Here is a 72,089-nt window from a genome sequence, read left to right as displayed (position 1 = left end):
CCCACAAAGTCGGGTATTCTAACCTTCTCTAAGAATCGTCACCGTACCTTGTTTATCTCCAGCTAACTTAGGTATTCCGGCCGTTTCCAGGAATCCTCACTAAACCTAGTTGTTATTCCCCACTGAGTCAGGTATCCTAGCCATTACTAAGAATTATCATCGAATTCACTTGGTTGATCCCAGTAGATGTCAGGTATTCCATCCATTACTAAGAATCATCACTGAATCTACATTTCCCCATCAAAGTTAGATGTTCCGGCCGTTGCTAGGAATCACCATCTTTTTCTCCCCAGCCGTTGCTAGGGGCAGTCATCCTTTCTCTTGTTCCGAGACAATCATTCCCCAACGGAATTTATTCCCTTCGTCTCCCTAGGATCTCAACATCAAAAGATACTTATGTTGCATACATAATTCATATCACCATTATCCCCAGTGAAGCAAATTCTCGATTACTCCTAATAGTATTTAATCCCCTCATACCATGAATGTATTAGAAGCCATTGTTGTCCATACCTTTAGGTCCGAGAAGATTAGATAGGGGCGGTTATCATACCCTCAATTTTTCCCTACCCCAATCACCTTCTTAAGCTTTAAGACCTAAGCATACATCCTATACATATCATCCCATATACATTTGTACTTGATGACCATAATAATCCACAAGCCCAAGACATGAGATTCATCTGTAAAACCCCAAGATCCTTTGATCCTGTTAAGGTGTGCCCAAGCCACCTTGATCCTAATCTCTTCCTCAAGCATCCCACAAAGCTTGAAGGATCACTCAAGACATCTCACTCACTCCCCAAACCCAATTTTGGTGGTGAGTCCCCCTTGAAGAAGCTTCAAGATTCATTTGGTCATCCAATAACCAAACCATGGCTCTTGATCTCATTTGGCTTGTACAAGTATTGGTTCACCATGGACCTTGACCATGCTATTGAGGATCCCTAAAATCCAAATTTTTTTCATGCCCCATACCCTTTAAAAATCTCAATTTGATCTTTACATCCTAAACCCTATCTCTTTTGGCTTTGGTTCTTGATGAAACTTGTTCCCCAAGAAACCCTAGTTTGAAGATCCCTTGGTCATTGATATTTCTCATTCTTGAACATAAAATCACACTACCATCCATTCAACATTATTCTATTTCCATCAAAATCAAAATCTACTATCAAAACATACATTCAATCAATGTTACAAGTAGTTGATTTGTTCATGATTTTTCAACTTTCCATGACTTGATCCATCCACCAATTTTACCAAAAAAACATTCCACAAAGGTTCAAATCTCACTTCCCATCATGGTATGATCATATAGACTCAAAACATCCATCATTGTGCCTTGGAAACCAAGAAATCACAAAATCCCTAAATTAGGTCATGTTGGTTGGTCACATTTTGGCAAGAATGGCCTATGGGAAGTTCCAAAGACCATAACTTATTCATTTTTAAAGCTTTTTAAATTCCACTTCAATACAAATGTCATAAATAACTTCCTATCCAACTTTGTTTCAAGGTCCAAGACCTAATTCATTGAGGAAGGGGTTCAATTTTGCTATCGGCCAAGTTGGTCCAACATGTCTACCATGCCCTAAAATCATGTCATGACCACTACTTTGACACATTTCCATTTCCAAACCACAAACCCTCTTGACATGGTTATTTTTGCATTCAACCAAGATCACGACAAGGAACAAATGTACCTAAATTTAGACAAAGTGCACGAGCCAATTTTATTTGGCCTTGGTTCAAACATGAGTGTTCATCCTAATGTGCAAGACAGACCAAGTCAAGACAGATTTTGCAAATCAATGCACCAAGCTTCCAAAAATCATTACAATTTGATTCCTTTTGACCCCTAACACATTTCATATCATAGTGTGACATGTTTGGAAGTCGACTTGCAAGCCACAACCTCACAAATGAAGGAAACTGGTCCCATGTGCAAAAAACAATTTTTGCCCAAAATGGCAAAAATAAAATTTTGCATCAGACCTTGTCAATGCCCTTCGTTGTACCAAATCAATGCAAGGAACCAAAAACAACTTGTCTGTGGTGCAAACAAGTCCATACCTCAGTCTCCCTTATTCCCCATGATCCCACCTTGAGCATGCTTCGAGCCACCTACCTATTTGAACCAAACCACTCCATTCTCCCTCCAAAACCATCCATATACATTCCCTATAAATAGGTGAAGGTGTTCCACTTTAAAACCAAGCTCTCAAGCCCCTAAAACCTCTGTTGTACCTTCCACCTAGAGCTTCAAAAACAGAACATCGAGTTTTTAGTTTTAGTGAGTTTCAACTTTAAATAACCACCCAGAAACCTTCACCAACTATCACTCAAGCTTTCCAAACACCCAACTCCCCTTCCCCAAGCCTCACATGAGCTAAGCTAAACCATCAGAATTCCTCCCCGAGCTACTTCTGATCAGGTAGTTTTCTCCACCCCCATCATCCAAACAAGTTACCACCTCTCTCGAAATGCTATTCTGATTATTTCCCCTAACTTTTCACCTTTGATTACTCAATGTTTAGCATTTAATTTTTAATTTAGGTTAAATTTGTTCTTCTGGGTGTTTGCAAAATACTCCACACTCAAAGCCAATTAATGGTTCATGAGTGTGAAGGTTGTTTCGTTTTCATGATTGGGTAAAGGTTCCATGTTTAAATCCCATGAAAAACACTAATTTTCGAGTTTGGATTCTGAGGATCCAAGGTTGAAGATAAACGTTGCCCATGTTTTTTGAATTTGAAAAAAAGTCGTTTTCCATTCTGATTGGTTGATTCTCATGCACATCCATTTATAACAATTGTTTTAATATTTTATCGTTTCAGTCTGTTTCATATCACAACCGGGCTTGTGGCCCAGTGGGAGAGGGGGTTGACCCCCCATGACCCCAAGGCCCAGCGTGTACAAATCTTCATTATTTTTTAACTTGTGTTATTTTTATCCATTTATTTTCCAATTTACTTTCCACTTTGATTTATTTTTCACCTGTTTCGTTTTTATTATTTTGCAACTATGTTAAACATAAACTCCTATCATTTTTGTCTCTAGAATTTATTGGTGACTTGTTTTATTTCATATGAGTTATTTTTGGTGGAGTTATGAAGTCTTGAACTTATGGACTAATGAAATCTATTTAAGTCATGACATGTTTAGATTAGGGTTGATTAAAACCTTCCATACTTCAAACCTACCATTGGATGATCAAATATTCATCCATGGTACTTTGAATCATGGATAGGTTATCCCTATTTCAAATAACTTGGTTATTTGACTTGTAGGTGAAGTCTTACTTGTGCACTTGTTAACTTGTAATTTCATCTGATAGATTGTTGCTTCATTTGGTTTATACTAACCCAATAATCCTTTACTAACTTGTTTTATATCATACACTAACCCTTTACTAACATGTTAGTATTATGACTTGTTCATATAACTTATTAATCTAACAACTCAATCAACTTTTAATCTATCAACCTTGGGTTTGGTTATAGTCTTCCTTTTGTCAATCTATTGATAAATGGACTTGAGGTTGAATAACTTTCTTTATTACAAATCTATGGTGAGTTGATTCATTGATCATCTTTCATACTTTGTATCAATGATAAGTTATCCCTTGATGAGCCATATTTTTAATCTATTGACTTAAGGATAGATAATCCTCAAGTTTTGGACCATTGTTCACAACCTCATCCTAACTTAACATCACTAACTTCGCTCATTACTAAACTTTTTGTTATTATTATTATTATCATTTTTATACTTATTTGTTATTTACTTTCATGTCATTTACATTTAATTAATCATTATATCATTGTACAAAATCATCATGCATACTTTATCATTTGTCTTTACTTTATTGTTATCATACACTAAAAACAACAAAAACATTATAAAATTATAAGACAAAAAATAATCCATTGCACTTAATCACTTGGACTTAGAGGATCCCATTTAGGACCTTTGCTTTGAGGCGTTTTCCTTTTTTTATTTGTGACACTTTGTTTCAAACTTTAAGAATGACATAATGACACCACCTTAGAGGGACATGTTTGTAAGACCATTATCCTTTGTTTAGCTTAGGTCACTCCTCACACACACACAAGGCTTTTTCTTGGACTACCTTATAATGAGTTTCTTTATTTTTCTTGTTGGTTACTTTGCGTTCATGTTGCATTAGCCAAATTTCGCAATCAAATAAACAAACCCTTGATCCAACGTCAAACAAATTTTTCTTAATCAAATTCAAAATACTTAATAACTACGATTAGTATTGGCGCCACGAGCCTTAAGTGGTGGAGAATGAGTGAGAATGAAACATTCCTACGCTCACTCTGATTATTTTGAACGCAAGACGCTTAACTTGTTGTCTAGAATATTCACCTCCGCCCCTAGACTTTAGTACAATCTAATCACAAACATTCTTTTCATAAACCATTATTTAAGGTAAAATCAAAACAACCCATCAAACCTAATTTTTTGTGCCTTAGGGCACCAACCCAAAAACCATTTTCTCAAGGTAAAATCAATCAAACACACAAACATTTTCTATTCCGAACTACGGAGCTCTGATTCCTCATCCCAGATGAGTGATACGTAGGCACAAGGACCACAATCCTTGACAAGCACCATAATAAAAAACCAAAACCCCTCTCTTTCACATACATTCTTTTGAAAATAAAAACAATAACGAGATAAATTTCTGAAGGAGAATTGCGACCCAAAGCGCAGCGGAAATTAAAATTTTCTCCTTTAGAGATCCTTACGAATGGTCATGATCAGTGATAGAATATTTACCTCTTGTGACGGTTGAAACCTTTGGTGCAGATCTCTTGTGACGATCAAAACCTTTGATGCAAATCCACGAAGCGATCACGAACGTTGAACGATGACAACGTCTCTACTCAGTCCACACGAACGGGTTCCTTCAATCTCAGTGCTAGCTGGTACGAATGAAGGCTTTGAGTGAGAGAGAGAGAGAGTGATAGAAAACGAAAATAATGCAACCGCAAATTTTTGCTTCTGCACAAGGGTTCTATTTATAGAACCACTTGTGTGGGCTTCAAGCTAAAAGCCCACTTAAGTGTATTTTGGCCCATATCTTATAATATGTCCAAAATCACTTAAGCTCATGGTACCTTACCATATTTCGTATTCTACTCAAGTACATCGTACCTTACGATGCTCTATAACTCACTTAAGGGCACCGTACCTTACGGTATTCCTTAGTTACTCTATCTCTCATCAATCCGTCCTTTGTGTGTGACCCTGTAGGTTTTCGTGACGTTGGCAATTATGTTAAATCACGCATTTAACATAATAAACAGTGAGCGGTATCTAGCAACACATCACTGCTACCCAAGACACGAAAATGTCATGTGATCTGACAATTCCTTCTGTGATAATAATCATGTGTATAATTACCCTTTTGCCCTTATGTCTATATTGAACACAAGGCATAGACCGTGTCATCCTTGTCCAGTTCAATATTGGGCCCATAGACATTTATCCTGTTATGCAAGATGGGCAAATTCCATCTAGGTCACTCATGTCCCTCAGCATGCTTTGTGGAGTACCCATCAACTGTCTTTATGGTTATCCAGTTACGGACAACGTTGGATCAACAATAAAGCACTCGACTCTACATCTAGGGTCCATAGTGGTTTCAGGTCGAAGAGTGGAATACACTATTATCACCATGAGAATAACTTATGACACCTTGCATAACTTTCTATATAGTATTCTCATAGCGGGTCAATCCGGTATAAATATTACTCCTAATATTCATACCTATGTTTAAGACTTGATAAATCTTTATCCATGATCCATGAGATGTGATCATCAGTCTACAAACATAATAGTCTTAATGCTTTAATGTTATCCCACTTCACACTAAAGCTCGACTACGGATACTTTAAGAATAGTGTCCTTATGTTTAATGTGATCTCATGATTAAGTCATACTTGATACATTAAACAGACTAGCTATTCTAGGGACTTTATTAAACAAACGTAATAAAGAAAAATCCTTTTATTATTAATAAATAATTCGATACAAGTACCAAAAGTATTGGCCTCTAGGGCTTACACCAACAATTTCCGCGTATGTAAAAATAACCCAAATGGTTCTCATGGAGTACTATGGACGTGAGGGGTGCTAATACCTTTTCCTTGCGTAATCGACTTCCGAACCCTAATCTCGACTGCGAGACTGATACCTTATCCCTTTTTATTACTTCCCGTACGCTTATCTTTTTCGAGGGTTTTATCGACTATTTCCCCCGCCTCTCCAATAGAGGCACACAAATAAAACTCGGTGGCGACTCTTCTGATTTTTCCATCTCTTTGGCATCTTCCATTCTATAGGTCCCGGTTCCTCATTATTTCCGCGATTATGAAATCTCGATGGCGACAGTAATAAGGTGACCTTAGAGATGAATAGATTTTACAATCCAAATTATGGATTTTCTGTTTCTCTTGCTAAGATGGAGAGTGTATTTTTATGTGACTGTTGATTGTTTGAATGTATAGGAATTCCATGCTCTCACATTATTTGTGACATGAGGCACGGGCATATGAATGTGTTTCCATAAAGTTTGATTTGTAAGAGATGGACTAAATCAGCAAAAGATGATCACATATCTTCGGTGTCTTTTGAAGAAAGTGAAAATATAAAGAGACGTCATGATGTAAATGCTAAGTGTAAGTCTAATCAGTCGGTTGTTGGTGATCCCGTAGAGGCCAAGATAAAAGGTGCCCCTCATAAGAAAAGAAAAACATGGAAGACAAAGGGTGATTCTTATAAAGAAAAAAAAATCATGAAAGTCAATACAATGTTCTCATTGTAAACTACCCAATCATACAAAACGGAAGTGTTTGGTACTAGTTGCACATGATGATTCACATCAGGTTAACGATAAGGTTTCATCTGACCAATCTATCAATGAATCAATGAATTTTGATGTAAGTTGGTTATTATGATTTATTTTTATTAATTTATATATTTAAAATTTAGTTAATGTTATATTTTTTGTATTTATATTAATTTTATTATATTTGATTTATACTCAGATGTCTATAAGTCATAAGATCAATGACGATATAGACTCCGTAAAAGTCTCAAATAAAAATGAGGCATATTTACACCCATAATTGTTATATATTTTTATATATTCATGTTATATTATATTCAATTTCAATTTAATTTTTTTTAGAGCAGGCTGTAGATAACAGTCAAGGTAGCAAAGAAAAGAGAAAAGGTGTCAATGTTTCTCTTGATACAAATGAACAAGTTAGTCCAATTATTAGTGCTTTTGTCACTCTGAATCATGCATTGGATACCGAAAGTGTAAGGAGTTAGATTTTGAAATTGTATGGGAATAAATGTCTTGTAAGATATATTATATTTACCATTTTGTGAATGTTCGAGAATGTTATGAGACATGGGTCTATATTTGACAACTCTACGGTCAAAATGGAAAGTTATAATGCAACATGGAACAATACCTTAGGATATGGTGCTGATTATAATGGGGTTTCAAATCAAAGTGTAGCAATTTTTTCCCAATTTGTTCGAAACCAAGGTGCATCGATTTTCCCCCAATTTATTCTGAATCAAAGTGCATCAATGTTGTTGAAAATCTAGTCTATTATTCAAAGTGCATCCTACTTCCTAATTTGTTTATTTGAAGTATCACCTTACTTGGAGTTATCTTCCTCCTCTTGTTCTTGTAAAGGACAAGCTTGAGTTGGACATTATTTACTTTCTCTATGATTCTGCCACTGAGATTATCATTGCTTGCTGCTATTGACCAGGTCTCCTTCTACTTGTCGAATCCGTTCTAGGCTACTGATCCCACATAAATGATCTTCAAGTGCTGAGGGATCGAGCACATTCAGATGTTAATGATCCCACATAAATGATCTTCAAGTGCTGAGGGATCGAGCACATTCAGATGTTAATGGTGTTATTGATGTTCTCATCAAAATCGTTTACTTTAATGAATTATCCCTCCTTGCTTTATAAGTCACAAAACCCATCTTGCCACAAAAATGTACCTACAGTAATATTAATTTGGATTCTAGAAGCTCTTTCCTCTCTCCTACACTTTCAGCTTCCATGACTTTATGAACATATTCTTGAATTCATGAATAATTGATGAAATTTGATGCTAATAGATGGCACCTACACCGACTTTATGTAAACAAAACTTTCTTACATGGTGAATTACATGAAGATGTTTACATGGTTATCCCACCTAGTATCAATCCTTTTAAACTAAATCAGATCTGCAGATTGATCAAATTCCTCCATAGCCTAAAACAGGCTAGCACAAAATGGTATTAAAAATTGTCATCTCTTCTTACTCAACATGTTTATGCACAAGCTGATTCAAACCATTCTTTCTTTGTTAAAAGCAAAGATGCAACAATCACTATCCTACATGTTTATGTTGATGATGTGATATTAATTAGGATCTCTTTTTCTAAATTTCAGCTCATTAGCGATGTACTACACCAAGCTTTCATTGTCAAAGATCTTGGATTGCTCAAATACTGCCCATTTTAAACAAGGCATTTCCCCGTGCTAAAGAAAGTATTGTCTTGATCTTTTTGCAGATTCATGCCTGCTTGGTTAAAAACTTGTCACCACTCCATCTAGTCCTTTTATAAAGTTATGCCATGATGATACTGCTCCATTTGAAGACATATCATCTAATAAAAGATTAATTAGAAAACTTATTTATCTTAACACCATCGAACCAACTATTACTTTCATCACCTAACAATTGAGTCAGTTTCTATTCAAGCCACCAGTTGTTCATTAGAATTCCACATGTAAAGTTCTTAGATATTTTAAGCGTGATCCTGGTCGAGGGTTGTTCTTCCCTAAAGAGTCAGCTATCCATTTGTCAGACTTCTCCAATAATGATTGGGTTGATTGTATAGATACTAAAAGATCAATATCAAATTCTTGTTTTTCCATTGGCCTATCTCTCATTTCATGAAAACCAAGAAACAAAGTATAATTTCAAGGTAATCTTTTGAAGCAGAGTATTGAGCATTAGTTGTTGCAACATGTGAATTGCAATGAATTTTTTTAGCTGATTATGTGATCTATAAGTAACTTGTGCTAAATCTCATGTTTTATATTGTCATAATCAAAGTGTTCTTGACATAGCTGTCAATCAAATTTTCCATGAAAGAATCAAGCATTTCGAGACCATCTAACTCTGAGAGAAATTATAAGATCTTGTAATGAAGTTGTTGCCTATTTCATCTCACAACCAAATTGCATATTTCTTTTGACAAATACTTGCCAAAACCTTTCTCATTTCTTTTAAGCATGATTTTAATTTCCTATGATTGAAAAATTTAATTTTGTTATGCTCATTAATTTGTCATGAATATTAGACATTGTTCAAAAATTACCGTATCAGATATCAAAGAAAAATAAAAGAAATTAATGTCATATAAAAAGGCAACTTTGTTCAGCTGATTCATTTGTATAAAGAGGCAACTTTATCCATTATCAATATAAGAGAAATTCAATCTTCTTTCTTTTAACTTAAAGAATGCTATCATTCTATGAACTTGTAAAAGTATAAATTATATTTTCAACCGTAGAAGCAAGCACAAACAATACACACAGTCCTTGCATCACACGTAAAAAGAGAGCACTACTCAGTGCTGAATACAATATTAGTTACCCTTAAGAAACTAGTTAGAAATAATTGGTATTACTAATAAGGTTGTGTGTATTGAAGTTCTGGGTTTAAATAAAGAACAAAACTGTTTAATGTGAGTCTAATATTTTGCGAATTCATTATTTTCATATCTCTGTCACCAACTTTTGCTTATATTAGTTTATTCTGATCACAACATTTAATTGATACACAAAAACTTCAATAATTTTAGATTTATTTTCTCTTTACTGCACTTTTTTTATCCTATGTTAATTGCATGTTTATATCTCTTATTGTTGTTTATAATATTTCATAATCCAAATATAGATTTAACCTTGGTTAATCATTTTAATAATAATAATTTTTTATTTTGGTAGGAATAATTTTTAATATTTGTGTTTATATTAATTTTATATCATTTTTTGTGGGTATGATATTTGCAGTAAGTTGAAGGTGATTTTAACTAGAATGGTGCAAGACTTAAATCTAAAGAAATAGAAAAATTATAGGTAGAGTGATATTTTTAATCATGAAATTTTTTTATCGATATGGATTTTTTTTATCGATATGAATTTTTTTAGTTTATTCTTCTAATTTTATTTTTAATTTTTTTGATATGCAGTAATGGTCTAACTAATAGATCTTTCACTTCAAAATACAACCGACCAGAGATTTTGAAAGTATTTTTAAAAGTATTTCAATGGATTTGATGTTAAAATAAAGATGTTATACAAATTTATTAGATAAAAAATGTATTTAATATACAATTTAAAATATTTTTATTATTAATGAATATTTTATCATCACATAAAAATATAAGACGATATAACATCTATTTCTCATTGATAATAAATAGTTAAATAGTCAATTAGTTATTGTAAGTGGATCTATTTTTGATTTTCGTCCCTTTATATGATTTTTTATAAAATAATAAAATAATTCAAAGAACGTTTTAATTTTGAAAGTTAAAATCCACAAGAAAACTTGGAGAAAAATCGGTAGAAAACATGCAGATTTTCCAACCGATTTTAATTTTGAAGATTAAAATCCGATGAAATTCAACATTTGAAAAAATTAAGAGACTTAAAAAAAGACGCAAATTTAAAGAGTTCAATTGACTATTTAAACCTATAATAAATTATATGAGATAAATATTTATCTTACTATTCTTTTAAAATATATTTTTGTTTAATCTCTCTCAACTTATAAAAAATACCAAAACAAATATAATTTTTATATAAGAATTTTTTTTATTGATGATCCAAAAACCTTTAATCATCACATAAAAAATGTTATACAAATTTTAATGGATTTTTGAAACTATTTTAATGGATTTGATGTAAAAATAAAGATGTTATACAAATTTATTAGATGAAAAATGTATTTAATATACAATTTAAAATATTTTTATTATTAATGAATATTTTATCATCACATAAAAATACAAGACGATATAACATTTATTTCTCATTGATAATATAATAAATAGTTAAATAGTCAATTAGTTATTATAAGTTGATGTATTTTTTATTTTCGTTCCTTTATATGATTTTTTATAAAATAATTCAAAGAATGTTTTAATTTTTAAAGTTAAAATCCATAAGAAAATTTGGAGGAAAATCGGTAGAAAACATGCCGATTTTCCAACCGATTTTAACTTTGAGGATTAAAATTAAAATCAGATGAAATTCAACATTTGAAAAAATTAAGAGACTTAAAAAAAAGACGCAAATTTAAAGAGATCAATTGACTATTTAAACCTATAATAAATTATATGAGACAAATGTTTATCTTACTATTCTTTTAAAATATATTTTTGTTTAATCTCTCTCAACTTATAAAAAATACCAAAACAAAAATGATTTGTATATACGAATTTTTTTTTATTGATGATCCAAAAACCTTTAATCATCACATAAAAAATGTTATACAAATTTTAATGGATTTTCGAAAGTATTTGATGTTAAAATAAAGATGTTATACAAATTTATTAGATAAAAATGTATTTAATATACAATTTAAATTATTTTTATTATTAATAAGTATTTTATCAAAACATAAAAATACAAGACGATATTACATTTATTTCTCATTGATAATATAATAAATAGTTAAATAGTTAATTAGTTATTGTAAGTTGATGTATTTTTAATTTTCGTCCCTTCATATGATTTTTTATAAAATAATTCAAAGAATGTTTTAATTTTTAAAGTTAAAATCCACAAGAAAATTTGGAGAAAAATCGATAGAAAACATGCAGATTTTCCAACCGATTTTAAACTTTGAGGATTAAAACCAGATGAAATTCAACATTTGAAGAAATTAAGAGACTTAAAAAGAAGACACAAATTTAAAGAGATCAATTGACTATTTAAACCTATAATAAATTATATGAGGCAAATACTTATCTTACTATTCTTTTAAAATATATTTTTGTTTAATCTCTCTCAACTTATAAAAAATACCAAAACAAAAATAATTTGTATATACGGAAAAAATTATTGATGATCCAAAAACCTTTAATCATCACATAAAAAATGTTATACAAATTTTAATGGATTTTTGAAAGAATTTTAATAGATTTGATGTTAAAATAAAGATGTTATACAAATTTATTAGTTAAAAAATGTATTTAATATACAATTTAAAATATTTTTATTATTAATGAATATTTTATCATCACATAAAAATACAAGACAATATAACATCTATTTCTATTGATAATATAATAAGAATTTAATTGATATAAATATTTTTTACACGGTCAGTTAATCATTGATTTATTTAACATGTTTAACTTTTATTTTAACCATTTAAAATATAATACAAATGGATGATTGTGATGCATTGACAGTCTAAAACTTTTTACACTGACAGTGTATAACAATTAATCTCATATAATAAATACTTAAATAGTCAATTAGTTATTGGAAGTTGATATAGTTTTGATTTTCATCCCTTTGTATGATTTTTTATAAAATAATTCAAAGAATGTTTTAATTTTTAAAGTTGAAAATCCACAAGAAAATTTGGAGGAAAATCCGTAGAAAACATGCGGATACCGATTTTAACTTTGAGGATTAAAACCAAATGAAATTCAACATTTAAAGAAATTAAGAGACTTAGAAAAGACGAAAATTTAAAAAGATTAATTGATTATTTAAACCTATAATAAATTATATGAGACAAATATTTATCCTACTATTCTTTTAATGCTACTACATATGTTAACCAAAATGAGATGTATATAGTTGCTTGTTGGTATAATTTTGAAAAGAAAAAAAAACAAAATGTTAACCAAAATGAGATGTATATAGTTGCTTGTTGGTATAATTTTGGAAAGAAAAAAAAAACAAAATGAGATGTATTGAGTATGAATTTTATCATCTTTTAAAATTTTATTTATCTATTGGTTATCTTCTATTGTACAATTGGATTGACTACATATTATTGATATATAATTATCGCAATAAATTTTAGGTTCTATAGCATGTATTATATATTCATCCATCTTTATTTTTTGTTTTTGTTTTTATTTGTTCAATTTATATACGTACTAAATCAATATCTAGGTCTTCGCAGTTGTATCTTACTATTTTTTGTTGTAGAGGGTTGATTATGCATTTCAAAAGATAAAATCAATAATGCTAAAAAATTACTTTAACATAGAAGCATCACTTTAATGTAGAAGCTTTGGGTTGTTGCTTCAAAACACGATAGATAAACCCATAAGTGATCTGATATGTACTCTAAAAGGCGTTTCAATTAAAGTGGTTAACCATAAATAAGAACAAGAAATTGTGTTAGACAATTATATGCTTTTATATTATTTATTTTTGATATTTTAGATTTTTTAACTGGTAAAGACTCATACATAATAATGTTTTATCAGGACAATGAATATAGTTTTTAAAAGAATTTTACGTTCAAAAAGGAGTTGTAACGCAGTTTATATCTGTTTGTCTGCTGTATAATATATATATATATATATATATATATATATATATATATATATATATATATATATATATATATATATATATATATATATATATATATATATAATTAAAAACTTAAAAATTTATAATGTTTAGCAATCAATAAAACAACTACAATTTTTCGATGGAAAATGTGTTAGTCGCTAACCTTTAGCAACTGAATACTGAAATATAGTGACTGATTTAGCCACTGTTTTTAGTGTGTTAAAGAAATTAAAGTTAAAAATAAAAATAATTATCTCATAGAAGTATGAAACCAATGCCCTTGGATTGAAGAGTATCCACATTACCACTAGGACACATCAAAACAATTGTCAACTTCATATTTTAACTGATATATATTATTAGAATATTTTTAAATTATATTTTTTAATTAAGTTAATAAATTTATGTTTATCAGTTTTTATATAAATATATATTTTATGTGTTATAAAAATAAAAATGTAAAACTTTGATTAAAACTTAAAAATTAAAAATTATGATGAACATAAAATATTTAAAAATAGAAAAAATTAGGAGGAAAATAGTAACTTAAAAAAGAAAACCACCAAAATTGTTAGTGATTGAAATATCGGTCATTGAACTTTTTTAATAAATTAATTTTGTATAAAAATTATATTTTTTGACTGAATATTATGATCACAAAATTTCAATCACTAATTCAATAATTAATTTTATTTGGTGACCGATTTAACGACTTAAATTTTTTTATTAACATGATGTCAAAGTTTGGTGGTTAAAGTGATCAAAATTTTTTAGTCACACTAAAAACGAATTTTGTAGTTGTGGTATATGGTTTAATGGTGATGCATTGGCAATGTAATTTTTTTTTACACTGTCATCCAATAGAAATATTATTTTGACATATCATACTAATTATTTAAAATTTTCAGTCTGATTTGACGGGATACATGATGGTCATTGATTCATAGTGTAAAATCAATTTACATTGTGAGTGCACATATATATATATATATATATATATATATATATATATATATATATATATATATATATATATATATATATATATATATATATATATATATATATATATATATATATATATATATATTATTTGCATTAAAAAAATATTTAAAATATCAAAAATAGATTAATGATTGTCTGGGAAATTCTTTAGAGATTTTAAAGCAAGTTAATTAGTTGGATATAAGGTTGGCTTGTTTTAGCTTTAAAAAATGATTTTTTATTTATTTTTAAAAATAGATTTTATAAAATCATTTTTTAAAATATTACAAATTTTTTATATTTGTTTTTTTAAATTGAAAGACTAATTTTGTTATTCTATAATATAAATATATTTTATTAAAGTTCAAAACATATCATAATTTTGTTTAAAAGTAACATCTCAAAAATAATTTTTAAGGAAAACTATTTGAAATAACTTTAAAATTAAATATTTTTTTTAAATTTTAATATTTAAAAAAACTTTTAATAAAATATTAAAATAACTAAAATAATTCAATTAAAACTTTTGTAAAAAGTTTATTTATAATTTTTTTTTCACAAAATTTTGTTACATTATAAAAAGGCACAAAATACGAAATTTTGACTCAAATATCCCATTTTTTTTAAAAAATCCAAAATAACTCAGTTTTCAAAAAAATTCTCCAACTACCCCAGTTTAAAAAAAAAGTAAGGCATATACGCCAGACCAATTGACGCCTATCCTTAAACTTTAAGTGGAGGCGCCAATTAAATTAGCTATAACACATGGTGCTGCCAATCCAATTGGCGCCCATGTGTTATTTGAAAGAGGAGACGCCAATTGGTTTGAAGCCTCGGTGTAATATGAAAATTTTTGGTTATAAATAATGTGTTGTGTAATTCATTTTTCCACATCTCATTTCGTCATATTGCAAACATGTTTGGTATCCGTCGTCGCTATGGAAAAGTTATTTATTCGAGAGACAAGCCTCCGATGTTGATGCTCTTCTAGAACATCTGTAGTTTCGATCAACTGAAGAGTTAGCTGGTTCGTTGACTAGATGGAAAAATACCAGAAGGGGAAAATTAGAAGTATTGAGAGACTCGATATTATATTTGGTTGGATGTGAGTCAAAACTGATAAGGATGTTAGGGAAATAATGTTTGGACGAGATGTCATCAATTTGATTGTTGTAATCAGTTAGAAATATTATGTTTTAAGTTTGTTTATGTTGTAGTGATGTTTGTTGTTAACCTTGTTGTAACAAAAAGATTATGATGCAGATGTTGCTCCTAGATTGGGACATTTGTTCTTATTGTGTCTTGGTTGACGACATATACTACATAATCTTATCATTTTATCAGTCGTATCCATTTCTGTTCTAATACGCGTGTTGTTTGGCCGTCCTTTTTTCTTTCTTCGCATCTCATCGTTGTGCCAAACTATGTCACCTTCATATGGAGGTCAATATTCCTCCATTGGTAGCACTGAGAAGCTTTTGTTATACACATTTATGACAGTAATGGCCTTGTAAACATCATATAGATGACTATAAGCGTCCTGACGAGTATGTGTGCATGCCACAATAACATGGGAGCAAGGAATACGGAAGGCCTGCAACTTTCCACAATTGCACCAACTTCTGTTTAGTTTGACAACATAGGATAAATTCGGCCTCCCCTCATTGTGGTCCATTGTTTCCTGTACACTGAAATTTTGCCTATGACGGTCAAAGACTGTAACCGCGTGTGTGTTAGCTTTAATACTTTCCTCTTTCATCACTTTCATACAACATTCACTGAATATTTGACCCGACATTAACACTACACTCAATCTTTCACCTCTGGTTGCGAAGGTAGAAGCCAACCTAAAATATGTTATTCTGACCAAAGCGGTTATTAGTAGATTTATAATGCATTTGAATACGTCGTTCATGCATTCCACAAGGTTTGTTATCATGTGGCCCCATCGACAACCTCTGCCAAATGCCCTTGTCCACTGCTTTACTGGTATGTTATCCACTCATCTTCCTGCATCTGCATTAGACAATCTAATTTCATCAGGTAATGTTGAAATGACAGTTGAGTTAGAGCATACCCTGCATTCACCACTTTTTTGCGAAGGTTTTTATCTTTAATTGCACGCATGAAGTTTTGTGCGATATAGATCAGACTGATATGTCTCACCGTTGCAGTGAGCATTGATAGTATATTTTGGTGTAGATGACATTGTAATATTTCTTGTACAGATGAAAAGTAATATTTTTTTGGTGCAGATGAATTTGTGTTGATTGTTGGATGTAGATAGTAAGACACTTAAATAGGTAAGTGATGTGTCAAGCATGCAAGCTAGAGGTAAGTGATGTGTCAAGCATGCAAAGCTAGAGGTAAGTGATATGTCAAGCATGCAAGTTAGAGGTAATTGATGTATCAAACATGCAAGCCCTAACTCCAACCCAATTGGCGCTAGCTTGTGTTCCTTGTACATGGGCGCCAGTCCAATTGGCGCTACCATGTCTTCCTTGCAGACCTCGTAACTAAGCATGCAGAGCCATGCAGGCGCCAGACTAGGTGAAGATGAAACATGCATTCAAGCCTATGAGGCGCCACTTTGATTGGTTCTAGCATGTGACATTTGCATGTGTATGCCAAACCATTTGGCGCTAGCATGCAAGCACTACCATCCATGCATTCAAACTTTTGCATGTATTTGCATGTAACTCATTATAAATAACCATGCAACTCTCACATTTTTTCCTCACCAACAATCACTTCTTCCTTTACAACAACAACTCTTTCATCTGCAATAACCACAATTTCAAATATTTACTCCGACAAGATGTCTCTCCTCGCTATGGGTGAATCGCACAAATGCACAATTGCAAACATAACAACTTATGTAAGCGTTTAATTCTTGTATTATTTTTCTAGAATAATTTTTAATAACGATACTTAATTTGTTGTTTATCTTTTATAAAGTAACGTACTTTGTTGTTTCTTTTTTAGGATGTTTCTAGGTTTCGAACTCGGGTCCACGAATTTGTACACATGGACCCGATGATTCAACCGTATGTCGGACTCACCGATTTTGGACATATAAGCAAAATAATGTCTTGGTCGGTGGATAATAAATTTATTCTTGCGTTATGTGAAAGATGGCATCCCGAGACACACACATTCTGGTTTCCAACCGGTGAATGTACCGTGACGTTAGAAGATGTCTACATGTTATTGGGTCTGCCTATCGAAGGTAAGACGATAAATGGTAAAACCAACTATGCGAATTCAATTTGCTTGGACCTCTTCTGATTTGTTAGATGATAACTCAAGAGGTCAAGTTATACTCCTTTCACGCCTTAAGACATATTATAACAACTTACAAATAGATGAGACTTCTACCGAAGAGGCTCGAATAATAAAAACTAGGTGTTACATTATGCTTTTAATTTGTTCATTTTTATTTCCCGAAGGTAGTGGTTCTAGTATGCATGTTATGTATTTACCTTTATTAAGACATGTAGATAGAATAGGAAGTTACAGTTGGGGGGTCGGCTTGTTTGGCTTATCTTTTATAGTTCTTTGTGTAAAAATGCATACAAAGACACATCTATATTTTCTGGATGTGCTGTTTTGCTCTAAGCATGGGGTTTGTCCAGACTACCGTCCCTAGCGCTCGTCAACAACAACCCATTCACATTCCCGTATGCACAAAAGTAAGTTCTTAAAAATGGACTATATTTACTTACTTTACCGATTGTTATCTCTAAATAATATTTTTACTTTTATAGTGAAAATGGTCAGCATGTGGTATGAGTTATAACAGATGTCCTAGACATTGTATTATCCAGTATCGCAATCTCTTGGACCACCTTCGACCGACAGATGTATGGCCATTAACCTAATTATTTCGTAATAATTTATTAATTTCTTCTACCAAATTTATAATCTAATATATGTTCACATTTAAGTTCATTTGACGTCCATATCTAAATTTGGATTATGACCATGAAATCAACGAACAAGACGCAACCCTTTGGACTACATGCACACCGATCATAAGATTCACCACTGTGGAGATGCATAAGTGGTCGTGTTAAATTGAAATTCGGTATGCTTCAACACATCCCAGATCCCCCGAAAAACATAGGAGAATGACATCTATGCAAAGTTAACGATCAATGGAACTTTAACCCATGGCAAAGCTTCACTAGATCTGAGTGTCGCAAATGGAAGCACCACCAAGACCATGTCTTAACAGACGATGTGATGTTAGCTGAAGGAAAACCAAGTCGCAATTATATGGCTTGGTACATATCGGTTGGATTTGAGTTCATCGCCGATGATATGTACCTATACGACCCAAGACAGGCAACTTACACACCAAAAGGCTCAACATCTAACCCCTAACAACATTGTTAGACAGACTACTCATAACCCCCTATCCATCAAAATTTTCGTTCCATAAACACACAAACATACAACTCTAACATGCCATACACCCAATCACAATACCAAGAGCATACCCCGTACCACCACCAACAACTAAATCATCATCAAGACACCCAACATCGTTATGCACCCAACACATCACCCTACCATAGTCGCCTTAGCCAAAATACTCAACGATCATTTAACACTAAACGTCCCTCCTCCTACCATAGCCAAGGAGCCCAAATATCTTAAAACCAAAACCTTCAACAACCATATGTCTACCAAACACCACAAAAATCATTTCAACCTTTCCTCGACGCATCATTCACACCAACGTCTCCCTTCAATCATCCTGATCTCCCTCCAACAACTCAAACACAACCTAACTGCTTTGACATGGGTCATGAACTCAACTATGATTGTACCCCTTCGATGCATACACAAGACTATGTTGATTTATCTGACTATCTCAGGCAATCTCCTGCAGTTGGTGGTGATGTTCCTGGGTCCTCAGATACTCAAACACCTGGGGTGAATCATCAACGTGAGTTAGGGCCACGAGTTCTGGTAGATATGGATGTGGGACCGGAGGTCAGTTAGGTGATCCCTGATTACCGATATTAGTCTTTTTTGTGTAAACGGGAATTAATATTAATATGAATTGGTCCGATTTCAGTTTTATCTATCATGTACAATATTTTTCAAAAAAAATCATGAAACACACACAGGTGCCAGACTAATTGACGTCTCCTTTAAAACTTAACATATATGCGTCAATTGGATTGACAACACAAGATGGACTAGTCAATCCAATTGATGCCTCCTCTCTAAGTTTAAGAGCAGACGTCAATTCATCTGACGTCTCCTCTTAAAAGTGGGGTAATTTGAGAATTTTTTTGAAAACTGAATTATTTTAAATTAAAAAAAAACCTGAATTATTTGGATAAAAAATTCACAAAATACCCCTAGTCAATTAACGCATGGTAAAATAACTTTTATTGGGCTACACACAAGGAGAAGCATGTGAAAAGTACAATTACGTCGTAAAAGTTAACAAAAATTATACACTCCTTCCTTCTTTATTATGCTCAACATGTGAAAAGTACAAGTACGTCATAAAAGTTAACAAAAATTATATACTCCTTCCTTCTTTATTATGCTCAAATTTATTCATGTAAATTTTGATTTATCTGATTTATATAAATAAAAGGAAATTACATTCACCTCCTTAAAATTTATTTAAATTTACGAAAAATTAATGTATATTCTAAAATTAAGGAATGTCAGTTTCATTTTAACGGATTTTAGAAGAGTTGAGTGTAATTTTTTTAAATAAATAAATATTAATCATTTAATAAACTTAAAATATAAAGGTTGTTTATAATACAAAACACAGAGGGAATATGTGGTAATTAACATCCTCTTATTCATGAGAAACTATTATTTTATTGGGTGAAACTATGTCACAAGTCCATATATCTCCTTTCACGGTACGAAGAGTTCATAACCAACTCAAATACCATAAGATGTAAAAGTGAGATGAAATATATATGATGTAAAAAAACATATATAAATTGTTTTTTTTCAAATAGAACAATAACTTACTGACAATCGTTTAAAATATTTATTATAAGATACTAACTACTCCTAAGCCCTAGCATAAAACAAAAGCAATTGATTCATGAAAGTAAAACGCATGTAACTCAGTGGAAAAGTAAAACAAGGATCACGGTAAATATGAACATTTTTATTTATGGTGGTGCAGGTCGATCCATAAATCAGTTGACCTAAATCGAATTAATTTATAAATTATTCGAATTTATTTATTTAAGAATATATTTAATTCAGAGATCATAACTATCTCTATAATTTTTGTTTGAGTGTCGGATTTGAGTTTTGTAATTCACGGATCCCTTAATTCAACTCATTGACGTGACTTTAATAATTTTTTATTATTTTTATTATTATTTTAAATAAAATTATAAAATTAATATTTCATTAATAATTATAATTTTTTCAAAAAAAAATTATCCTCCACTAATAATACTATTATACTATTAGACCAATGAGTTTACGTAATTTTAAAATTAAATATTATTTTTTATTTTCTTTTGTATCATCTCCAACTTCTGTATTTTATAGAATAACGTGTCTAAATGAATTTTATAATATTACCAAGTGTTATATTGTGTTGATGAATTTTATTATATATTATATAATGTGTTTCATTGAATTTGAGTGTTATAAACGAGTATGATTCTATTCAGTTATGTTATAGTTTTATAAATCGAAAAAAAAAATCATAAAAAAATATTTTTTATTTGAAACCCAACCCGCAAATCCAACCCATAAATTAACGGGTCGATTCAGGTCAGTTTTGACAACGAAATTGCAGGTTCGACAAAGAACCCAACTCATTGAAGTTTGAACGAGTTGGGTAATGAGTTAGGCCAAACTCAATCCAACCCAACCCGCGTACACCCCTAAGAACATATATAAAATGTACATCGTCAGGACCGGCCCCTGGGCAAGAGCAAGATGGTCTTTAGCACAGAGCCTCCAAATTAAAAGACCTCATTTTATTTTAAAATAAACAATATATATATTTAATATTATATTAAATAAATTATAAAATAAAAAAATAAATATAAATTTATTAATGGTCTAGTGGAAGATTTTTTCTTGAAACATGTTAGTAAACGTTATGGGTTGAATCCTATTGAATTCATTTTTTTAAATTATTATTACGTCCATTTTTTTAAATTATTGTTGCAGGTTTGATCTTTCTAATTTCATTTTTTCTAATTATTGTTGCATCCATTTTTTCTAATTATTGTTATAAATTTGATCATTCTAATTTCATTTTTTTTAATTACTGTTGCATCAACTTTTTTTAATTATATTTTTTATATATTATTTTTAATCATTAAAATTATATTTATTTTTAATTTAGGCATTTTAAAATTAAAATAGGGATTTCAGATTTATTGGGCTGGAAAGTGACACGTGTGATTACGTTTAATTAATTAATTATTTTAAAATTATTATCATTGTTGACATGTCAGTGTACGATGTTGGTGTCATATACGATGTTGAAGGGACATATACCATTGAAGCTCTTGCTAATTTTATAAACATGGAATGAGGTATTTATGTGAATGTATAAAGGATTGTTGTATTTTTTTTTTCAAAAATATTTAGTATAAGGTCATTTTTTTTTGTTAACTTCATCATTTCATACACATTTTTAGCAATTACTTGTTTTTATATATTTTGAGTCAATGTTATGTATACTTAGTAGTATAATCTAACCATCCCATGTTGTTTTTCAATTTTATTCATGTCTTATAGATTGTCACTAATACATTATATATTTCCTTAATAGTTAGTCATCTATATGTTCTTCATAGCATTTTGAATATTTTTAAACTTTATTTCATTGACGCCAGTATTTGACATGTTATCAAGAAATGTTACAAAGTATGGTAATTTTCACCCGTGAGTAACTATATCAAGGTTAATCATAATATTGTTTTTACTATTTATTTAGACTTATGAAAAGTTGTCGCGATATTCAGGTCAAAGGAGGAGGTAGTTATAACTAATGTTGACGCTTACGAATACAAGGATTTGACAGAGAATTGAATGCAGTAAAATCTTTTTATTTGACTAATACAAGAATATTTTTTTAAATTGTATTTTTTATTATTAAGGGTCCATTTTTATTATTTGCCCAACGCCTCTAAAAAGTCGAGACCAGCCATGTACATCGTCAATATCTTTTCTTTCTATTTAGGGTTGACAATGAACCGAATCAAATCGAAAATAGTTTAGAACTCCGTTCGACTATTAAATCGTTGAACTATGTTCATGAATCAAATGATCTAAATATGAGCAAAAAACTAACTTCGTTAACTAAATGAGTTGAACTTGAACTATACATAGTTCGATTCGTTATATTCATGAGTCAACTTAATTATACACGAGAAGAATTATATTGTCTTTAAGAGTAGATTTAAAGATTTAATCCAAATCTTAATCCTATATTGTCCCTTCCATACTAGTTATGGCAGTAAAGTTGACAATTGCATTTGAAGTCATTCTTGTCGGAGATATAATGTCATTTGCTAAAATAACATGTGTAATGAAGGTTGAAAGTGGTGTAATCACCCTGTGATAAAAATGTATCAATTTCTAGTAATTTTTGGTTTACTATTTCATTAAATTTGTAAGGTTCCTAAATATTTAGATGAAATTGTCGATTTTTGAGACAAATTTAAACTCCAATTGAATAGTTTTAGAATTTAAAAAATGGCTTTTTAAGTCAGTGAACCGAACAAGATGAACCTAATGAAATGACCCTAATAAGTTGAACCGAATTTTTCTTAAACTTATAACAAGTCGAATTTAAGTTTAAAAAAGGTTCGTGTCGAATTCAAATCGAGATTTAAGTTGAATCAATTCTTAACGAATCGAGCCGAGTTGAGACGAGTTTGACTCGACTCATTTTTAATCCTATTTCTACTCCACCCGAGACATTCTCATATCTATATAACCTATGACACGAGGATAATGATTCATATTATGGAGATCGACACGAGGATGAGGAAAACATGTATACTAAGGTAAAATTGCATAAGCTGCTGTCTTGTAAAAAAAGTTAGAACTTGCTAGTATACTTTAGTCTTTCTAGAAGAAAATCAATTGAAATAAAGAGTATATAGATCAATGGTACACACAGATGTCAATAGTCAATAGTAAAATATGTTAGTGTAGTAGTATCAAGAGGTCAATAATATGTTAGTGTAGTAAATAATTATATCAAATTATTTAATAATAATAATAATTTTTTATTATGTTTGTTTTCTAAAGTCTATAAAATAGTTAGCCCATTTAATAGAATATTAAGTATGACATATCACTAAATTTAAAAACGTTATACTTAAAAATAAACATAATTAAAATTTATTACGAAGTGGGATAACACTAAATCATAAAGATATTATGTAAGTAGGTTGATGATCATATTTCATAGGCATGTATATAAGATATTTGTCGGGGGAGTTTTTCATTAGGGAGCATTAAACATTGTGAAACTTCCTTTTTTAGAGCAACACTTTTGTGAGAGACACATCACATATTCATCCAAAATCTTAAGGTGATAGGTGTGTGGGTTCTCTCACTTATAAATGCTCAAGTCTCCATATTTCCAACCAATGTGAGACTATTATTCATACTACTCACCCTTGATACATTCTCAACACTCCCCCTCAAGTATGAGTCCACAATGCTCCCACTCAAGTGAAAGCTCTTCTTATTTACACAAATTCTTGTACCACACGAAACGTTTCTTATTCACCACACTGACACCGTTGATACTCTTCAACAGAACGTTTCTTATTCACCACACTGGCGCCGTTGACTTACGATACAAGTAAGCCGATCCCTTTTTGAAATCAAAGGCTCATGATACCATTTATTGGGGGAGTTTTTCACTAGGGAGCATTGAACATTGTGAGATTTTTTTAGAGCAACACCATTGTGAGAGACACACCACATACTCATCCAAAACCTTAAGGTGATAGGTGGGTGAATTCTCTCACTTATAAATGCTCAAGTCTCCACATTTTCAACCAATGTGAGACTATTATCCACACTACTCACACTTGATACATTTTCAAGAATATCAAACACTCACATATTTAAATATTGGATTGACTCACCATGAAAATATTATATAGAGTTATGTAAGTGTCATAAGATATTCTCATAGTGATAATGGTGCATGTCACCCTTTAACCTATATCGACTGTGTACCCCAGATATAGGAATTGAGTACTTTATTGTTGTTTAAATATTGTTCATAAAAGGATGACTATAAATTCTGTTGATGAGCACTCCATGAATCATTACGAGGGACTTGAGTGATTTAGATGAAACTTTCTTCCTTCTAAATCACAAGATAAATGTATAAGGGTCTAATATTGAACTCAACAAATGTTACATGGTCAACGCTTTTTGTTCAATATAAATATGATTTTAAAATATAATTATACACATGATTATTATTACAAAAAGATTTTGTCAGATCACGTACCATTTCTATCACTCAGCTAGCAATTACGTGTTTCTAAACCGTGCTCATTATTTATAATACTAAATATAAGATTTAATGTTATTGCCTTAGAGTTATGTTTTGATGTTTTTTAATACGACATCCATGGTTAATTTTAAATATGACATGCATGTTGTTTCTATCGTATATTGTTTATTCATATGATGTAATATAATGCAAGATAGCAAGACATCTAAAGTGAACAACTTGAAGATCAAGTTTGGAGAAACAAGATTGATCCTAATATTAGATATGATTCTCTCATTGGCTTCAAAGAATCACATATTTAGGGGACGTATCCTAGTCACGTTTATTTTTTCTTTTATGTTTGTATGATGCATGTTTGAATATTTTGAGAGACGCTTGAATGTGGTACATAACCACATAACTCGTGGTGAGGAGATCAAACTAATTTAAAACCCTTCAAATAAGATATTAAGTTAATTTCTTTAAAAAGGAAAAGACCCTTCAAAGCTAATATCAAAATGTATGGGTTTGCCTTCGTGAAGTACACTTTCTATACTAGTACGTTGCGGTTTAGTAATTTTTAATAGCTTATTATTCTTTAAGTCAAAGTTAACTAAATTATTTTAATAAGATTAAAGTAAATTTAGAAGCAGGTAATGCCTATATGATATATTAGAGTAAGGAGTTACTCATCCACTTAATTTGAAAAATCATACTGAAAGATTTTCTAATAGGTTAAAATCTAGTTTTCACTTTGATTTGAAAGCATATTTAATTAAAGAACTAATTGAATGTATCTTAATGATGCTTACATATTCATATTTTCTTAAATGTAGATTATTATGTCAAGAAATGCCTCAAACAAAATTTTATGAAAAATCATTGAGAAGGAAAAGCTGAATGTAATAATTTTCTAAACTAGCATCGAAACCAAAGAGTTATTCTCAAACATGAGAAGAACTTGTTTGTTCTTGGTCAACTTGTTCCCAAAGAGGAACCATTAACTTCTGATCCTAAGGCTGAAAAAAGATACTTATAAGAAGCATGATAATGATTCCCTAGAAGTCAATTGCATCATGCTAGCAACCATGAATTTAAACTTCATAACCAACATAAGGACATGAAAGCTTTCAATACGATCAAACATTTAAAAATAATTTACAAAGAGCATGCTAGACATGAATAGTTTGAAGTATCTAAGGCTCTTTTCCAAACCAAAGTAACAAAAGGAATTCTAGTAAGATCTCACGTGCTTAAGATGATTGGGTATGTTGAGAAGCTCTAACGTTTAGTTTTAACCCTTGAGCAACAATATATTTATCTTATCATGCAACTATTATTGGAAAGCTTCAATCAGTTTGTCATGAAATTCATTATGAATGATATAGAATATTCTCTCCAACAAATTTTAGTTGTGTTGAGAATTGCCCAAAAGAATATAAACAAAGGTGTCGCTACGCGAAAAATGACTACAACACAGAGTTGCGCTAAATTTTATTTATTCCTATATAAGAGAAAAGAGAAAATAATCGATAAAACCCTTTAAAGAGAAAAAGTAAAGATTGGTCTCACAGCCAAATTTAGGGTTCAAAAGTCGGTTATGGAAGGGGAATGTATTAGCACCCCTCACATCCATCGTACTTGATGGGAACCATCTAAGTTGTCTACGTGCCTGGATGTTTATCTATTTTAATGCTTACTGCTATCGGGAAAAGAAAAAGGGAAAAATGATTGGTTTTTATTATTGTGCTCGCCGTGGATTGGGGCTCTTGTGCCTACGTATCATTCATCGCGTGATGAAGAATCAGAGCTCCGTAATTTGAAATAGAAAATGATTGTTTGTTGGTTGCTTTTAATGAATAGTTCTAATATTCACGTTCTAGCGGTCAAACGTTGCTTGTATGCTCGTACATGGGAGGCTTAAGCATTTATTTGTTTGCGGTAGAAAGGATGTGCTTGGGCCGCATTCTAGCAGTTAAACATTTACTTGTATGCTCGCGCATGAGAAACTTAAGCGTCGTTTGTACCGCGGTAGAAGGGAAGAAGCATGTCCTTTTGTGTAATGTTTTTGGAATGATGCCCTAAGGCGCAAAAAGAGTTTGATGAGTTGATGTTGATTTTAGGTTTTGAAAAGAGATTATTTTTTATTAGAAGTTCACTAAAGACTATGGGTGGAGGTGAATATTTCAGACAACCAAGCCAAGCGTTTTGTGTCCAAAATACTCAGAGTAAGGTAGGAAAGCTCCATTCTTACTTATTCTCCACCACTTAAAGCTCGTGGCATACAATTCTAATTGTATCTTTATTGTATTTTGAATTTGATTGAGAAAATGTCGCTTGACGTTGGATCAAGGGTTTATTGCTTATTGATTTTGAAATAATGGGAAATACACATGGATATTTACAAGAGAAACAAAGTGAGAAATAAAGGGGTCTCATTGTAAGGTAGTCAAGAGAAAGCCTTGTGTGTACAAAGTGGCCAAAGCTAAAAATTGGATAATGGACTCAAAACATGTCTCCCTAGGGTAGTGTCATGAATGTCATTCTTGTAATAAAAGATTACAAGTCTAAAGAAACTCCAAGTCAAACAAAAGGTCAAATAACAATCCAAGGTCCAAATACAAGGGTCCTAATAAGTCCTCTAAGTTCAACATTAGGTTAAAAATTATACATCTTTTTGATCTTTTCATTTTATCATATTTTTGATTCATTTTAACAGGATAAAGAATAAAGACATAAATTAAAGTGCATGAAATAGAATGAGCAATAAAAGTAAATTCCGGAAAGTAAATGACGAAGAAATAAAGTGCAATAATATAAAAGTTAGAAGTTAGTAGGTAGTGACAAAGTTACAAAAGGTCTCATCTATCATCAAGAGATTCTGCAATATGATCAACCAAAGGCAACCTATTAACACCTCAAAGTGTCAAGAATGATCCATTGGTCATTCATCAACATGTTTGAAATATTGAAGGTTCAATCAACCTTGGGATCATTAATCAATGATGTTCAAGATTGTCATCAACCAATATAATCATAAACAAAGGGGTGAAATGGTCAAAGATAAAAATAAATAATAATGATAATGATATATTTATATTAAATAGAAGTTAATTAAAGTGTGAAAAGAAAGAAAAAAATCAAAAGTTTGATTAAAATGCTAAGTGAAAAATAATAAGAACAAAAATCCCAAAAAGTGTAAAACAAACAAACACACTTGTCTCAAACTTGATTCAAATCGCTCTAAAATAATAACCCATGAACAAACACCCAGTTTCAATACAAAAACAAAACAAAAAGGTTGTGAACTTGAGTTGAAATCATTACCAAGTTTGTGATATAGAAAGTAACTTGTTGTGGTATATGGGTTTGAAAATGAAGCAAAACGTTTGGAAGAGGGTGGTTATGGTTGTTGTGGTTGAAAAATGGAAGAGAAGGAAGTTGTATGTTTACATGGTGGTGGTGAATGATTATGTGGATGAAGGTTGCAAGTTTGCTACTGATGTTGTTGTATGAAGAGGATGGATTTTTACATGGTTGTTGGGTGATTCAAAGAAGAAAAGAGGGGTTGAGTGAGTTTGGAATTTTAGGTTAAAAAAGAGAGCTTGAATGTGATTTTGGCAGGGGCTTAGTGGCTACTTGGCTTGAAAAAATGAGAGGGGATAGTGCTATATTTATAGGGGAATCAAATGGGATGAAGTGTGTAAAATGAGATTCACTTTGTGTAAAAAAAACAAAATTACTGATGTTATCCGCGCAGTTGTAACTGGTTACCTAGATTTGGATAACCGGTTACACAGACTAAAAATAGTCTTAGAAGTCTACTGAAAGCAGGTGTAACTGGTTATCCGGATTTGGGTAACTAGTTACACATGCAGAAATTTCCCATGGACGCTTGTTTAAGAGAGGGTGTAACCGGTGTAAGACCCCAATTTTGACCCTAAGACACCTCACGCCTTCTCATAGTTTGCATTGGCATTGGGATCACACCTATACATCCTCCTCACTACTCATCCGTTGGGTTTGTATAGGGATAGACCACCAAGCATATTTTTGATTGTATCATACTTTGTTTTTATTTGTTTACTAACCAACATACCAAAAATATGTCTAGTATAGTTTCATTTCTTTTGTAGGTAGTGTGTGCATCCACCTGTGCCTTAACAAGCTTATATCTAGGGTTTGAGACCCTTGGTGCAAGGGGTCAAGTTATAAAAGGTTCACATTGCTTCTAAGCATCATATATGGATCCCCATGTTCTTTATTTGTCATTTTGATCAAGAATTCGTCAAGATTTTGAAGCTTGTTTACCTTGGAAGCCCTAATTCATCTGGGTATCTTGTGTGTCTTCCTCAACAAGTTTCTTTGAAAATTGGTCAAATATATCAAGGGATACTCCAATGAACTTCATCTTAAGCATATATGATTATCCATGATCCCCGAAGAGCAAAAGAACTTCAAGTTTGAAAGTTGGTTCAAAGAGGTTGACCAGAGAAAGTCAACTGGTCAAATCTAGGGTTCCCTAGACCCTATCTCCTACAGTTTTTGTCATATGAAAATTATTCCAAGAGAAATGTTACTGTTTATGATATTACAAACAACTTTCATGTTGTCATCAAGAGCTAATTGTGCTTGGAAATTCATTTTTTATGGTGAAAGATTACAGGTCATTTTGTTTCTACCCTAGATAGAAGGTGAACTTCCAAGAACCATAACTTGCTCAATTTTTATGATATGAATACCATCCAAGTTTCATGATAAATTTCAAGATGTCTTCTCCAACTTTTCTTCTTTTATAAAGGTCAAATTTTACTTACAAGGGCATGTACCAAGAGGAAACATTATAGGTCATTTTGGGTCATCATCATTGAATAAGCAATTTTCCTCAACTTCTAAAATCCATAAATCCCTCATGCAAGATTCAAATTCTTTCAAATTTGTGATCAATTTGAAGAGGGTTGAAAGATCTACAACTCTAAAAAAGGAACCAAAGTCATTTGAAGCTAATAGCAAAAGTTTTTCAAGGTGGTAAAAAGGGCCATTTGACTTTTAACTTAGAAAATTTTCAAGTATGTTTGATTCTACCAACTTCCACACCAAAATTCATCATGATCCAAGGTCCAAATGGAAAAAGTTTCAACATCAAAGTTGTTCCCTTTCATGCTAGCTTCCCAAAGAGTCTAAGATCTTGGCATTTGAATTAATTTGAGGGACTTGCGCATGGGTACATTTCATGACCCTATTTGGAAACTTTTGTACTCAATTTCCAACGAACATTTGATGGCTTCATGAAGTGATCTCAGCATCAAATGTGCACGAATTTAGACCTATTTCAATCATCATTTGGGCCTTAATGCATGCCCATGCAACCATGCACATGAGTTGCTATTTTTGGATTCAATTTCAAATGGTGTGAATAACACTTTGCCTTGCCTATATAATGATCTCATTAGCCTCAAAATGAAGGAGGAACCTTGCCCAAGCTTTGATCATCACTCATAAACCTCCATTGATAAAATACCTTGAAGGTTTCAATTGAAATCAAGTTTTGGTTCTCATTCTGTTTTAGAACTGAAACTCCAAGGATTCAAAGCCTTTTGTATCCAAATCATCTTCTGCAAGCAAGTAGAAGCAAGGCCAAGTGAATTTTAATTGAGATCCAGCTTCATCACTGCAAACAAAAGGTGAAATTTCTAAAATTTCCCTTCTTCGATTCTCTCTCATTTTTCCACCTTTTTGATTGATTTTTGGTTGGATGAAGTCCTACCAATGTAGGCAACAAGATTTAGTTGCTTTGAGGTCAAATCGAAGCAACTCAGTTCATCCACCTCATTTTTTAATTCCACATATCTCTTTGTATAGTGGGAATTGGAAGAAATGCAGGTCAGATTCGTGCTCCCCTTGATTTTCTCTTTAAAACCGAACATTTGAGCTTGACCAGTCCGATGATGGTCACCGGAGAAGATGATCGGAGCTAGGGCTCCGGTGGTGTGCTGACAATGTCCAGATCATTTGATCCTTAGTCCACGTTATAATCCTGGCCCTTGTTTCTAATTACCTCATTTGCAACGCGTTGACTGATGACTACCATGGACAACACACACATGGCCAACATATCTACCACCTTAATTAATGAGGAAGATCGGATGACCCTTGTTTTTTTTTGATTTAATTGATTTTCTGTTTTATTATTTTAAATTCCATTTTCTTTTTAAATTCATAATAATTTCAATTTTAATCCAAAAAATGTGGGACTTTCACCAAAAATATTTAAATAATTTCATTTTCCATATTTTGAATTAAAATAATTTTTTGGATTAGATTTGATATTTTTTGTGAATTTATTATTTTTTGACTTGTTTTTAATTAATTTCAAATACTTCTGACTTTCCAAAAATTCCCAATTTTTTTGTCTGAGGTCCTTTGACCTTGTTTGACCTAGGATAAATCCCTTGGCTATTTATTTGGTGATTTGAAAGGATTTGAGGTTTTTTCCCTTTTTAAAATGCATTTTTATTCATTTAAAATTGATTTTAATTTGATTAATAGTTGAAATAATATGTTGAGCTATTTGGTTGACTTTGGGTTGTTTTATATTCTGTTTGGCCTTGATCATGGTTGATTTGAACTTCCATTTGATCAATACTATTAGATTTCGGGGGTTGATGAAAAATAAACTTCATCCCTCAAAATGAGTGGATTTTATTGATCAGATGAAATTCCTCCCTTGATCAATTTGGGTTTCCATTTCCCTTTCCCTTCATCTTCATCCCTCTTCTTCCCCAATCCTTCATTGACCAATGACTTCTCAAATAATCAAAGGCTAGTTGATTCATCAATGACCTTGTGTCAGATGAATCAACATGAGCTTGATTGAGATAGGTTCATCCCCTTTTATTTTTTGTGTGTGGTATGCTTTAGGAGTTTGGTTCTTTGTACCATACCTCTAGGTTCTTTATACCATACCTCTAGCATGCATTAACACCAATATTTTATTGCCCGACCTCAGATAATTGTGACTTCTACATAAGTCCAATTACAATTGCTTAACATAGAGCTAAATTTTGACCCAAAGGAATATCATTTTTGTAAATGAGATTGTAAGTCTCCCATTCCTCATGGTATTATGTAAAGACTTAACCTTTTTTCCATTTATGAGAGCTAGTGGCATACTTATTGATTTATCCAAGTTTGAGCCCTTCTCATGGATGATGTCTTGGTTCATATGTTCATGCTTGTGAGTGGATGGTTGAGTGTTCTCCAAAGAATGACTTAAACAATGGTTTCCTTCACTAACATTTGAATATCACCTATTTATTATTGCTTTATCTTTAATGTCATTTATTTAATGCAATTTAAAATTTAGTACCTTTATCATTCATTGCAATTTACATTTCATACAAGATGTTTATGTTTTAGTCATTTTCACTTTGCTCACTTGAGCCATATCTTTGTGTTTATATATATTGTGTGCTTGTGATTTTATTCTGTTTGTGGTCTTAGGACCTTAAAATACCTAATAAAATAAAAAAAACCCTAAAAAATATGTTGGTGGACTGTTTGACCTTTGCCCTCGACTTGATATGAACTTTTGGACTTAGAGTAGGCAACATCCCTAGGCTTTGATGGACTTGGCCAATGCCATTATTTGAGACTAAATTATCTTGGCCAATGCCATTCATCTGATGCAAGCCTTGAGAGCTTATTGGTTTATCTATTATTTTGTCTCCGTGCTTAAGTTGTTATCTTGGTCTTATTGTTTTTACCTGATGATTATTTCTATGAGTTTGCCACAAGGAATATTTCATCTGATACATTTGAAGACACTAAAGACTGCTCGCTTCTGGAGTGCTTTCTTATATTTTGGCTATCTTTATTTGATGCATTTGATCTTCATATTGATTTCTTGGATGCTTATGCTTGTTGCTTGCTCAAAAGTCCAAAGGAAATGAGTTTCTATCTGACATTCTTGTCTTATGGATTGCATCCCATTGGTCAGATCTTTTCAACTCTAAAATTTTAAATTTTTGTCTAGGATAGTCCCTTCATCTCCTCATTTCCTTCTTTAATTTTAAAATCTCTCCCTCATTTCAAGACCTTCCTTGTTTGTGTTTTCAACTTATACTTGTTTTATTGAGTAGAAACTTTGGCCTTATGCCATTGAGTTTTTTTCAAAATATCTTCTTAATAAAACTTATGAATAAAATTAATTATATTGACTTAACTTTCAAAAAGACAAAAAGAAATAACAACCTCATTTAATTCCTTGGCCACTTTGTGCCCTTTTCTTTTAAAACTTTTGCAAGAGAGTATTTAAATTTGAGTTATCTATGGTTGATATATAACTCTTCCATTCCATGATATTTGATTGTAAGTCTTTCCATTTATTAGGGGTTAGTAGCATACTTGTTGATTGAATCCAAGTTGGATCCCTCCCTCTTAAGTGTTGTAGAGCACTCATTATCGATGTATGTTTGGTTGAGTATTCTCCCATTGATAACAAAAGATCTTTAAACTTTTGTTAAAATCAATCCACCAACATTTTGAAATTTTTACCACGAACTACAGGGTTTTGATCCCTCATTTTTATGTTGGTACGTAGGCATAATACCGAAAGTGTTGTCAAACACAAAAATATAATAATTGAATTCTTTTCTCATCCCCCCATTCTATATATTTTTTAACAAACATATTTCAACTAAAACACTTGCACACAAAAAGGGCTCCCTAGGAGTACCTAGGACACTTTGGGTGCTAATACCTCCCCTCTGTGTAACTAACCCCCTTACCTGTAATATCTAACATTTTATTAGTTTTGATTTGAAAACTTCTTATCTTTGGGTTTTGTTCGTACTTTTCCCTTTTCCCTTGGAAACAATAAAAGCGCGGTGGTGACTCTGGTTTTATTGACGTTGAGTTAACCAATAGCTCAATGGTCATGAATTTACCGATACATAAAGAAAGTGCGGTGGTGACTCTGGTTTTATTGACGTTGAGTCCTCAGTGGGTTTAGCCTACTTTTTGTGTGTATTATATTTGTTGATTTTTGATGTATGTTTGTATATATGTATGATACTTTCTGTCTGTTGTGCTTGGTGATCTTTGTGTGGTGAGATAAGTTCTAACCCAAACTTGAGTGAAATTAAGATAGGAGGATGGTATAGTCATGTTCGACTTGTGCGGAGTAGTCCTTAACAAGTTGGCTTGACACCCATCTACTAAGTAGAGACCCCCTTGGAATTACTGATGTCACACGAGTAAGTCGTGGATAGACATTACTTTTTCTGACCTGGGAGTCTGAGAAGTTAAGGACCGTAGAACATTGAACCCAACTTGGTCTATTTAGGACGTAGTGCGGAGATTGTTCAAGTGTAGACTTGATAACAATTGTTACACGATACTACACTCAGAAGAGTTTCTCTTGAGAATACTATAGGTTGATGAGTCAGTCATCCTAACCTATAGTATTTGATAGATGGGATCACGACCCTGGGAACTTTTTAGAACATGATCTATAGGTTTTTTTTATCCTTAGTACACTCCTTTGGGATGGTTCTTAACCTGACTTCATGCTCGTGACTCACAACAAACCCGTTGATTCTTGGTTGATCTAATCGGTCTCTTCAAAATCAATGGATCTTGGGTGTTGATAAGGTGAAAAACCATAATCCACAAAAATGGATGATTGATCTCGATGATGACTTGATCCATCCCATGATCTTTGTTTGTGTTTTCCTTGTGTGTGATTCCTTATGTGTGATTATTGCATTGATGTATTTATGCGCATCATGACATTCATCACAGTAATAATTTTCAAGGAACTAAGGTCATATTTGCAAATATTTTCAGACCATGGATTATGGACGAAGGAACACTAAGAAGTACAATTTCATATGTCCCGACTTTAAAGAGTTAAGGAAGTTATCATCATTTGTATTAGATCCCTTGGATTTCAAGTAACATCATGGGAAGCTTTTATCCATGTTGTCTATCGAAGTTGTGGAAGGACTCTTGAGTGTATTGGTCTAGTTCTATGCTCCTCTTTATCGGTGTTTCACTTTTTCTGATTATCAGCTTGTGCCCATGTTGGAAGAGTATGCCCATCTCTTGGGTATACCCGTATCTAGCAAAGTGCCTTTCAATGGACTAGAGGAGATTCTGAGGTCTCAAGTCATAGCCGAGACTCTTCATTTGAAGAAATCTGTGATCTATGCTAATATGATGAAGAAAGGAGGGATTATAGGGTTGACTGTTGAGTTTCTCATTGGTAGAGCTACTGATTTTGCTCAAGCTGGTAGCATGGACGCCTTTGAAGCTATCTTTGTCTTGCTCATCTATGGTTTGGTGTTGTTCCCTAACATTGACAATTTTGTTGATGTTAACGCCATTATGATATTCTTGATTGGGAATCCCGTTCCAACTTTTTTGGGTGACACATATTTCTCTCTATATTTAAGGAATTCTAAGGGTGGTGGAAGCGTTGTGTGTTGTGTTCCTTTTCTGTACAAGTGGTTTATTTTGCACTTGCCTCAGACGCCAATCTTCTTGGAGAACAAACAATGTCTACGATGGTCTCAGAGACTCATGTCTCTCACTAATGATGATTTTGTTTGGTATGATTCTGCACTGGAGGGCTTGGAGATTATTGACAGTTGTGGTGAGTTATCTAATGTGCCTCTTATTGGTACACGAGGAGGAATCAACTACAACCCTACTTTGGCTCGTCGTCAGCTTGGGTTCCCCTTGAGACACAAAATTAATAACGTCCAATTAGAAGGTCTATTCTATCAAGAGGATAAAGATCCCCAAAATTTAAAGATTAGAATGGTGCATGCTTAGCATAATGTTCATAGGAAGGGAAGATCTGAGCTTGGTCCGTGCAATTGTGTAGCTTTTGAAGCTTATACTACTTGGGTGAAGAAGAGAGTTTTGGAGCTTAAGATGTCGTACGCCTATGAAAGACCTATGTCTATGGTTATGGCTGAGCTATCAACTCTCCAACTAAGATGTAGAGGAGTTGGAAGATGCACTTGCCAAGATGAAGCAAGAGAGGGACCTATGGGAAGAACGGTTCCAAGCTTTGAACCACAAGCATGTGAAGTTGTAACTTGAGTAAAAAGACAAGGATGCACTTATTGAGGTTCTTGAAGAGCGTGTAGTGAAGAGACAGAGAGAGCCAAAGGATTTATTTCCCTTTAGTATTCCCCAGTCTTCTAGTGCTTGGAAGAAGATTGTTGATCAACTCATCCTCGAGAAAGCTCAGATGCAGAAAACTTTTGAGTCAGAGATCAGACGCATCCGAAGGTAATACACTCCCTTGGCCAGTTCAGCTGATTTAGTTGCTAGGGATCCTTAGAATGCTACTTTCCTTTTCTCTTGTATCTGTACTTTTTGGTTTCTGAATTTGTCTCAGTGTAATCCTTCCAAAATTTTATGAATCAAAGGAGATTTTATGGTCAAGTTGTTATTATTATTGATTATTATTATTAATTAAAATATTTTCAAATAAGAATTTGTATGTTCCTTGAAATAAAAAACAATAAAAAACATTGCATGCATCATTTGCACAACAGGTTTCTTGAGTCCCAGCCTTCGACCAAATGTCTTATGATTCTTATTCTTTGTATCACACAAGCTGACTCATCACTACAATACTCGAGCTAATCGCCAAAGAAGAATGGAGCATCTAGAACAAGAGAAAAGAGAGATCAAAGATAAGATTTCCAGACTCACTACTTTGATGGAGTCTGTTATTGCTGCTCAGAGTCTACCATCTCCAACTCTTACGACTCCTCCTCAAAGGACCGTTATCTTTGAAGTTGTTTCAACAGCGGTTCCTGTAACTCCTTCCAGCCAGTCTGTGCCATCCATGCCTGACAGATTCCCGTGGGGAATGCCACCGAACTTTGTACCCGAGGGTTATGCTCCAACGTTTGCTCCGATGCCGACATCTAGCCCGATCATGTTTGTACCTCCTCCTTTTGTGCATACTTTGCCCCGTATTAAGGAAACCATCTATCATTCCGAGCCGTCTGAGGTCCTCGATGTTTATGAAAGGAATTGAAAACCCTAAGGGGTAAAAACCTGTTTGGTAAAAGTGCTTCTGAGTTGTGTTTGGTACCCAACATCAAAATCCCTGTCAAATTCCCGGTCCCAGACTTTGAGAAGTATAAGGGAAACACATGTCCTCTGAGTCATATTGTAATGTATGCTCGTAAGATGTCTACTCAGACAAACAACGATCAACTACTCATCCACTACTTCCAAGACAGTTTAATTGGTGCTGCACTTCGGTGGTATATGGGATTAGACAGTGCTAGTATCCATACTTTTAATGACTTGGGCGAGTCCTTCGTCAAACAATACAAGTACAATGTTGATATGGCTCATGATCGGGATCAGTTGTGGTCGATGTCCCAGAAAGATAAAAAGACATTTAAGGAGTACGCCAAAAGATGGAGAGGGATTCCTGCTCAAATTAGCTCACCCTTGGAGGAGAAGGAAATGACCAAGATCTTTTTGAAGACTCTGAGTTCATTTTATTATGAATGCATGATTTCCAGTTCTCCTAATGACTTCACCAAAATGGTGAACATGGGGATGTGATTAGAGGAAGGTGTTAGAGAGGGTCGATTGTCTAAAGATGAAGCATCTTCGGGCAAGAAATATGGTGGTAGTTTCTCCAAAAGAAAGAAAGGGAAAACCAATGCAATGTCTGTAGGGAGGCAGAGAAAGCCTCATGTGAAGAATTCCCAATCTCGCCAGCAACATCATCAGGTATCATAAGTTATTCCTGTTTTTACCAACAATTCAGCAAATCAATCAATTCCCATTCGGCAACAACATTAACAACAAACACAACAGCGTACCCATAATGATTACAACAACAATCATCAGAATTTTGAGAGGAAGAAGGTCACTTTTGAACCTATTCCAATGACTTATGCAAAATTGTATCCTTCTTTGGTTGTCAAGAATTTGATTCAACCAATAAATCCTCCACATACTCCTAAACCTTTGCCATGGTGGTTCAAACCAGATCTTCATTGTGCCATTCATCATGGAGCTCCCGACCATGACATTGAAAATTGTTATCATCTGAAGCATGAGGTCCAGAAACTAATCAAAAGCAGTATGGTGTCCTTTGAAGTCCGCATGCCTAATGTCAAAGCTAATCCGTTTCCTACATATGGCAATGCTTCTATGAATATGGTAGATGGCTGCCCTGGGAATTTCAGGGTTTTCGATGTTCGTCATATTCGCCAGTCTTTGGTAGAGATCCATAGAACTCTGTGCTTAATCAATGATTGTGAGCATGAACATGATGGTTGTGTTATCCATAGTGTCAACTCTCAAGGATGTGTGATTGTCAATAGGGATATTCAAAAATTGGTAGATGAAGGTGTAATTCAGAGCCAACAATCTAGGCATATGGGGAATGATGTAAATGTTATTGTACCAGTATTCAAGACTCCGGAGCGAGTAATTATCTAGTATGACACCAGCAAGAATGACAATAGATCGGTATCGACGTTGGTAATACGGTTAGAGGGCCCCGTCCCGTATCCATCCGATAAACCTGTACCTTATAAGTACAATGCTACTATGATTGAGAATGGGTAAGAGGTTCCTCTTCCCGCTGCAAATTCAGTGATAAGCATTGCATATGTCATTAAGGTGACCCGTAGCGGTCGTGTATTTGGCCCAATATCTCCTAAGGTTGTGGAAGATGCTGGTAAGAAGGCAAATGTTCCTTCAGTTGATATTGTTAATGTTCTAACTTGTCAGTCTGGTGAATCCAGCAGGTTGAAGGATAAAGATAATGATAATGGTGACGTCCTACGATTAATCAAGACGAATGAGTTCAACATTGTGGAGCAGCTGCTCCAAACACCATCAAAGATTTCTATGTTATCTTTACTAATGAACTCCGAAGCGCATAGAAAGGCTTTGCAGAAAGTGTTGGAGCAAGCATATATAGAGTATGATGTCACAGTGGATCAGTTTGATCATATTGTCACCAATATCACTTCATGCAAGAATCTAAGCTTCCGTGATGAAGAACTTCCCGAGGAAGGCAGAAATCACAACTTGGCGCTCCATATATCAATGAACTGCAAAGAGGATGCTCTATCCAATGTTTTGGTGGATACTGGTTCACCATTGAATATGTTGCTTAAGTCAACTTTGACAAGATTGTCTTATCAGGGCGCACCAATGAGGTACAATGGTGTGGTGGTAAAAGTGTTTGACGGTTCCCTAAAAACTCTCATTAGAGAGGTGGACCTTCCAGTTAAGATTGGTCAGAGTGAATTTCAAATTACTTTCCAAGTAATGGACATTCGTCCGGCCTACAACTGTTTACTGGGAAGGCCATGGATTCATGAAGCGGGGGCTGTAATGTCAATGCTGCATCAGAAGTTGAAATTTGTTAAGAACAGAAAGCTCATCATTATTGGTGGAGAGAAAGCGCTTTTAGTGAGCCATCCGTCATCCTTCACCTATGTGCAAGCTGAAGAAGAGGTTGGAATGTCGTTCCAAGCTTTATCTATTGCTGAAGAGGTTCAAAGGACTGAGGCATCCATGTCTTTTCTGAAAGATGCACAAGAGGTTGTTCAGGCTGGTGGCACCAACAAGTGGAGTCGTGTGGTAGAGGTAGTCGAGAACAAGAACAAAGTTGGGTTGGGATTTCAGCAAGGGCCATTCAACAGCAGCGTCAAGGCTATACAACAAGTTTTCCGCAGTGGAGGGTTCATTCATGAAGATGAACAACACTCAGTTGCAGTTATTGAAGATGATGATGAAGACGAAGCTTGTGCCAACTTTGTGACACATGGCCAGACTTGCAACAATTGGGTTGATGTAGATGTTCATGTTGTTATGCATCATTCAAAGTAATTTGTTTTATTATTAAAAGAAAAATCCTTCTCCTATGCCTAAGGGAGAAGTGAAACATTGTTGGGCATTTTCAATATTATCATAATTAAAATACAATTTTATTCATCCACATTTATGATGTTTGTTTTACTTTTTGCTTTTTCTGAAAATGGTAATCACAAAAAACATAAATAAACAATAATTTGTTCCCATATCTGCATAATATTTGTTTGCACTCCATTTCTCTAAAATCAAAATATCAAATAATTATGCAGGTTGGTGCTCAAACCCATTGAACATAATGATCTTACTCCCTCTCCAAACTTTGATTTCCCTACGTTTGAAGTTGAGGAAGAGAATTATGATAAAGATGTGTCTGATGATTTATCCCGTTTGCTTGAGCACGAGGAAAGAGCCATTCAGCTATTTGAAGAGAAAATTAAATTAGTCAAATTGGGTTCCGAGGATGATGTCAAGGAAGTCAAGATTGGGTCGCAACTTTGTCTAGGGGTTAAGAAGGGGTTTCTTAATCTTCTTCGAGAATACTCTGATGTGTTTTCTTGGTCCTATCAAGATATGCCAGGTCTTGATACTGATATTGTGGAGCATAGATTGTCGTTGAAGGCAGAGTTCCCGCCGGTCAAGCAGAAGTTGAGAAGAACTCATCCTGATATGGCAGTAAAGATTAAGGAGGAAGTGTAAAGGCACATTAATGCTGGTTTCCTTGTTACCTTCGAGTATCCGCAATGGGCGGCCAATATTGTGCCTGTTCCTAAGAAGGACGAAAAAGTCCGTTGTATGTTGATTATAGAGATTTGAATAAAGCTAGTTCGAAAGATGATTTTCCTCTGCCGCACATTGATATGTTGGTAGACAACACAACTAAATTCAAAGTCTTTTCGCTTATGGAAGGATTTTCCGGTTATAGTCAAATTAAAATGGCACCTGAAGATATGGAGAAGACCACATTCATTACACCTTGGGGAACATTCTGTTACCGAGTGATGCCTTTCGGTTTAAAGAATGTTGGTGAAACGTACTAGAGAGCTATGACCACTCTTTTCCATGATATGATGCACAAAGAGATTGAGGTCTATGTTTATGATATGTTTTCTAAATCAAAGACCGAAGAAGAGCACATTGAGCATTTGTTGAAGTTACTCCAGTGTTTGAGGAAGTATAAACTCCGCTTGAATCCTAATAAGTGTACTTTTGGTGTTCGCTCTGGTAAGTTGTTGGGCTTTATTGTCAGCGAAAAGGGTATTGAAGTTGATTCTGCCAAGGTCAAAGCAATACAAGAGATGCATGCGCCCAAAATTGAGAAGCAAGTCAGAGGATTTCTCGGCCGCTTGAACTATATCTCAAGATTTATATCGCATATGACTATCACATTTGCACCAATATTCAAGCTTCTTAGGACATACCAGTCTTGTGAATGGACCGAGGATTGCAAGAAATCTTTTGACAATATTGATCCGCTGTCGCGCACAAGTCAAAACGAGTAATTAGAAAACTATAGTTTAGCGGAAGCGACAACTTGAGTATTGTATCACAAGGATTCTTGTATTATTCTTAACCTAATGAAATCGATTTAAGGGGGGGTTTGTGTTTTAGTGGTTGATTTAGAAAACAAAGTAAAAAAAAATGATTAAAATAAGCGATTATAAAATAAGTCAATCTACTGTTTTCGGTTTCCAGCTAATCACTGGTTTTTACCTACCAATTCCCTAAGCGGCTTCGATCTCTATTTGATTCAAATTCGATTGACAAGCACAATAGATATATGATAAATCTATATTCCTATATTCCAAATTAAGCAAACGGATAAATACAATCGTGAATTAAGCAAACACGATTTACAAACGCAATTTAACGACAAAGCGACGAAAACGACGATTAATAGTTAGGAATGCAATCATACGAATTTAATCAAAATCATTCCACAAAATACAGATTAAGCAAATGCAATTTCATAGAATAGAATTGAAAGAGAACGAAATTAAATTGATAGAATAAAAACCTCAGAGCCTTGGAAATTCGGTTACAGCAGATTGACTCTAGGAGATTAGTTTCTCTTCATGATTGCACAAAAGCAAAAAGTTATTGTGAATAATGTGTATTTGCTACAGTACCACGGCTTCCCCTTTTAAACAGAATAAGGGTTTCACTTATAATTCAAACTGAGACGGAAAACCTAAATCCGGCCCAACAAATGGCCCAAAAGAAAATATTTCCTAAAGTACAGAACTTCAACGAATTAATTGAGATATATGCGCTCCGAATCAGCTTTGGGATTCAACATAAAAGTTGTAGCTCTTTCTCTTAGCTTTCCAACACATATCAGAACTTGCAAAATGGCATCCTGTAGCTCAAGTTATGATCTGAACAATGGACAGGTATCAAATAACCGCTAAAACTGAAAATAGCAAACGAAAATAGATTAAAGGCAACCATGAACTTAAATCTAAAAACATAATAAAATAGTAAAATAAGAAAAATAAACTAGATAAATGCCCAAGTACAATTATAAAAGAATGTGCATTAAAATACACTGATCAAATATCCCCACACTTGAACTTTTGCACTCCGAACAAAATTACAATTTCAAAACAAAAGGAAAGAAAACATAGCATGCACTTCCAAAAGTTTTCAAGATACAAGGTATAAACATAAGTTTATGCTTCAAGAATATGGTGTTAGTAAGCAACTTTTTGTGACATTCAAAGCAGATAGAAAAACAGATTACCAAAAAGTACATCAACAGTAGTAAAATCCTCATAGGATATAATTCACTCAACTCTCAAGTGTTTAGATTAATTGTTTACACTCAAAGCACAACATGAAAATTAGTACTACCATAATCTTAAAAGGACTCTAACATCCACAATTGAAATACATGTACACAAAGATCAAAAGGACTTTTATTTGGTTGTAACATGGTCAAGGTAAGGGTGAGATAAATCCTAAGGGGTACTAGGCTAAAATTCAAAGAGATAAAAGAGACTTGAAAGAAACTGCGGGAGTTGAATTTACAAAATATATTATTCACTTGAACAACTCTATAGCAATTGTTTAATCTTCTCCTTCCTCTTTTTATTCATTTTTTTGAAGGAGTATGTATTGACATGTATTGAAATATTACGAACATAATTCCTTTTTTTTCTTCCTCTTAGCCTTCTATTTTTTCCTTCCTCTTATCCTTCTATTTTTTCATTCTTTCTTTTTCTATTTTTTTTATTTTTCTGCCAACTTCTGAAATATTACAAACATAATTATTCAACCCCACACAACTTCAAACAAGACTCTTTCAACCCTTTGAATATGGTGATAACATTGTTTTTCACTTCTCGGCTTGTAATGAGTTTTAAAAAAAAATGGAGAATATGCTCAAAGGGGTTTCAAACAAGTGATGAAATTATTTCAGGGTTGGCTTTTTGGCTAACTGGCTACAAAAAACAAAAACAAAATTGCCTTTATCATATCAGTGTGCACAAGTAAACAACAACATCAACAAGAGTCAATTCAAGTTCTAGAGACTAACATACATGAGTGAACCACACAAGAAAGAAAGAGATGAATTTTTGTATGTTATCCATATAAGGCTCAAAGCTCACCAGGGCTAATGATCTACTGCTAAAGATATACAATTTAGAGTTTAGTCATACCTATCATACTAAAAATGCACAAAACATTTTTCACATCACACCACAAGACTTTAGTCAAGAGAACTAAGAAAAATAATCATAATTGTAACTCAAAAACCAAAGAAAAAAAACATGTAGTTTTTTTTTAAGAAAGCAAACAAAAACCAAAACAGAGAAAAAACAAAGAAAACAAAATAAATAAATGGTTCCCTCCCCCACACTTAAAACATACATTGTCCTCAATGAAAGAGCATACATATAAAATAAGAGTGAGAGAAAGGAAAGAACACACCCGAGGAGTCAAGGCAAATAAGTGATTGCATAAGCAACCTTTCCCAAAGAGAGCTCTTCTACAATCTCTTCTTCTAAAGTCGGGCTCTCATGGAGTAGCTTTGGGGAGTGTCCATTGACCTTGAAATTTTGAGTTGTGCATTTGTCTTGTATTCCAGGATCAAAGAAGTATCTTCGATAAGTAAAAGTGTTGAATGGACACGTGAAAGTGATCTCCTTTTTTACAACATCAAGAATTAAAGGATTATGAGGCTGCCTCACTACTTTTGTTTCTTCTTTAAGTGATATCCTATGCATACATATGGATGAGCTAATATCACGAGTGTCAGCCAAGATCCATCTAATTCCCTTCTTGTATTTCTGATTAAGTTGAAGCTTTGATGAATAATATGAATCCTCGGGAAGTGGTTTAGGCTCTAAAGAATATGGTTGTTTAATTCATGGTATGTTTGGGGCAGCCGGAATGTCAAGAGCTTCAGCCACATAAACAACTTCGTTTATACTATCACCCTGCAAGGCAACATCAATCTCAGCACAAACAACACAAAGGTTAGTGTCAGTACAATCATCACATGAATAAACATCATCAAACCCAGATAGAGATGTAAAATCAAGTGAAAACAATTCAGAAAAAGTGTCATTAACCAACTCAGAGATCAATTCAATATGAAAAACAGAATGTTCCTCCAAGGGATGTTTCATGGCATCGAAAATGCTAAATTTTGCGACAATGTCACCAAATTCCATGGACATGGTTCCATCGTCGACATCAATTTTTGTTTTCGCCGTTTTTATGAACGGTCTGCCTAAAATGATAGGCGGTCTGCTTGAATTTGTTTCTCCATACATGTCCAAAATGTAGAAATCTGCAGGAAAAATCAAGTCATTAACTTGAACAAGCACATCTTTCACTACTCCAATAGGGCGAGCATTACTTCTGTTCGCTAGTTGAATGATTAAACCTGTATGCTGTAAAGGACCAAGATCAAGGTTATTATAAACAGAAGTAGGCATAACATTAATGCCTGCTTCCAAATCAAGCATGAAATTGTCAAATTTACTATCCCCAATGGTACATGGAATAGCAAAAGTTCCTGGATCCTTGCACTTTTGGGGTATGGCCTGATTGAGGGATGAAACAATAGCTTTTTCAGGTGAATGTTTAGGCCGGATAAGGGCTGAAATGTTTCGTCCCAAATTTACTCTCTCATTGCCCTTCAACCTTTTCTTACTTGTGCACAAGTCTTTTAGAAATTTTGCATACTTTGGAACCTGCTTAATAACATCAAGAAGCGGAATGTTTACCGCCACTTTTCTGAACACATCTAAAATCTCTCTCTCCTTGTCTCCATCACCAGTCCTTTTATCTTTCAGTATTCTATGTGGGAAGGGAACTAGTGGCACATACTCCTTCTCTTTTTCTTTTTCAGTTTCTACCACAACAGAGGGTTCAGTTTCTATCACAACGGAAGAAGGTCCAGGTGTTACCTCAAGAATTTTTTCTATTTTTTCCTGGGGTTGGTTCTGTTACCTTCTCGGATCTCAAGGAAATTGCACTCACATTAGCATTAGGGCCTTTTGGATTCACAACTGTTTGGGCTGGAAGTTGGTTTGATCCTTGGGCTTGCTGCATGACATTCATCGAAGTGGCAAGCTGTCCAATCTGTGTCTGCAAAGTCTGAATACTGGAATCTGTTCATTGCTAAAATTGGAGATTGTTAACAGCCATTTGTTGGACAAGATCCTCCAATGAAGGTCCGAAAGGTGCAGAGGTGGTGACTTGGGGAGTAGTCTGTGGTTGTGGCAGGGGTATGACTAATTGTTGTTGGGTGGGTTGTTGGTTTCCATATTGAAGGTTTGGATGGTTCCTCCAATTGGGATGATATTTGTTGGTGGACAAGTCAGGAATGTTGTACCCTCTTTGATTGTTGCTTTGGTTGAAAAAGTTAGCTGCATATGCTTGAGGCAACTGAGTGACCGAATCATCTTGAAGAATATGACATGTGTTAGTAGGATGTTCAGTAGAAGTACAAATACCACACAACTTTGTTGTTTGAGGTTTACTCACTGCCATTTGTTTCACTAAAGAAGTAAGCTCTTCAATTCTGGTTTCTAAAGCCTTATTGGAAGAGGAAACCTGAATGTCATTCACACCTTTTGTTTGGACCATAGAATTATTTATGGTTGTGAATTGTTGGGAGTTGAGTGACATGTTCTCAATCAGGGCTTTAGCAGCAACTGGAGTTTTATCGACAAGTGCTCCACCACTAGCAGCATCAAGAATGTTTCTATCCATTGGTAACAATCCCTCATAGAAATACTGAATAAGTAGTTGTTCGGTAATTTGATGTTGAGGGCAACTAGATACTAATTGTTTGAATCTCTCTGAATACTCAACCAATGACTCATTTCCCTATCTAATACCACATATTTCTTTTTGGATTGATGCAACCCTGGAGGCATGAAAGTATCTCTCTAGGAAGACTCTCTTCAAATCATTCCAAGTTGTGATAGAATTCGACTCAAGATAATATAACAAATCCTTGGCAGCACCCTGTGGTGAAAACGGGAAGGCTCTTAGCTTGATGTGATCTTCGATGATTCCTTCAGGTCTCAATGGTGTAGAGAAAACAACCTGAAATTCCTTAAGATGCTTATGCGGATCCTCACCTGCAAGACCACTAAACCTTGGCAACAAGTGTATTAAACTAGATTTCAACTCAAAAGGAACAGTAACATCAGCATATTCAATACATAAACCATTATAATTCATATTAGGAGCAACAAGTTCTCTCAGAGTTCTTTGGTCAGCCATATTAAACTCAATAGAAAAAAATCAACAAAGAATGAGAAAACACATAACTAATTCATCAATGCAGCAACAAATAGGAAAATACCAACAATTTCCCTATTAAGAACAAACAATTGAAATACATAAAAAATATTAAAATAAAAGGGAAAAAATACAAAAATACAAAAATTAATCTAATAACGTCAATTAAAATTTTTGAGATTTTTTTCGGAATTTTCTGAAACTATCAAAATAGAAAAAAAAATCATAAAAAATAGAAAAATAAGGAATTTCGGGTTTTTAGGATGGCTTCCACTATTTAGACTCTAAATAGAGGTTTTTTATCCTTGATTTTTCCTAGTTAATCGACAAAGAATCAGAATAATTTTGGGACGATTTTCTTAAAAATAGAATTATTATTTTTTTCCTCAGCCGTGAAAAGATCAGAACGCAAGAAAGTTAGGACAAAAAAATGCTAAAATATAACACCTATGACTATAATAATGGTTAAACTATAATAATGGTTAAAATATACAAGAATCCCTGGAAACGACGCCAATTTGATCCGCTGTCGCGCACGGGTCAAAACGAGTAATTAGAAAACTATAGTTTAGTGGAAGCGACAACTCAAGTATCGTATCGCAAGGATTCTTGCATTATTCTTAACCTAATGAAATTGATTTAAGGGGGTTTATGTTTTAGTGGTTGATTTAGAAAACAAAGTAAAAAAAAGTTATTAAAATAAGCGATTATAAAATAAGTCAATATACTGTTTTCGGTTTCCGGCTAATAATTGGTTTTTACCTACCAATTCACTAAGCGACTTCGATCTCTATTCGATTCAAATTTGATTGACAAGAGCAATAGATATATGATAGATTTATATTCCTATATTCCGAATTAAGCAAACGGATAAATACAATCGTGAATTAAGCAAACACGATTTACAAACGCAATTTAACGACAAAGCGACATTTAATAGTTAGAAATGCAATCATACGAATTTAATCAAAACCATTCCACAAAATACAGATTAAGCAAATGCAATTTCATAGAATAGAATTGAAAGAGAACGAAATTAAATTGATAGAATAAAAACCTCAAAGCCTTGGAAATTCGGTTACAGCAGATTGACTCTAGAAGATTAGTTCCTCTTCATGATCGCACAAAAGCAAAAAGTTATTGTGAATAATGTGTATTTGCTACAGTACCACGACTGCCCATTTTAAACAGAATAAGGGTTTCACTTATAATTCAAACTGGGACGGGAAACCTAAATTCGGCCCAACAAATGGCCCAAAAGAAAATATTTCCTAAAGTACAAAACTTCAACGAATTAATTGAGACGTCTGCACTCCGAATCAGATTTTGGCTTCAAAATAAAAGTTATAATTCTTTCTCTTAGCTTTTCAACGCATGTCAGAACTTGCAAAAAGGCATCCCGTATCTCAAGTTATGATCCGAATATTGGACAGATATCAAATAACCGATAAAATTGAAAATAGCAAACGAAAATAGATTAAAGGCAACCATGAACTTAAATCTAAAAAAATAATAAAATAGTAAAATAAGCAAAATAAACTAGATAAATGCCCAAGTACAATTATTGAAGAATGTGCATCAAAATACACTGACCAGTCTTGTGAATGGACCGAGGATTGCCAGAAAGCTTTTGACAGTATCAAAGAGTATCTGCTTGAGCCTCCGATTTTGTCCCCTCCTATTGAAGAAAGGCCGTTGATCATATATTTGAATGTGCTTGATGAGATTATGGGTTGTGTTCTTGGTCAGTAAGACGAATAAGGTAGGAAAGAGTATGCAATTTACTACCTCAGTAAGAAGTTCACCGATTGTGAGACTCGGTATTCTATGTTTGAGAAGATATGTTGTGCTTTGGCTTGGGCTACTAAGCATCTAAGTTAGTATATGTTAAATCATACTACTCAGTTGATATCTAAAATGGATCCAATCAAGTACATTTTTGAGAAGCCTGCTTTAACTGAGAGGATTTCCCGTTGGCATATGTTGTTATTTGAGTATGATATCGAATACCGAGCTCAAAAAGCTATTAAAGGTAGTGTCTTGGCTGACCATTTAGCTCACCAACCTATTGGTGATTATCAGTCAGTGCAGTATGATTTTCCTGACGAAGAGATTTTGTACTAAAAGATGAAAGATTATGATGAACCATTGCTTGAAGAAGGGCCAGAACCTGGTTCCCGTTGGGGGCATGGTATTTGATGGAGCTGTTAATTCATGTGGTAATGGCATTGGGGCAGTGATTATTACTCCTCAAGGCAGTCATTTTCCATTTACAGCTAGATTGACCTTCAAATGTATGAATAATATGGCTGAGTATGAAGCTTGCATTATGGGGCTGGAAGAAGCCATTGATCTTAGAATTAAACATCTTGGCGTCTATAGAGATTTAGCTCTGGTTGTTAATCAAGTCAAAGGTGAATGGGAGACGAATCAACACAATTTAATACCTTATAGAGATTATGCGAGGAGGATATCAACTTTCTTTACAAAAGTTGAGTTTCATCATATTCCCCGAGATAAAAATCGGATGGCAGATGCTCTTGCAACTTTGGCTTCCATGATCGTGGTGAAGTTTTGGAATGAAGTTCCCAATCTGATTGTGATGCGTCTTGATAGGACAAATCATGTATTTGTTGTTAAATAAATCAAGGATGATAAGCCATGGTATCATTATATAAAATTTTCCTCGAAAGTCAGATTTACCCGCTTCGGGCATCTTTGAAAGATAAGAAGACTTTGAGAAGATTAGTTGGCAACTTCTACCTGAATGGTGATGTGCTTTATAAGAGTAATTTCAATATGGTTTTGGTCAGATGCATGGATATACACGAAGCAAACCTATTGATGACTGAAGTCCATGAAGGTTCCTTTGGTACTCATTCCAATGGACATGCGATGGCAAAGAAGATGTTGAGAGCATGTTACTATTGGCTGCCAATGGAATCTGCTTGTTGCAAGTTTGTGAAAATATGCCACAAGTATCAAATTTATGCAAATAGGATTCACGTTCCTCCGAAACTATTGAACGTCATTTCCTCTCCATGGCCCTTCTCCATTTGGGTAATAGATATGATTGGCATGATTGAGCCCAAAACGTCGAATGAACATCATTTCATTTTAGTGGCTATTGATTACTTCACAAAGTGGGTTAAAGCGACATCGTATGCAAATGTGACCAAGCAAGTTGTTGTGAGGTTTATTAAGAATCATATAATATGTCGTTATGGTGTGCCAAGTAAGATCATTACTGATAATAGATCGAACTTGAATAAAAATATGGTGGAAGATCTTTGTAAAGACTTCAAGATTGCACATCATAATTCTTCTCCCTACAAACCCAAGATGAATGGGGCTGTTGAAGCTGTGAACAAGAATATTAAGAAAATTATCCAGAAGACGGTTGTGACGTACAGAGATTGGCATGAGATACTCCCCTTTGCTTTGCATGGGTACCGTACATCCGTCCGTACTTTAACAGGGGAAACCCCTTTCTCTCTTGTTTATGGTATGGAAGTTGTGCTCCCCCGTAGAGGTTGATATCCCATCAATATGTATATTGATGAAATCCAAGTTACTGAAGATGAATGGTGTCAGACCAGGTTTGACCAGCTCAATTTGATTGAAGATAAGAGATTGATTGCCATGTGTCATAGTCAGTTATATCAGTAAAGAATGAAGAAAACTTTTGATAAGAAGGTCAAGCCTCGTGTGTTCTAAGAAGGTGACCTCGTGCTCAAGAAGATATTATCTTTCAAACCTGATTCTAGAGGCAAATCAACTCCTAATTACAAAGACCTATATATTGTTAAGAGAGCCTTCTCAGGCAGTGCTTTGATTCTTACAACTATGGATGGTGAAGAGTTCACTCATCATGTGAACGCAGGTGCAGTCAAGAAGTACTTCGCCTAAAAAAAGAAAAGAACAACTCGCTAAGTTGAAAACCCGAAAGGGAGGCTTAGGCAAAAATTAGCATCTCATTAGATTGAAAACCCAAAAGGACGATCCAGGAAAAAGTTAGAGACATAAAATAGAAAATTATCCCGGTAGATTGACTACCCCACCTTGGGGAAATCTAGGCAAAATTAGGGATTATGGCAAGTAACTGCATCCAGCTAGTCCTGATCTTTGAAGCAGTTCTAAACAGTCATTTGGTTTTGATTCCTCATTCTCAACCGAAGACAAGAGGACAATGGATTTCAAAGTTGGTAGGGAGAATAGTTGTCATTGTATTCAATGTAGCCCTTTTCCATGTAAATTACCATTTTTCAAAGTTTGTAAAGATCCATGGAGTCCCGCCATTTGCGGACTACCATTCTATTAAATAAAGTTGAGCTTTTATCCAACTATTTGTCATTCTTTTTTGTTTCTGTTTAATAAAATTGTTTTTTATGATAATTTTTGAAATAAATAAATCAATGAATAAACATTTTTCTGAAAATAATAAGACATTTACTTTAAGAACATTGAATTCCAAAAAGGAATGTCAACAAGAATCTAAGAATGGCAAGTCTTGATGTGTGAAGCATTACTGTCTTCCCCAAACAATTTGTTGGTGATTTTACCTACCCAAAAGTTCGTCGTTCATCCCCAACATGGTCAATGGGTTTCTCCCCAAGCAATTTATCATCCTTGGTAGAGCTGATGTGTTGTTCCCTTTGCAGTTCATCCTTCCCCAGCTGAGGCTTTCAGGTTTTTGCATCCTTAGTTTGTATATTGGTGAATGGACCCTGGATCTCCTTGGAACCTTTATTTGATTTTCAGATCCCCAACACACCTTTATTTTGGTTGTTGCATAACCGTGACAGTTTTTCCCCTGCATGAGTCTGTAGATTCGGTTGATATATTTGGCACCTTGGAATTGATTTATTTATCAATCTCGAAGAAGAGTCTGATGACTGTTGTTTTCCTTTTGGAGAATTGGTTGCTGATTTGCATCCTCATATGGCCTTTGATTTGCCTTGGTAGATTGATGAATCCCCAGTGAAGCCCCACATAGTTGATTTTTGTTGGAATCCCCAGTAGATTGTCTGTTTCCCCACTCAGAGTTTTGCCTCTTGTTGTGACGCGTATCCCCAGCAGAGTTCCATCTCCTGATAGAAGATCTCTTCATTCATGCAGTTTTTAATTCCTAGCAGTATTGATGTGTTGTCCCCTGCAGGGTTGTCTCCCATTTGATATGGTGTCGACTTAAAATTCCCCGCAATATTGACTTGTTGCTTTGAAGTATATATATCCCTCAGCTTGAGATGTGGATCCTCAGCAGATCTCTTATCCTCAGCATGTTGGTAGATTTCCTCAGCAATGCTCCCGTTCCCCGCAAGATTGCCAAGTTGTATTTTTCTTCCTCTCCCAGAGAGTTTAAGATTTAAGCAAGATCTTTGTCAGTTTAATCTTTAAGCAAGATCTTTGTCATTTTTGAGTTGGATTTGTTTTAATCCCCGTGACTGCTACTAATATATATATATATATATATATATATATATATATATATATATATATATATATATATATATATATATATATATATATATATATATATATATATATATATATATATATATATATATATATATATATATATATATATATATATATATAATATATATATATATATATATATATATATATATATATATATTATATATATATATATATATATATATATATATATATATATATATATATATATATATATATATATATATATATATATATATATATATATATATATCTTCATTTCCTCTGAGCGCTGAGTTCTTCAATATTTTTGGTCGAATGCATGTTTTCCTACCTTTCCCCAACCAAAGTTGAGCTTTGGATTGATATATCCCCGGTATTCCTTAAGCACTTGGTTGTATGCTATCCCCGGGAATTAAATATATTTGAGTTAGGATTTCTATCCTCGATGGTTTATTTTCATCCCTAGCAGGTTCTCTAGTTGGTTCTCCCATCTTGTTGAGATCAGCCGAGTATCTAGTTGTGATGATTTAGACCTTCATGTTTGTATCTTTTGTGCTCATTTTCAGCATAATCATATACATACTCATGCATAAACATGCATAAACATAGCATCATATATTTCATTATGCATTTTACACATTGACCTTTTTTTCCTGATCCCCTGCTTTGGTGACATTATTTCCCCATGCAGATTTGGTGTGTTTGTCCTCCTTCAATGTAGTGTGTCAGCCTCTTAAGAAGAAAGAGTTAATCCTTTCTTCTTCGCCACTGAGTTATTTCCTCGTGGATAATTGTTATTTCTGTTTCCACCCCAGTTCATTACCTGGATGGAACCACTCCCCTTGAGTTATGTCCTCATTGGGTTGAGTCTTATTTGACCTTTTCTATCTAGTTCTTACCTAGATAGATCTTTTGGTCCCCAAGAGTGTATTACCCAGTAACCGATAATATCCTTCTTGATGTTGAGTACTTTACCCATGATTTACCCAGTAACCGGTAAAAGGTAATTTACCTCTTTGTTTTTTCCAGCGGATTCATTTTTCGTTTCCCCATCAAGCCTATCCTTGATATGTTTACCTTAACCGCTAACGAATATTTTTCCTGTTTGCTCTCTTACCCAGTAAAAAGGTATTTATAAATCCTATTTCCCAGCAAGTCTATCTTTGATATGTTCATCTTAACCGGTGACAGATATTCTTCCTATTCAGTATTCTACCTAATAAATGGTAGATATAAATCCTATTTGTAGATGATCACCTTTGTTAAGCTTCCCTAACCGGTAGATATAAATCCTATTTGTAGATGATCTCCCGCTGAGTTTATCCTTGATATGTTCACTCTAGTCGATGATGGATACTCTCTCTTCGGTCTTCTACCCGATAAAAAGGTAGTTGTAAATCATAGTTTCCCCGACAATCTATCCTTGATATGTTTACCTTAACCGGTGACAAATATTCTTCCCTTTCAGTTTATCCTTGATATGTTCACTTTAACCGATGATGGATACTCTCTGTTTAGTCTTCTGCCCAGTAAACCGGCAGTTGTAAATCCTATTTGTTTCTTTTTCCCAGTAGGTTATTCTTACCCAGTAACCGGTAATGAATGTTCCTCATTTTTTCCTCATCGAGTCATCCTTGATATGCTTACCCTAATTGGTAACGGATGTCCCTCTGTCCGAGTGTACTATCTTCCTACCCAGTAACAGGTGGTAGATAATGTATCTCTTTTACTCCTATGTTGAAGTTTTTTTCTTCCCCAGTTGAGTTTGGGTTCGTATTTCTTTGTGAAATCGAATTTCCTTTTGTTTGTTTGAGTATTTAGGCTTCGTTCTGATCTACTCTCTTCCCCTGCGGGTGTTTCTTGTTGTATTGGTATTATCCCAATGCATGCAAATTCCTTTTTCCCCAAGCGAGCTTATCATTGATTTGTTCTCTGTCTCCCAAGTGGGTTTTCCTTATGGAATGCATTGTGCTCATGTGGACCTTTAGTCTCTCCGAATTGTTTTCCTTTATGGCAATATATTCCCCACAAATATTATTTTTACATTCATATCATATAAATCATGAGGTCTCTTAGGGACCAAAATTTGTTTCTTTATGTTGTTATTTAAGTCCATTCTACCAAGTTGATACGAAGATTTTAACCTTCACATCCTTGGCTAGAATGACCTTAAATAAGGGCAATTGTAAGACCCCAATTTTGACCCTAAGACCCATCATGTCTTCTCATCATTTGCGCTGGCATTGAGATCACACCTTTGCATCCTCCTCACCCCTCATTCATTGGGTTTGTATAGGGAGAGATCACCAAGCACATTTGTGATTGTATCATACTTTGTTTTTATTTGTTTACTAACCAAAATACCAAATATATGTCTAGTATAGTTTCATTTCTTTTGTAGGTAGTGTGTACATCCACTTGTGCCTTATCAAGCTCATATTTAGGGTTTGAGACCCTCGGTGCAAGGGATCAAGTTATCAAAGGTTCACATTGGTTCTAAGAATCATATACGGATTCCCATGTTCTTTATTTGTCATTTTGATCAAGAATTCATCATGTTTTGAAGCTTGTTTGCCTTGGAAGCCCTAATTCATCTATGTATCTTATGTGTCTTCCTTATCAAGTTTCTTCAACAATTGGTCAAATATATCAAGTGATACTCCATTGAACTTCATATTAAGCATATATGATTATCCATGAGCCCCAAAGAGAAAAAGAACTTCAAGTTTGTAAGTTGGTTCAAAGAGGTTGACCAAAGAAAGTCAACTGGTCAAATCTAGGGTTCCCTAGACCCTATCTCCTACAATTTTTATCATATAAAAATGATTCCAAGAGAAAAGTTACTCTTTATGAAATTCAAACAACTTTATTGTTGGCATAAAGAGCTAATTTTTCTTGGAAAGTCATTTTTTATGGTGAAAGATTATATGTCATTTTGTTTGTGCCCTAGATAGAAGGTCATCTTACAAGAACCATACCTTGCTCAATTATTATGATATGAAGACCATCCAAGTTTCATAATCAATTTACATATGTCTTCTCTAACTTTTCTTCTTTTAGAAAGGTCAAATTTTACTTGCAAGGGCATGTACCAAGTGGAAACATTATAAGTCATTTTGGGCCATCATCATTGAACAAGCAATTTTCCTTAACTTCTAAAATCCATAACTCCCTCATGCAAGATTCAAATGGTGTCAAATTTGTGACCAAATTGAATAGGGTTGAAGTATGTACAACTTTGAAGAAGGAACCAAAGTCATTTGAATCTCATAGCAAAAGGTATTCAATATGGAAAAGGGGTCATTTAACTTTTAACTTAGAAAATTTTCAAGTATGTTTGATTCTCCCAACTTCCACCCCTATATTCATCATGATCCATGCTCCAAATTGAAAATGTTTCAATATCAAAGTTGTTCCCCTTCATTCTAGCTTTCCAAAGAGTCCAAGATCTTGGAATTTAGATTAAATTTTATGAACTTGAGCATGGGTACATTGCATGACCCTGTTTGGAAACTTTTATACTCAATTTTCAACCAACATTGCATGGCTTCATGAAGTGATCTCAACATCAAATGTGAACGAATTTGGACCTATTTCAATAATCATTTGGGCCTTAATGCATGCACATACAACCATGCACACGAGTTGCTATTTTTAGATTCAATTTTAAATGGTGAGAATAACACTTTGCCTTGCCTATATAATGATCTCATTGGCTTCGGAATGAAGGAGGAACCTTGCCCAAGCTTTGATCATCACTCCCAAACCTCCATTGATAGAATACCTTAAAGGTCTTAATTGAAATCGAGTTTTGGGTCTTATTCTATTTTGGAATTGAAACTCCAAGGATTCAAAGCCTTTTGTATCCAAATCATATCCTACAAGTAAGTAGAAGCAAGGCCAAGTGAATTAGAATTGAGATCGAGCTTCATCACTGCAAACAAAAGGTGAATTTTCTGGAATTTCCCTTCTTCGATTCTCTCATTTCTCCACATTTTTGATTAATTTTTGGTTGGTTGAAGTCCTATCAATGTAGGCAACAAGATTGAGTTGCTTTGAGGTTAAATCGAAGTAACTCAGTTCATCCACCTCATTTTTCAATTCCACACATCTCTTTGTATATTGAGAATTGGAAGAAATGAAGGTCAGATTCGTGCTCACCTTGATTTTCTCTTTAAAACCATATGTGCAACTTTCATTTTTGTGAACATTTGAGCTTGACCAGTCCGGTGATGGTCACCGGAGAAGATGACCGGAGCTAGGGCTTCGGTAGTGTGCTGGCAATGTCCAAACCATTTGATCCTTGGTCCATGTTATATCATGGCCCTTGGTTTTGATTACCTCATTTGCAACGCGTTGAATGACGACTACCATGGACATCTCACGCGTGACCATCAGATATGTCACCTCAATTAATGAAGGAGATTTGATGGCCCTTGTTTTTTTTGATTTAATTGATTTTCTGTTTTATTATTTTAAATTCCATTTTCTTTTTAAATTCATAATAATTTCAATTTTAATCCAAAAAATATGGGACTTTCACCAAAAATATTTAAATAATTTCCTTTTATATATTTTGAATTAAAATCTTTTTTTGGATTAGATTTGATATATTTTGTGAATTTATTGTTTTTAATTAATTTTAAATACTTCTCACTTTCCAAAAAATCCCAATTTTTTTGTCTATGGTCCTTTAACCTTGTTTGACCTAGGATAAACCCCTTAGCCATTTATTTGGTGATTTGAAGGGATTTAATTTTTTTCCCTTTTTAAAATGCATTTTTATTCATTTAAAATTAATTTTAATTTGATTAATGGTTGAAATAATATGTTGATCTATTTGGTTGACTTCGTGTTGTTTGATCTTCTGTTTAGCCTTGATCATGGTTGATTTGAACTTCCATTTGATCAATACTATTGAATTTAGGAGGTTGATGAAGTATAAACTTCATCCCTCAAAATAAATGGATAGTATTGATCAGATGAAATTCCTCCCTTGATCAATTTGGGTTTCCATTTCCCTTTCCCTTCATCTTCATCCCTCTTCTTCCCCAATCCTTCATTGAACAATTACTTCTTAAATAATTAAAGGCTAGTTGATTCATCAATGACCTTGTGTTAGATGAATCAACATGAGCTTGATTGAGATAGCTTCATCCCCTTTTATTTTTTTGTGTGGTATGCTTTAGGAGTTTGGTTCTTTGTACCATACCTCCAGCATGTATTAACACCAATATTTTATTGCCCGACCTCAGATAGTTTTGACTTCTACATAAGTCCAATTATGATTGCTTAACATAGAGCTAAATTTTAACACAAAAGGCATACCATTTTTGTAACTGAGATTGTAAGTCTCCCCTTCCTCATGGTATTGTATGAATACTTAACCTTTTTCCCATTCATGATAGCCAGTGGCATACTTGTTGATTTATCCAAGTTGGAGCCCTTCTCATGGATGATGTCTTGGTTCATGTCTTCATGCTTGTGAGTGGATGGTTGAGTGTTCTCCAAAGAATGACTTAAACAATGGTTTCCTTCACTAACATTTGACTAACACCTCTTTATTATTGATTTATCTTTAATGTAATTTACTTAATGAAATTTAAAATTTAGTACCTTTTTCATTCATTGCCATTTACATTTCATGCAAGATGTTTATGTTTCAGTCATTTTCACTTTGCTCACTTGAGCCATATCTTTGTGCTTTTATATATTGTGTGCTTGTGATTTTGTTCTGTTTATGGTCTTAGGACCTTAAAATACCCAATAAAAACAAAACCCCCTAAAAAAATATGTTGGTGGACTGTTGGACCTCTGCCCTCGACTTGATCTAAACTTTTGGACTTAAAGTAGGCAACATCCCTAGGCTTTGAAGGACTTGGCCAATGCCATTATTTGAGACTGAATTATCTTGGCCAATGCCATTCATCTGATGCAAGCCTTGAGAGCTCATTGGTTTATCTGTTATTTTGTTTTCGTGCTTAAGTTGTTATCTTGGTCTTATTTCAAAACCTTCCTTATTTATGTTTTCAACTTAGACTTGCTTTAATGAGTAGAAACTTTGGTCTTATGCCATTGTTTTTTTTTCAAAATGTTTTCTTAATCAAACTTGTGAATAAAATTAATTATATTGACCTAACTTTCAAAATGACGAAAAGAACTAACAACCTCATTTAATTTTTTGGCAACTTTGGGCTCTTTTCATTTAAAACTTTTGCAAGAGAGTATTTATATTTGAGTTATCTATGGTTGAGATATAATTCTCCTATTCCATGATATTTGATTGTAAGTCTTTCCATTTATTAGGGGTTTGTGGCATACTTGTTGATCGAATCCAAGTTGGAGCCCTCCCTCTTAAGTGTTCTAAAGCACTCATTATCGGTGGATGTTTGGTTGAGTATTATCCCATTGATAACAAAAGATCTTTAAACTTTTGTTAAAATCAATCCACCAACTCTATGAAATTTTTACCACAGACTATGGGGTTTTAATCCCTCATTTTTATGTTGGTACGTAGGTATAAGACCAAACATCTTTAACAAACTATGGGGTTTTACCACAAACTATGGGGTTTTGATCCCTCATTCTATATTTTTTTTTAACAAACATCTTTAAACTAAAATACTTGCACACAAAAAGAGCTCCCTAAGAGTACCTAGGACACTTTGGATGCTAATACCCTCCCTCTGTCTAACTAACGCCTTACCTATAATCTATGACATTTTATTAGTTTTGATTTGAAAACTTCTTATCTTTGGGTTTTGTTCGTACTTTTCCCTTTTCCCTTGGAAACAATAAAAGCGCGGTGACGACTCTGGTTTTATTAACATTGAGTTAACCAATAGCTCAATGGTCATGAATTTACCGCTACAACCAGTTACCATAATTTGGGTAACAGGTTACACAGAACTAAAATTGGATATTTTGCTATATTATATTTTTTTGAGTGATTAGAATGTTAATGCTTATGTTAATGAAATGATGAATGTATGCATATGTAGTAGGGTGAATTTTGGGTTATGACAGCTGCCCCTATTTAATCTTCTCGGACCTGAATGTATAAATAACAATGACTTTCATACATCCATGGTAAGAGAGGATTAAATACAAAAATATCAAAAAATTTGCCATACTGGGAATGAATGTGATGTGATGGGTATTTATGAGGAGTTGTTTATTGGATGGCAAATGGGCTTTGTTATGAAGTTATCTGTTGGGGGATTGTATATGGTATTCTATGGAGGAATATGGGTCAGCTGTATGATGATTATATCATGGTGTGTATGATATGCAATGCATGTTATGTTTCAAAGAGCTTTGCCAACCCGGGTCCTTGAGATATTCCCGCAGGATCCTAGAGATCTATTGCATTTGTTAAGGCAAACCACAAGGGTATAGTTGTAACTTGAATTCTTCTGCAAAAGGCAGATAAATGTCTTGCAAAAGGCAAGCATGACTTGACTGGGGAATAAGGTCCTTCGTGCACAAAGCAACAAGAAAGCTATGATGATTGAAAGTATTTTCTGCTATAAAGGTAGAGGAGTCTTGAAAAAGGAAAGGGAAGAGATAACCTTTTCTCGTGCAAAAGGAAACGAGAAAACTCAATGACAAAAGGTCAAGGAGAAAAAGGAGAGGAGGAATAATGACTTTGTTAGGGATAAGTTTCTCATACTAGAGGTAAATGAGAACTTTCTTAATGAAAGGATGATTAACAACATCTTAAAAAAAGGTTAAGAAAGGAAAGTAGGTTTAGATAAATGCTTTCTCAATACAAAAGGTAATGAGAATCCCTAGCAACGGCTGGGAATATTTAAAATGCAAAAAGACGATGAAAATCCCTAACAACGGCTGGGAAGATTTGAAATGCAAAACATGATAAAAATACCTAGCAACGGCTGGGAAGATTTGAGATTTGCGATGACAAATACTAACAACGGCTAGGAAGATTTGGAATGAAAAAAGACGATGAAAATCCCTAGAAATGGCTGGGAAGGTTTGAAATTTGCTATGAAAATACCTAACAACGGTTGGAAAGATTTGGAATGCAAAAAGAGGATGAAAATCCCTAGCAACGACTGGGAAGGTTTGGAATTTAATTTATCATGCAAAAGACAGTGAAGACCCCTAGAAACGGCCGTGAAGATTTGAGATTTAATTTCTCATGCAAAAGACAATGAAAATCCCTAACAACGACTGGGAAATTTGGAAATTTAATAACAAGCCCTAGCAACGGCTGGGAAGGTTTGAAATTGGCGCGTAAATAGTGTGATAATTCTTCAAACGAAAGGCAATAAAATCCTTCCTCGTGCAAAAGGCGAAGAGGAAACTTACAACATGTATGAGAAAATAGAGGTGTACTTTCTAATTCCAGAGGCAGAGTAAGCTAAAAAGAGAAACTTCCCATGCAAAAGGCAAAGGGAACTTGTAAAAGGCAAGTGCAAAGAAGTCTTGATGATCCTCATACCAAAGGCAGATGGAACTTTGCAGTAGGTACGAAAACCTCATTATGTCCCTCAGGCACAACGGCAAGGATGAAGCTTTCGAAATATGGCTACCACTTGGGACTTGTCAAACCTACATCATGTGTTTCGAAACAAATGCTAATAGAAATAGGTCATTTGTCTAATCTCTTATTTTACACTTAATATCAAACGTTTTGAAAAAGGTAACTTCTCTCGTGCAAAAGGAAATGGGGACTTCCCATGCAAAAGGCAAGACAAAACTACCGGGAGGTAGGAAGAAGTATTCTAAGGGAATCCAGCTGGGGGTGTTCACGAGGAACCTCGTGCTTTCGAGAAAGACTTGAATGCGGCTTATGCTAAGCGCACATGCCCCATTTTAAAGAGTATACTATGATGCAATGTTATGTATGCAAAATTCTGATGTATGCTCGGGCTGCTGGGGATATGAAAATGCATGGTCTATGGATTGTGCCAAGTATGATTAGGCTTTATGGTAAAGATTTTTTGTTTGAGGTGCTAAAAACGATTGGGATTTAGAGGGATGCCAAGCAAAGTTGGGCTTCAGGTTGGGGTGCGAAGTATGATTGGCCTTTGGTTTGGATGGGATCATGTTGGACCTAATGGTGATTGTATTTTTTAGGGGTTTTATTCTTTGTTGCCAACGAAAGTGGACTTTGAAGGTGAACTAACATATGAGAAGTGGTTTTTAAGGGTAGATTTCCAAACAAGAATCAATGGAAACTGACTTTCTATTTGTTTGTCAGACGGAAACTGACTTTCTGATTTACTGTCATACGGGAACTGACTTTCTGTTTTACTATTGTCGCTACCGCAAAAAAGCCGACTGACTGAACTGTCAAAGAAAATGACACAGAGTAGCAACCAAATTTTATTTATTCCTCAAATAAAAGAGAGGAAAGGGAAAATAATCGGTAAAACCCTTCTAAAAGAAAAAAAAGAAAAAAGGGATAAGTGTCATACCCCTAAATTCACCCTACCTTTATATCATCTTCACAACCCTAGTGCATTAGCATACATTCATCATTCATCATCTCATGTGCATTTACACCCATAATAAAAGAAAGCTTAAGCTCAAGGCATGATGTTCATATCTGAGAACCATTAAGATCCCTTGATCATATTGGGGTGTGCCCAAGCCACCCTAAACCCTAATTGCTTCTTCAAGCACTCATTGACCTTGTAAGACTACACAAGTTATTCCATTCATATCTAAAACCATACTTGGGGTGGTGATCCTTGACTGGGATCCATGCTTGTTCATCTGGTCATCCAAGGACCTCAACCCTAGTACCTTGTTTATTTATGACTTGTACAAGTTATCATTTGACTTTGTGCCTTGGCCTTGTTCTTGATAAACCCTAATATCTAAACATTGGCTACACATCAACGGTGTGAATTACTCCAAGACACCTCTTGTACCCCAAACCCTAATTTGTTTGACTTTAGCCTTTGAGGAAACTTGTGTTCCAATAAATCCTAATTTGTGCCCCCTTTGCTTCTATGTGATAAATTTCTTAACCACCTCATCATTCTTGGTCCATTAACATCCAATTCAAGTTCATTTCATCCACTTCATTCATCCATAACACAAGTGAAAGTTTTTGGTCTGAACCTTTGAATCATCAACTTCAGTTCATTGGTTTCATCCATAAATATGACCCATAGTCATCCCCAAAAGCATCAAGGTTAGTTTTCTATCAAGACATAATCATTTGGGCATCAAACAATCATCATGGTGCGTTGGAAGTCAATAAACACCAAAATTGCAAATTTAGGACATGTTGGTTGGTCATGTTCTGGCATGTTTGGCCTACCATTTGGTCCGAACCCCATAACTTTTTCATCTTTTAACCTTTTAAGGATCTTCTTTGAGAAAAATGTCCTAAATGAATCCCTCTTCAACTTTGTTTCAAGGACCAAGACCTAATTCAATGTGTAAGGATCTCAAATTGTGCATTGGACAAGCTGGTCAAGTTGCTTAGTCAGGCCTAAAATCGTGTTCATGACCACCACTTTGAACCATTGGAATTTCCATATCACAACTCCTATTGACCTAGTTATTTTTGCAACATGTTAAAGATATGGTAAGTTTTAGTTGGCCTAACTTTCACTCAGAATGCACATGTGAGCAAATCCGAGCAAAGTCAAAAAGTAAAGCATTGCCCAAAATGGGAAAAGCCAAAACTACCTCTGCACATGTTGGAGCCACCATGGTCTCACCAAAAAAGTGCCAACTACAAAACCAAATAGGAGGGAAATGAATTGTAGGCCAAAGTGGACAAAACTTAGCAAACAAGTTTTCATTTTTGGCATTTTTCATGTCCATGTGAAATCAGACTTCCCATCTCCAAAACTCCCACTAAACTATTCCATCACCTTCGCTATAAATAGGGGATCACGTTCCATTCCTTTTCCAAGCTTGATAGCCAACAAAAATTTGTTGCAAACTCAACACTCCCCTTCCAAAAATAGAGTTATCAAGTTCCAACTTTCAATCATTTTCAACATAACTTAAACACTCAAACACCTTCACCCAACATCCCTGAAGCTACGTGAATCATTGGTAGTATCTGAAACCACCTCACTTGAGCTTTTCACACTCATCGAAACCACCAAATGAGACCAATTCTGACCAGGTAGTTAACACCTTCATTTCCATCCAAACAAGTTATCATTCCACTCTTTGTGATTCACTGATGCTAAGCCCCATGGTTTGAGCTTTGATTATTGAGTATCCACAATTTTATTTTATTTTTAGGGTTGTCTGTTCATTTGTGTTCATGTAAAATACTCCATACTCAGATCCAATCAATGACTCATGAGTATGGAGGAGGAAACGATGATCTGAGTTTGAGTGGGAATCCATTTTTGATTCCACCAAAAAAACTCGAGTTGCATAGGTTGACTTTCCTAAAATCCAAGGTTGAAGACGATGTTCTGATACGTTGCTTCACACATGTTTTTTGGTGTTCAAATTAAAAACAATGTTATCTTGTTTCTATTGGTTGAGGGGATTGATGTGTCTCCTGAGGCGTGTGTGCTTACCTAGGTCAATGCTCACATGTGTTCTCCATGATCTGAACCATCCATTTGGTTTACTTTTATTAATGAGTCTGATCATGTGGTTGGGGTTGGCCTATTTGATTTCTTTTAATTTAAGGTTTATTATTTATTCTATCAGGCATGTTGGTTTGACACCAAGGGCGCTTATCCCAGTGGTAAGGGGGTTGACCCATGACCCCAAGGTTAGGGGTTCAACCCCTAGCGCCCCCATTTCATTTTATTTTATTTATTTTCTTTACATTTTAAATCCGTTTCTTTTCCCATTTATTTCTTTTTAACCTAATGTGTTTTTAAATACACTTAACCAAATATTGTGTTTTATTTTCTCCATTAATCATTTTATTTTTTATCATTTTTAATTGGACATTTATACCCTTGTACTTGAGGATGGTTGATGAGATCTATTAATCATGGTAATGGATTTAGGATTGACCTAATCGTCAATAATTCAAACATGTTAATGAATGATCAATGGATAATTTATGACACTTTACTATGTTGATAGATTGCCCCTATTTGAACATGTTTAAACCATTTGACGCATATATGATACCCTCATTTATATGATCTTTACTTGTTGATTCTATTTGATGGTGTTATGTCCATTAACCACTAACCACTAACACTTGTGTTTGACCTCTAACTTGTACATTATTTGACCTCTAACTTGTACATTAATTAACTTTCAAACTTGTAACCATTTGGATGATACAATCTTCCATTCTTCAAAGCATTGATAGATGGACTTGGGGTTGTATAACTTTCTTTGATTCAAATATATTGATAGATGATCATGGATCATATTTAATTCTTTATGTCAATGATAATTTATCCCTTGATTCGCCATATTTTGAACCCTTTGGCTTGTGGATAGATAATCCTTAGGTAGTTAGTTACCTTGTGCAAATTTGATTACTAACCACTAATTATTCATCACTAACCATTGATGTTTTTGACTTAATTTATCATCTTGTGATTTATTTTCTTATCAACTTTATTATATTGTCATTTACTTTCATGTACTCATCATCATACTTATCATCATTGTACATATATCTCTCATGCATATTTGTCATTTGTGATTTACTTATTGTTATTGCATAATCATCAAAAACAACAAAAACATGATAAACATCAAAAAGACAAAAAAGATGCATTCATCTGTAACCATTTGTTGGACTTAGAGGATTTCATTAGGACCTTTTCATGGAAACCTTGACCTAATCTCTTGACCTAATGCACTAACTTGGATTTTCATATGTAACTTGCAATCTTTTATTGTAAGGATGACATTCATGGCATTACCCTAGGGAGACATGACTTTAAGACAATTATCCACTTGTTAGTATAAGTCAGTTTGCACACACAAGGCTTTCTTTTGGGATACCTTACAATGAGAACATTTATTTCTCGCATTTTATTACCTTGTAAATATCCATGTACATCACCATTTCAAAGTCAAAAGCAATAAACCCTTGATCCAACATCAAGTGTCATTTTCTCAATCAAACTCAAAAAACAATAAAAATAAAATTAGAATTGTGCACCACGAGTCTTAAGTGGTGGGGAATGAGTAAGAATGGAGTTTTCCTACCCTTACTCCTAATATTTAGGACGTAAGACGCTTGACTTGTTTGTTTGAAATATTCACCTCCGCCCTTACTCCTAACATTTCTTTTCAAAAACCATAAAAATGACATCAACTCATCAAACCTTATTTTTGCGCCTTAGGGCCTCACACCGAAAACCCTTTTTTTCCAAGATAAAATCAACCAACACTCAAACATATTCTACTATGAACTACGGAGCTCTGATTCTTCATCCCTTGATGAATGATACGTAGGCCCAAGGGCCACAATCCTTGGCTAGCACAATAATAAAAAAACAAAATCTCTTTCTTTTCCCACCTTTATCCTAATAATAAAGATAAAACTAAAAGATAAATACCCACGCATGCTGATACCTTAAATGGTTCCCATGGAGTACCATGGACGTGAGGGATGCTAATACCTTTCCCTTACGTAACCGACTTCCGAATCCATTATTTAGTTGCGAGACCAATCCTTATCTCTATTATTCTTATTTCTTTAAGAAGGGTTTTATCGACTATTTCCCCTTTCCTTCTTTAGGAACAAATAAAATTTAGTGGCAACTCTGTGTCATTTCTTTTTTGACATTCCAGCCAGTCAGCGCTTTTTCACGGTAGTGATAATAAGGATTGGTATCGCAACCAAATATGGGTTCGGAAATCAATTACACAAAGGGAAGGTATTAACATCCCTCACGTCCATGGTACTCAATGGGAACCATTTATGTTGTCTACGTGCATGGATATTTATCTTTTAAGTTTATCTTATTATTAGGAAAAATGGGTAAAAGAATGAGATTGGGGTTTTTTATTATTGTGCTCGCCAAGGATATGGGCCCTTGTGCCTACATATCATCACTAGGAGATGAAGAATCAGAGCTCCGTAGTTCGAAGTAGAAAATGTTTGTGTGTTGGTTGATTTTACCTTGAAAAAGGGTTTTCGATGTGATGCCTTAAGGCGCAAAAATAAGGTTTGATGAGTTGATGTTTATTATAGGGTTTTTGAAAAGAGATATTTTTATTAGAATTGCACTAAAGACTATGGGTAGAGGCGAATATTTCAAAGAAACAAGCCAAGCGTCTTGAGTCCAAAATACTCGGAGTAAGGGTAGGAAAACTCCATTCTTACTCATTCCCCACCACTTATGGCTCGTGGTGAACAATTCTAATTGTATTTTATTGTATTTTTGAATTTTGATTAAGAAAATGTCACTTGACATTGGATCAAGGGTTTATTGCTTATTGATTTGGAAATGGTGATATACATGGATATTTATAGAGTAACAAATGCGAGAAATAAAGGGTCTCATTGTAAGATAGCCCAAGAGAAAGTCTTGTGTGTGTAAAGTGACTTATGTTAACAAGTGGATAATGGGCTTAAAAGCATGTCTCCCTAGGGTAGTGCCATGAATACCATTTTTGCATTAAAATATTGCAAGTTATAGCTGAAAATCAAAGTTAGAGCATTGGGTATAGAATTAGGGCAAGGTCCACATGCAAGGGTCCTAATGATATCTTCTATGTCTAACAATAGGTCACAGATGAATGCATTCTTTTTGGTCTTTTTATTCTATAATGTTTATTTTTTATTTTTTATTATGTAATGATAATAAGTAAATAATAAATGATAAAGATGTGTGAGATATGTAAAATGATGATAAGTATGACGATGAGTGCTTGATAATAAATGACAATACAATAAGTTGACAAGAAAATAAATCACAGGATGATAAATTAGGTCAACAAGACCAATGGTTAGCAATGAAAGTCAGTGGTTAGTAATCAAATTGCACAAGGTAACTACTTAGGGATTATCTATCCACAAGTCAAAGGACTCAAAATATGGCACATCGAGGGATAACCTATCATTGATGCAAAGTATTGAAGATGATACATGATCATCTATCAATAGATCTGAATAAAATAAGGTTATAACAACCTCAAGTTCATCTATCAATGATTTGAAGAGTGGAAGATTGTATCACCTAAATAATTACAAGTTAGAAAGTCAAATAATTTACAAGTTAAACATTCAATTCCAGATGTTAATGGTTAGTTTTCAATGGATACAATACAACCAAATAGATTTAACAAGTAAGGCTCATACGAGTGAAGGTCTCATCTATGCATCAACTGGTTCAAACATGGTTAAATAGGACCATGAATGATCCATTGATCATTCATTAATATGTTTGAAGTTTTGAAGATTAAGTCAACTCTAGGACCAATTACCATGACCAATAGAATATATCATCAACCCATGATTAATCACAAGGGTAAAAATATCTAAATAAAAAGATAAAAATAAAATCATTAATGGATAAATAAAAAGATATTTTATGAAAAGTATTTACAAAATATTTGGTTAAAATAAATAAGAGGGAAAATAAATTAAAATGGAAAAAGGGTGAAAATAAAATAGAAAATAAAAAGTGAAAGGAAAATAATGTAAAGAGAAGAAAAAGAAGAGAAAATGAATAAATGGGGCACCAGGGGTTGAACCCCTAACCTTGAGCTTACAAGTATAGCCTCTTTCCACTAGGCCAAGTGCATTTGATTGATAATAAACGCGTTCACACAAATAAATAAACAACTCAAAATAAAAAAAAAAAAGTTAACCAACCACAACCACATGATCTGATTAATTAATAAAGTAAACATGATGGAAGGTCTAGATCCTAGGGAACACACTCACCAACGTTGACCTGAGACACACATAGACCCAGAATCCAGGTCAAACTAACTAGCCAATGAAAACGTGCTAACACAAAATTTTGAATTTAAAACTAAAAAAGAACACGCAGGAAGCAATGAACAACCATCATCTCCAACCTTGGAATTTCTGAAAATCAAACCTCTGCAACTAAAGCTTTTTAGTGGAGTCAACCATGGATTTCACTTAACCTTTGATCATTGTTGCCTCCTCCATACTCATGAGCCATTGATTGGATATGAGTATGGAGTATTTCAGATGAACAAGAACATGAACTCAACCCTAAAAATTAAATTAAATCGTGTATACACAATAATTGAAGCTCAAATCATAAGGATTAGCTTCAGTGGATCATAAGGAGTAGATAGGTAACTTATTTGGATGGAAATGAAGGTGTTAAATACCTTGTAGGAATCAACTTCAGTTGGTGGTTCCGATGGATTTGAGTAGCTCAGGTGAGGTTGTTTCAAAAACTTCCATGGTTCCAGTTAGCTTCAGGAAGGTTATGTGAAGGTGTTTGAGAGTTTTTGTGGTGATGGAAATGGCTCACAGATTGAAACCGTTTTCTCTATTTTTGAAGGAGGTGAGGTGAGTTTTATGCAGGGATTCGATGGCTTGGAAGCTTGGTTAATGAACGGAGAAGCATCCCCTATTTATAGGGAAGATGATGGAGTGATTTGGTTGGAGTGTTAGTGTTGAAATGTCTGATTTTGCTTGAGCCCGAAAAACGATAAGAAGCCAAACTTGTTGGCTAATGGTGGTCCATCTTTGGTATGTAATTCCCTTCCCTCCAATTTGTTATGTAGATAACATGCTTTAGGTGAGACGATGGTGGTCCCAACACTTGCTGAGGTGATTTTTGATTGTATCCATTTTGAGCGATGTTGCTTTTTGACTTTTTCGGTTTTGCTTTACATGTTACTTTGTTATACTCATTTAGGTTTGAATTTTGGTGTCTCTCAGTGTTTGCAGCATGCTTTTGGTTCAAATGGAAATGAAACACACATGGATTAGAGCCTTGGTGAATGAATGGACATTGTTTGGCTGGACTGGACTGCTACATGCAACATGATGGAACATAAACTTTGCACCTGGGCCATTTAAATTTGGCTCCTGCATTTTAAGTAAAATTTAGGCCAAATGAACCTTGGAACACCCTTAACATGATGCAAAAATAATTATGTTAAAAGGTTCTGTGATGTGAAAATGACAATGGTTCAAAGTGGTGGTCATGAACATGATTTTAGGCCTGACTATGCAACTTGACCAACTTGGCCAATCCACATTTTGAGATCCTTATGCATTGAATTAGATCTTGGGCCTTGAAACAAAGTTGAAGTGGAGTTCATTTAGGAAATTTTGCTCAAAGTATATCTTTAAAATGTTAAAATATGAAAATGCTATGGGGTTTGTGTAAGAACAAAATTAGTTCTACAATAGATTCCAGGATTTTGATGATAACAAAGGATGAAACCAAAAATGGCACCCTAACGAAATTTCTCTAAGTGTGCAGGACTCTGAACAAGAACAAAGGAATCAAATCGCTTTATCAGATACAAAATCAAATCAGATACAAAGTACCAGAAGATCAGAAGCATCTGAAGAAGAAGCGTGCTCTAGAAGTTCTGACTCTGAGCAAAACAGAATAGCAGAATACCAGAAGCTCTAAACTTCCTCTGGAATCAACTCTGATGATCTAAAAGACCAGGACTATCAGAAGCTCTGATGTAACGTCAACACTATCTCAGATTGACAGAGTTAACGTAGATTCTGACGAAGGATCTCCTAATCCAGAAAGAGTAACGGAAACAACAACTTCAAATGGAAAGAAAGTATATTTGGAAAGAAGTTATTCAGGGAGCCAAATTGGTTATGGCAAGAAACACAGAAGTAATGGCATTAAACTCTCATCAAAGACAAATATTCTGCCATCACTACAACGGTCCTTTCACCACTATATAAAGGACAACATACTTCATTGAGAGATACACCTGAACGCACATAACATTTTCTATCTTCTCTCTTAGTCTTTCACGAGCTGTTGCTCATACGTGAAAACACTTGCTTGCTCTACTTGCTGTAATATTTGCTTAATCTTAGAAGCACTTTAGATTAAAAATTCCTTTTGTTAAATTGATTTTGTTCCTCAAGTGACTCTGCGTAGTCTGTATACTTGGGAGGACTAAGAGATATCTCTCTTAGACGTTGGTTGTAATAATCTGTCAAGATTAGTGGATTAAGTCCTTTTTGAAGGCGAAATCACCTTTGCCGGGTGGACTGGAGTAGCTTTGTGTTATAAGCGAACCAATATAAAATCCTGTGTGTTCTTATTCTGCAAAAGCGCTTATTTTCTAAAACAATTCAAACCCCCCTTTCTTGTTTTTCTCACCTTCAATTGGTATCAGAGCTTCGTCTCTGTTATTGATTTTCTAATCAAACACTTAACCGTGTAGAGAGATCCAGAACGAGAAAAGCTATGGCCCACACAAATGAAAGAGACAGTTACAATGCTAAGCCTCCTGTCTTTGATGGAGAGAAATTCGATTACTGGAAAGATAGAATTGAAAGTTTCTTTCTACGCTATGACGCTGATCTCTGGGACATTGTCACAGTAGGATACAAACCTCCTGTAACAGATGCTGGAGTTGAAGTTCCCAGAAGTAAGATGATAGATGATCAGAAGCTCGACTTCAAGAATCATCATAAAGCCAGAACGATACTTCTCAATGCCATATCTTACAATGAGTATGAAAAAATCACCAACAGGGAAACAGCTAAAAATATACTCGACTCCCTGAGGATGACTCATGAAGGAAACTCTCAGGTCAAAGAAACAAAGGCTCTGGCTCTAATCCAGAAATATGAAGCCTTGAAAATGGAGGATGATGAAGTTGTAGAGGTAATGTTCTCTAGATTCCAAACTCTTATTGCAGGTCTCAAAGTACTAGACAAAGGATACACAACTGCAGACCATGTCAAAAAGATAGTCAGAAGCTTGCCAAAGAAGTGGAGACCCATGGTCACTGCCTTAAAGCTTTCAAAGGATCTGAACAACATCAGCCTTGAAGAGCTGGTCAGTTCACTCAGAAGTCATGAGATAGAACTGGAGGAAGATGAGCCTCAGAAAAAGAACAAATCTGTAGCATTAAAATCCAGATCTGAAAGGCGTAAGTCTGACAGAAACAAAGCCTTCCAGGCCGAAACAGAAGATGCTGATGACTCTAAACAAGAAGATTCTGATGATGAAGAAGAATTATCCCTCCTGACCAGAAGAGTAAAACAACTCTGGAAAAAGAGGAATAATAACTTCAGGAGACCAAGACCCAGAGGGGATCGATCAGAATCAACCTCAAAAGGTAAAACTAACAAAGATGTTACTTATTATGAATGTAAAGAAACAGGTCACTACAAGAATGAGTGCCCCAAGTTAAAGAAAGATAGTTCCAGAAAAGAGAGTTTCAAGAAAAATTCCCTCAGAACCAAAAAGGGATTGATGGCTACCTGGGATGATAGCGAATCTGACTCATCAGAATCTGACTCTGATGAACAGGCTAATGTGGCGCTCATGGCTACCACATCCAGGAACACCTCAGATGAAGAATCTGAATCAGAAGAGGTATTTTCTGAACTCTCTCGATCTGACTTAGAATCATGTTTATCTGAAACTCTCAGCTCATACTAGAAACTAAAACAAAAATTTAAAGCAATAAAAGGCTTCCTTGAAGAAAAATTTGAAGAATGTGGCAAACTTGAAACAACGATTCTAGAACTAAAAGATGAAAACAAAGTTTTGACATTACTAAGAGATGCAGCAAAGAAAAATTGTTTAAAACTGGAAGAAGCATTATCTCAAGCTCCACAGACTTCAAACACGATAATTTATAAATATGAAAAAGCCTTTCAAAAGTTTCTGAAAAATGGGATAGGAAGGAGTGTAATGGCATCCATGATTTATGGAGTAAGTCAGAACAATAGAAAAGGAAT

General features: G+C 34.1%; 2 protein-coding genes across 2 annotated transcripts; one reads left to right on the top strand and one right to left on the bottom strand.

Moving 5' to 3' along the window:
• Positions 1–38,089: 38,089 nt before the first annotated feature.
• Positions 38,090–42,214, top strand: LOC127137277 (uncharacterized). Its single transcript, XM_051063748.1, has 4 exons — positions 38,090–38,635; positions 38,780–39,484; positions 39,572–39,903; positions 42,160–42,214. The coding sequence occupies exons 1-4, from the start codon at positions 38,090–38,092 to the stop codon at positions 42,212–42,214; spliced, it is 1,638 nt and encodes a 545-aa protein (XP_050919705.1).
• Positions 42,215–42,370: 156 nt separating this feature from the next.
• Positions 42,371–46,261, bottom strand: LOC127137276 (uncharacterized). Its single transcript, XM_051063747.1, has 3 exons — positions 45,689–46,261; positions 44,813–45,489; positions 42,371–42,446 (listed from the first exon to the last, which is right to left on the bottom strand). Exons 1-3 carry the CDS (start codon positions 46,259–46,261, stop codon positions 42,371–42,373), a joined length of 1,326 nt encoding a protein of 441 aa, XP_050919704.1.
• Between the last annotated feature and the right edge of the window lie 25,828 nt (positions 46,262–72,089).

The sequence above is a fragment of the Lathyrus oleraceus genome, chromosome 4 (assembly GCF_024323335.1).
Source record: "Lathyrus oleraceus cultivar Zhongwan6 chromosome 4, CAAS_Psat_ZW6_1.0, whole genome shotgun sequence".
Lineage (NCBI taxonomy): Eukaryota > Viridiplantae > Streptophyta > Magnoliopsida > Fabales > Fabaceae > Lathyrus > Lathyrus oleraceus.
This window is presented reverse-complemented; position numbering and strand designations above follow the sequence as displayed.

Coding starts and splice junctions, on each gene's coding strand:
- LOC127137276 (XM_051063747.1), bottom strand. CDS start 46,261: ATGGATAGAAACATTCTTGATGCTGCTAGTGGTGGAGCACTTGTCGAT. Junction 45,490..45,688: donor ATCTTGTCCAACAAATGGCT/GTTAACAATCTC, acceptor AGAAGGTAACAG/AACCAACCCCAGGAAAAAAT. Junction 42,447..44,812: donor GATTTCTACATTTTGGACAT/GTATGGAGAAAC, acceptor TGCTATTTTCAG/TTTTAGCGGTTATTTGATAC.
- LOC127137277 (XM_051063748.1), top strand. CDS start 38,090: ATGACTTATGCAAAATTGTATCCTTCTTTGGTTGTCAAGAATTTGATT. Junction 39,485..39,571: donor AATTTCAAATTACTTTCCAA/GTAATGGACATT, acceptor ATGCTGCATCAG/AAGTTGAAATTTGTTAAGAA. Junction 39,904..42,159: donor CAAGTTTTCCGCAGTGGAGG/GTTCATTCATGA, acceptor TATTTGCTACAG/TACCACGGCTTCCCCTTTTA.